The 72,089-nt window shown below is 41.2% G+C and overlaps 1 protein-coding gene across 1 annotated transcript; it reads right to left on the bottom strand.

The window, feature by feature from the left end:
- Positions 1–42,126: 42,126 nt before the first annotated feature.
- Positions 42,127–71,774, bottom strand: htr7c (5-hydroxytryptamine (serotonin) receptor 7c). The gene is made up of 2 exons (XM_078250291.1): positions 71,002–71,774; positions 42,127–44,127 (listed from the first exon to the last, which is right to left on the bottom strand). The coding sequence occupies exons 1-2, from the start codon at positions 71,466–71,468 to the stop codon at positions 43,389–43,391; spliced, it is 1,206 nt and encodes a 401-aa protein (XP_078106417.1). The 5' UTR covers positions 71,469–71,774; the 3' UTR covers positions 42,127–43,388.
- Positions 71,775–72,089: the final 315 nt, after the last annotated feature.

Raw genomic sequence — 72,089 nt, 5'->3', positions numbered from 1 at the left:
GCGCAGGGAAATTTAGCGGAGAGTGAAGCCCTGCAAGCACGACCTCTGCGCCGCTGCGTTAGATCCACAACTCCTGCTCCATTGTCCAATATACTCGTTCTAAACACTTTTCTCTGGGCCAGTAGGCTATTCCGTTTTACAGCCTTGAACGCTGCATTCACGACCGTGGTTCATTTTCAATATCCTTGAAAAACATCCTTTCTAAAGTACACAGCGCAGCTCGCAGAAGCTCATGTGTGAGATCCTGACAGAGCTCCAGCTCATATAGCGGGTCTGTGAAGGGGGAGAGGCCGACCGGGAAGGCATCAAACCCAACCGGCAGCCGCCGGCATGTCACGGCAGATTGTGGAGCTTCTCAAGTCCGACACAGTCATACAAAATTTGCAATTAGCCATCAATTTTCATAAAATGGCCCATATTTGAGCTCTACATAGTTGATTTCTCACATAAAAAAGTCTCAGAAGTGAATTTAGTAATGAAATAGCAGACGAACAATGTATACAATTTCTGAGATCTGCGTGACCAAGATTCAGAAGACTAACTGATCTCAGGTCAGTGGTGTATGTAAATTTTGGGGCGTGACAAAATAAGTTACAGCCACCGAGTTGACATCAACTATGAGCTTTGTTGAGATTCGCCCGTTTTCAGCAGCAGTTTAAAATTGTGAGATTTGCATAGGAAAGGGATGTCAATGGGACTTTGAGGTACTATGTATGCTTATTTTACCCACCGAACTGTCGTAATTCAACTATGACAAGGTTTATGCCACTGTGACAGTGGCATAAACCAATTCCCTGGCGGCACTGGCCGCTCATAACACCAACCTGTGCCGGTTGTGTTCCACCGGCTCACCGTTTAACGGCAGGCAACGGTCAGTGACAAACAGTTAAGTAATTTCATATATCCTTGCAGATTTACCCAAAGTATTAGAGCTAACATGAGCTAACATGGCTATTGTTGGCTTCACTACCGTAGTGGCTTATTCCATGGTTACCTGTAGCCTGATAGCCGAATGCTAAGCTCTGTAGATTCAAATGCACAGGTGGCCAAACATTGGAAGTCCTAGCGTGTATTAGTTATGATAGCATCACGTTTTCCCAGGGTTGTGGTTATGCCGTGACAACTATTTCTGCACCTGAACTGTTTTCTGTGTTGTGCTATTGGTTTCTTCATTTTGTGAAACCTGACAGTTATCCCCATATTTAAACAATAGTAGCACTTTTTCCACCTACCATCCACCCCAACCACTTCCCTGCAACTTGAGAACAGTACAAGAACATAGCACTTCACAAACTGGGCAAGATCCATGCAGCAGATACAGTACGTTCCCTTCAAAATGTATTAAGCAAAACAATGTAGTAGCATGTAAGGCATCCATTCTCCCATATGTGAAAAAAAAGAAAGTTATATGTAATGTGAAAGTCCTTCAACAGCTATCTTGATACAAGTAGCTGACTGAATACAAATCAGCTGAGTTTCTAAAACATACAGAGATCTAGTGCGTTAATATTTGTATTTCATGAGATGAAACCTAATCCATGACTAGATTGGGCGCACACCCTGTCTACAGCAGCTGATACTTGAAGTATTGAAATGCAGCATCCACCAGTCACTTATGCCACCTTGCCTGGGCACCTCAATCATGTTTTCTTATTAGGGTTCAGGACTTCAGCGGAATATTCATGTGTAAGTTGAATATAATCGTGCTTGGGAAATAAATAGGTCAATTGGGAGAAGGATTTGCATATCTTGCTACTCAGATGTTAACCCTTATCAAGTCAGAAAATAACATGGATTATTCCAACAAAGACACACGGACCCAAAAGGGATTCATCCCCACAGTATGTTTAACACGTGATCCTGCTTTGCTTTTTGACATGTGTGCTCTATCAGCTGTTGCAGCTATTGGAGTGTCATAACCACTAAGCATGATGTTATTTGATTATTTTTCGGGCCTCATCTTTTAATGAAGGCTTACAGTGATTGTGATAACAGCTGCTCTCCTACTGTAGTGGAGTAGCTCTGATTATAAGTCGCTTTACATAAGAGCCTTGCAAAATGACTAAGATGTAAATGTGAATTAGCGTCACTGGTAAGGATGCAGACGCAGACAAGAGGGTCTACCAGTGCTAATCAACTTATTAACAGGCTCTCAAAGTGTTAGACAGAAAACACAATACTTACCATCATTGCAACATTCTTGAAAAATATGACATCCTTAGTTGGGAAAATCTAATGCCTAATGTACAAGATCCTAAATGGCAAAGCTCCACCACTCAATACTTTTATTAAGCAAAAAAATTCAAATAATAGATCCACAAGGTCTGCTCTGAGAGGGGACTGTGTAACCCCTTATAGGTCCAGCTCCTTCAGCCAATCGTGCTTTTCTGAAAGTCTCTCATATGTGGAACACTCTACCAACTGAAACATTGTCCTATATTAATGAAATAAATTAAATGAAAATATCTCAATCCAGTGGCATGAATTCCAAATGAATTTACTGACAGCTCCCCAAAGGGTCTCTGTCTATTTTGGTCATTGAATGGCTTCCTTTCGGGGTGCTAACATACCCAACCTGTTTCATTTGGTTGAGTAGAGCTCTAGTGCGTTTGCCTGATTAGTGCGGTTTGTTTGGGCTGTCAATCAAACTCTGGTGGAGACCAAACAATTGGACTGTGGCCACGTAGTGCTGTCTGTCGGGCAGCACTTCGGGGCGCTTCCGCCTCCTGTCTGAACCCAGCACTACACACACATGCAGACACAGACCTGCAGGCGCACCGGTGCAACCAATGAAAATGTTTAGTCGCACTTTACGGATTTTTGGTCACTCTGGAGCCCTGCGCACATTGTCATTTTTATTAAAGTGCCCATATTATGAAAAAAACACTTTTTCTGGGATTTGGGGTGTTCTTTTGTGTCTCTGGTGCTTCCACACGCATACAAACTTTGAAAAAAATCCATCCATGCTGTTTTGAGTGAGATACAGTTTCTGAATGTGTCCTGCCTTCAGTCTCCGGGTGAGCTGTTCAAAATCGGCACGGTTTGCTGGCTAATTGCAACCGTTAGCTCCTAGCATGCTACCTCATTCTCAATAGCAAAGCACTGCTACAACACACACAAGTTCACCATAATCTACAAAAGAACTACTTACATGTGCGCCCTCATTTAGAAGTCTCCCAGCTAATCCTGCCTTGTAACTGACCGAAGTTGGAGAAACAGCCTTTCTTTTACTGTCTATGGAGCTAGCTAGCTGACATGATCTACATCTGAGCTACTGCACATGTGCGAGTGCAATCAAAGATAGTACAGAAGAAGAAGAAGAAAAGAGGTCTCACTCTGTAGTTAAAACAGAGACCAGGTGAACAGAGGATCTGCAGCAGTGAGAGAGAGCTGTGCATTACAACAAAAAGGTGTTTTTTGAAAATTAAACCATATAAACCTATTCTGGTACAACCTTAAAATACAAGTATGAACCTGAAAATGAGCATAATATGGGCACTTTAAACTGATATAATAATTCCTGTCAATTCTGACACAGCATAATCAAATATTCATGTTAACTCGTATCTCTCTGGGAATAGAAGAAGCATGTACAGCTGTCGAATGTAACCATGGCTTGCCGACATTTTGATATTTTCAGAAGCTGGAGGAGATCTTCAAGAAGAGAGAAAATTGATCAATAATCAGTTGTGCAGTTGCCACTCCAGGATCCAGCGAACATTAAGTCTCCACGAAAGGACACCACAGCTCCCGGCATCTTGCCGTAAACAGACGGAGGCCAGCTCGTCTTCCGACGCTTGCATACTGGCTAGAAGAATTCCCAGAAGAGAAGAGGCAGTCTGTGTTCTCCTTCCTTGCCTCAGTGCCCTTTTTCATGTAGAGATGGAGATGGACGCAACAGTCTTCCTTGTCCATGTAGTCAGGATTGTAGCCATGGTTGTAGCTGTTAGCCATCTTTACCTTGTATGTACCTTACCATGTACCTTATGTTTACTCTTGCACCTTGAAAACTTCACCGGCCAGCTGGCTAGCTAGCCCAGGCTATCAGAGTTGACAGGAGGTTAGCAGAGCCGGCAGGGCAGTTTATTTCCCGATCCTGATGAGCGACTCATAGCTACATGCCCTCACCATCCAACTACATCAAGCACAACTTATATTTGTAAAACAGAGAATTCAGCATAAGTTATACGGAACTGACTGAGAGGCAACTAGAGAATTTCTGCGGCTTCTAGTCTTCCCCTGAGTCTGAGCCTGCAGACACTGAAGCCAACAGTGGACCAGACAGAAGAAACTCAGGGCACTGAAGCAATGCATCAGCACGACTACTCTGAGAATGAAAAAGTGCATGATGGCAATAGCGTGCCTTCCATCGACAACAGTGTCCCCACTATCTTCTCTTGTTCTCCTGCTGAGTGACCCCTAACTGGGGAGGAAATATATGGGCCTGTTGGTCACATGGCAGCTTGAGGTTTCAGAGTACATTGAGTCAGATGTATCTAAAATCTGGTTGGAAACCAACCTAAGTCACCTAACCCTTTCTCTAACTTAAAAGGGGACATGTCAAGAAAAACCCACTTATTCATTGCTTGTGCAGTGTGCACATCACATTTGGGTATCTGGAGTGCCCACCAACCCACAAACTGTGAAATTCGACAACCCAGTCAGTTTTTTGTCGGCCGCCTAAATCAGATCAGAAAACGGTGGGATTCAACAAGCCATTCAGATTTGGCTCCCCTTCCTATGTGGCATGCAGGCTCATTAGAATATACCAGCCCCAACTGAGTATTTTCACCCACTGCTTGAGAACTACGGATGTATTATAAGAATTGGATATCAGACCCCAAGATTGCGTCTATTCAGTTCAATGAGAATTGGTCGCATGGAACATACGCCAAAAAGGTTTCTAGACTTCCGGGTTTACTTCAGTGGTATGGGGCCCACTGAATATGCCCAGTAGTGGCCCCGAAGACCGGGTTCCCGCAGGGCCCTTAGACTTTACATTGGGATGACGTCACAGACGTCACTCTTTTCTCATTGCAGTACCATGAGTGGCCACTGGAAACAAATGGCTGCAAGGCTGAGCAGCACACCGTATCCAGGTCTTAACACTTCCATGGAATTACCTTTGCCAAGTATGAACATGCTTCTTTTTGTGCCTAAAACTGATCAAACCTTAACCATAGCAGAGTCAGATCAGTTAACGGTCTTATTTTTGCAAAAGTGATTTGCAGTGAGTTGACTAAACAACATATTTTGTTGTTTCATTTGGGGGACTTGTTCTCATGCCACTTTTGCCACATAATCCAGTTCTGCAGCATTGATCTGTTTGAAGAGTACTGCATATTCCAAACAACTGTCACTTTGCCATTAAATGACCAGATACACACTTTGGTAGTGGTTGTGCAGAGGCTTGTGGGATGTCAGTGTATAACATCTATTAAATGTCTTTGTTATGAAGGAAAGGCTCTATGTAATACATCAGGACTAAATGAAAAAAATATAAAATGTATCAACCATCAGTAACCCAAAAGCCTTAATAGCTAACCTTCCATTATTTGGTTCCTTTTTAGATGTAAAGTTTTTTTTTACATTAATAAGCCAAAGTACTGCATCTAAAAATCCAGACCACATTTACTTAGTTTATCATTTCAAGCCCTGCATCATATTCTTAGAATTTTCTATCTATCTAGTCGTATTGCCAGTGATTTTACCTGGCCTTCCATTTTCTATAACCTTCAGGAAACACATTCAGTTTTGTCCTCTACACTCACTCTCTGTTGTAGGTGCAATTACTTTCCCTGCTGATGATGCTCTCATCTGCCTCGAGATTCTTTGTGTAATTTCACTGTCCAGAACTGTTGAACCTGAAAGGGAGCAATGTTTTCATGCACACACCAGAGAGCAAACTGTGAGGATTTTGTGTTACTTTTAAATCTCGCAACAGAAAAGTGTGAAAAACTGAAGGTGTCAAACAGGGAGGTGTTATTTTTTCCATGTAATTGTGTGATTCATCCTCTTTAGCATTTTATCACTCGGGTCCATATCAGTAGAAGTAGGATCAGTCAGTTGGTAGTGGGAGATCAAGATTTGTAGCACCTTTCTTTAAAGTCATAATATGCATGTTTTTTTCTATTAATACATATCAGTTTTGCTACTCTGTTGCACCTACTGATATCATTCAATAGTGATAGTTTAGTTAACTTAAACAGCTGGTTAAGGTTAGGGATGGATTGTGATTACAGCTAATAAAAGGTGGACATTCATAGCAAGATTGTGGTGGGACAGGGTTCAGGTTAGGGTTAAGTCCAATGTGCTACACCGGACATAAATTGTGAGGTGTGAAATTTAATATGGAGAAAATCCTAGGATACTAGGATGGTTTATTTGGGATGACTTTTACCGAATGGGGCAAATTGCAATCTGTGTCACAGAGTCGTTGACAGAATGTGTTTGGAATATATAGAAGAAGGAAATATAGGACTCAGTGTAGTTTGTTGATGAAGTATGTTGAAACGATGCATAAACTGACTGTAAAACTCACAATTTATATTTCTCTCTTATTGCATGTTCGTGCAGTGTTGAGCGCAGGGTCCAAAATTAGCACCCGCCACTCACAAAATGCGAGTCAACTTCTACCTTGGTGGATAAAATGAAAGAGATTAGTCACCATTGCCAGGATGCAGATATAGACCAAATCAAATTCTCATCACTGAAACACATAAGTTGATTGACCACGTTTTGTGTTGCATTAACGCTGCACAATGGTCGCAGTACGCAATGTATGTATCAAAAATTGTATCGCAACTCTTTGATTGACCATAACTGTCCACCATCACCGGGAACCACAGAAGAGAATTTCAGGCTGACCACGAAGAGAATCTGCAAGTACATTAACCTAAAAGAAAAAATGAAGAGCACGGTGGAAATACGGTTAAAAAAAATATACCGCCTTCAAGTGTGGCTGTGTGAAACAGCTATGAAAACGTTTGATTTTCACCCTTTACTGGCATCTCCTGGCACCCCATTTACACTTATTCACAAGGGGCCCTATTTTAACGATCTGAAATGCAAGTATCAAACGTCAAACGCAAGTAGCTTTGTTGGCGGATCTTGGGCGCTGTTGCTATTCTACCGGTGGAATAAATGACTCTTGCGCCCGACGCAAATCTAAAATGGGTTGGTCTGAAGTAGCTACATTACTCATAGGTGTGGTTTGGGCGTAACGTGCAATAAACCAATCGGAGCGTTATCTCACATTCCCTTTAAACACAGGCGCCCTTGTTCCATGGCGGATTGCTATTATAATGGCAGATTTGCTAGGCGCACGCTCTTAATACATCCATGGGCGCACGCCAGGAGACCGACGTTTGCTATTGATTTTTCTTTTTGTCAAAATGTAAATAAAGAAATGTCACAAAAACATACTTTCCAATGTTTTGGGCTCACTCTCACTGAATCATGAGGTTATGAATGCATGGTGATATTTTTGCAATGTAGTCTAACATTAGACCAAGATTACCTCACTATAGACGATGCGGCTCTTCTGTCTCTCCTCTCCCGTGCTGCTGCTGGGGCATTTGGGTTAAGTGGCATCGGCACATGCAGTTCAACATCACATCTCACAAGTCCTCATATTTCCTCATTCATGTCATCAACACATCCATGATTCATGGAAATGTTGTGTAAAACAAGGTCATATTTTTCCTTGTAAATATGTATGTATGTATGGTTTGCAAAAATGGGAACTGCTGGGTCCGTGAGATGAGAGAAGCAAAGTGTATGTGCAGTGTGCACACTCTAAATTACGGCCAAGCATGCGCCATTAAAATAGCATCTGAATAACGCGCCACTGACTTTAGACTAGGTTTTTCCTGGTCTGTGGCGGAACTGTTTTCTGAAACTGCAAAATAGCACTAGGGAACGTTTGCGCCGGAACACGCCTCCTCTTTTTGCTGAACCGCCCCCGGGAGAGCAAGTTCATTCCCTAATTTACCGACGTGAGTCTGTTGAGGGAAAAGTCCGCTGTGCGTCGGGTGCAAAATAGGAATGATACATGCGTCGGTGTACAAAGTCAATTGCGCTGGGTGCAAGATAGGGCCCTTTGTGTCTTAGGCGGCTATGAAGATGATCAAATCTTTTCCCGCTTGTAGTCCATAAATGTGATTCATCCGTGTGTTTGTGTTAATGAATATACTACCAAACAGCCTAACATCAGTCAGGTGCATTACCGACACCCTCTGGGCTGGTGTGGGTGTTACCCTGGTTTGCATGTAGCCTGGGAAAATTACTATTGCTATTAGATTTGAGATTTGGCCAATAGAGATGCATTTTAAAACACATCTGGATTTGATTTGGACACAAGACACTTGAAATGACTAGCGTAAATTGGGCCCTTGTAGATCAAAGGATGCAGACCTACATCAGGTGTACGCCCTTCCTGGGCCAAAAGTGGAGTTAGCAGTCCCAAGTGGGAAATATGCAAATTGACTATGCAAACGTTGCTGTAAGAGATGTGCAATGCATTTGCACACATAGTATGTACACATTGAATACAGTATGTATCATTTTGAGACATACTAATAATCCAACAGGTAGACATGCTTCTTTTTCTCTGGAAGCCATGACAATATCGGTTTAACCTCAGGATAGCAATACTGTAGCAGGTTGAAGTCACTCATAACAGTTTAGTGAGTTGATTTTGAGAATCTTTTGCTGTGTGTTTTAAGTGGGTTCAGTTTACGTGTACCATTGAAGTGGATGTCAAATATGTTGTAGGTATTGTCAGCAATGACAAAACAAAAGGCAGAAAACTTTTTTAGCACCACTACTTGTAACACAGTTGTACAAGTACTGTATATTTACCTCACTTGAAATTCACTTCAAGTCAATTGACAGCATGGGCGGCTCATCATGCTGGTAAGCACAGGACACGTGAGTCAGTCACACTAAATAATCACACTAAATAATCTAAATTTGAAGCCTTTAAAAAATATTACCACAATGCAATGGAAGGCTTCTTTACAGTGAAAGTCCATTACTAGATCATACAGAATATAATATCTGTCTTGCTAAACACAGTTCGACTTGACTCTGTCTGCCTCTTCATGATGTAACCCAAACATGTCCAAATAGTTTGAGCTCTGTTGTGTCATTCCATCAAGAGATGAGGATCTCTTAACTGAGCTGCTTTTCTTGCTTTATTGCTGCCCTGCAGTCAAGTGTCTCTGTGGAGAGTTGAAAGCAAAGAACAATACCATGAATGCACTGATGCACATATTGAATCATATAGTCAACTTAATTCTACTCATTTATTCTTAAAGGTCCCATATTATGCTCATTTTCCGATTCACACTTGTATTTTGGGTTTAGTAGAACCCCCTTACCCCCCCCCGAAAAGTCCAGTCTGCTTTGATTGGTCCACGTTTCCAAGTCTTCCATATCTGCACTCTCTCTGTCTCTGCACCGTCATTGCAGCCAGGGAATGACTGTAGCGGCACTTTCTACCTAATATGTAGTATATTTGTGACATCACAACTGTACGGAAGTCCTGACGGCCCGTTTCTGAATACAGGCTGTGTGCATTTCTCTGTAGATTGAGCATTTTGATACTTTCACAGTATTTATATAGCACCTCAACCTTCTTCATAACAAAAAGAAGATGTGAAAATCTCACTTTTTACAATATGGGACCCTTAATGTTTAGTCTGACAATTGTTAGTCTCGCTTTGTCAGACCTCCCTCCAAAGCGTGCTGAAGGAGAGTCTGGCTACTCCACGCAGAATTCAGTGATGGGAGGAAAGCGTGCTCTGGTTTAATGGCATTCCTTTAAACCAATCAGAATCATCATGGGCAGTGATAAACTCCGCACAGAGCCGCTGCAAAATAGTTGTGCGAGAGAAAACTCAGATTGGACAGATAGTCTAGCCAGCTGTCGCAATTTAACAGGCAGAGATCTGAGGAGCAGCCAACCATAGTTCTCATAAATCCACAAATTTGAAATCCCAACACAAAGAAAGAAACGGAAGGAAACGGAAAATACATGCATCCGGCGGAATTTCCTGCAGCACTGGAGCAATCCCGAAAGTGGAACGCGCAGGATATAGACTAGACAATTGTAGCTAATGCTAGTGTATATGCAATTAGAGATTTTTTTATTTTTATAGTTTTTGCTGTGGTGGCTCTGTAAAAATTAGATTCAAAATGTTTTCACATGCATGTTAAGTAAACCAGTTTGTAGCCAGCTTGGTATCTTCCCTGTTGCTCTGCCAGGCCTGCACTAAATCTATCTTTAGTTCTTGTTTGGTTTAGGAGCTTTTTGCCTTCAGTCTGGTCTGCAGCATGTGAAACATTTGCTTAGTTGGACTGTTGAGTAATAAAAAAAAAACTCCATGATCAGTGTCCTGCTGCATTGGGGGATCATGTGTACAAAGGGCTACACTGTTTACATGGGGCGTAACAAAATATAATGGCACAATTTGCAATACAAAACCATGAAAGAGCCAAAAAACAAAAATGAATCCCATTGTCAATTACTGTAAATGTTATCATCAGGCAGAGTGAGTGGAGCACCGCTGAGTGGCTTTTTCAAAGTCAAGAGTATCTGTGTTTCCTTTCATTTCAAGATAACGAGCAAGCTGCATTCAGATCACAAGTGACATGAATTTACGTCCTACTTTGATACTGTATGTGGAGTGTTTGTTTTTTCAGTGTGGGACCTTTGGCCACCAGCAGGCCATAAACGAGCTCCCTGATTAACAGCATACAGTAGTGCATTGGCTGCAGAAACATCAGGTCAAAGTCATTAAATCACAGTTTATTTTTCTGTTTATCTATTTGTTGTAGGGTATAATTCGATCCGAAATGTGAAGGACTCTTAAGGCACAAACGCTCTCATCCAAAACAGTTAAAAAAGACAAGTCCAGATGCTGTATAGTCCCAACACACACAGCTGGATGTGTGGCATCAGCTGTTACTGTTACAGTTCTGGAATGATCACAAAACCTCTTTATTTCAGTGCCTGGGGACTTTTCTTAATTATTGATTCCACTTGGATAGGCAAATATAGTTTGCTCACAGAAATTGGAGGATTAGGATAGGAGGATTTTGCGAAGCCATCTAGAAGTCCAGCAGATGCTTTCAGGATCCCTCATGGTCTGGGACCCTGAGGCATTACTTGCAATGCTGTCACATACAGTCAGGTCCATAAATATTGGGACATCGACACAATTCTAATCTTTTTGGCTCTATACACCACCACAATGGAGTTGAAATGAAACGAACAAGATGTGCTTTAACTGCAGACTTTCAGCTTTAATTTGAGGGTATTTACATCCAAATCAGGTGAACGGTGTAGGAATTACAACAGTTTGTATATGTGCCTCCCACTTTTTAAGGGACCAAAAGTAATGGGACAATTGGCTGCTCAGCTGTTCCATGGCCAGGTGTGTGTTATTCCCTCATTATCCCATTTACAAGGAGCAGATAAAAGGTCCAGAGTTCATTTCAAGTGTGCTATTTGCATTTGGAATCTGTTGCTGTCAACTCTCAATATGAGATCCAAAGAGCTGTCACTATCAGTGAAGCAAGCCATCATTAGGCTGAAAAATCTAAACAAACCCATCAGAGAGATAGCAAAAAACATTAGGTGTGGCCAAATCAACTGTTTGGAACATTCTTAAAAAAGAAAGAACGCACCGGTGAGCTCAGCAACACCAAAAAGACCCGGAAGACCACGGAAAACAACTGTGGTGGATGACCGAAGAATACTTTCCCTGGTGAAGAAAACACCCTTCACAACAGTTGGCCAGATCAAGAACACTCTCCAGGAGGTAGGTGTATGTGTGTTAAAGTCAACAATCAGAGAAGACTTCACCAGAGTGAATACAGAGGGTTCACTACAAGATGTAAACCATTGGTGAGCCTCAAAAAACAGGAAGGCCAGATTAGAGTTTGCCAAACAACATCTAAAAAAAGCCTTCACATTTCTGGAACAACATCCTATGGACAGATGAGACAAAGATCAACTTGTACCAGAGTGATGGGAAGAGAAGAGTATGGAGAAGGAAAGGAACTGCTCATGATCCAAAGCATACCACCTCATCAGTGAAGTATGGTGGTGGTAGTGTCATGGCGTGGGCATGTATGGCTGCCAATGGAACTGGTTCTCTTGTATTTATTGATGATGACAAAAGCAGCAGGATGAATTCTGAAGTGTTTCAGGCAATATTATCTGCTCATATTCAGCCAAATGCTTCAGAACTCATTGGACGGCGCTTCACAGTGCAGATGGACAATGACCCGAAGCATACTGCGAAAGCAACCAAAGAGTTTTTTAAGGGAAAGAAGTGGAATGTTACGCAATGGCCAAGTCAATCACCTGACCTGAATCCGATTGAGCATGCATTTCACTTGCTGAAACAAAACTGAAGGGAAAATGCCCCAAGAACAAGCAGGAACTGACAGTTGCAGTAGAGGCCTGGCAGAGCATCACCAGGGATGAAACCCAGCGTCTGGTGATGTCTATGCGTTCCAGACTTCAGGCTGTAATTGAATGCAAAGGATTTGCAACCAAGTATTAAAAAGTGAAAGTTGGATTTATGATTGTTAATCTGTCCCATTACTTTTGGTCCCTTAAAAAGTGGGAGGCACATATACAAACTGTTGTAATTCCTACACCGTTCACCTGATTTGGATGTAAATACCCTCAAATTAAAGCTGAAAGTCTGCAGTTAAAGCACATCTTGTTCGTTTCATTTCAACTCCATTGTGGTGGTGTATAGAGCCAAAAAGATTAGAATTGTGTCGATGTCCCAATATTTATGGACCTGACTGTATATATATTAGAAGGCTAGTACTAGACTACTAATAGGACCTCTCACAGTAGCTGTAGAGAGGTAGAGGAGGGCCAGGAGCAATCATCAGTTTATCACTTGGGCTGATCAGGCATCAGGGATTGAAATGTAATCTGAGTTTGGCGAGCCAGTCCCATTGTTTGTCAGTGCCACTGTTACTTGACAAAGAGGAGCTTAGTTTCTCAAACCTTCTGAAGCTGATTTCAGGTCTGTGCATGTTCGGGAGAGGATTATAATAAGTGCCACCATCTTCATTGATAAGTGACCAGTTCAAATTTGTGTTTTTAGGACATTGTAGACGTTAGAGACAGTGCAGAAAAGTGCTAAATGACACAGATCATGAGCTCTGTCCAACACTTGAAACAAGCCATGACCTTAACTTAACATAACAACATAACATGGTTGTTGCCGTGGATGGAACCCAGCTCTAGACTGCGTGAGAAAGCAAGTAATGAAATGTCAGTAAAACTGCAATAAAATGTAGATCTGCCAGTCCATTTACAGAACAGAGACCAATTTAAAGGATTATACTGGTCTTTTGTGGCTGATTATATAAAGGACCAAACTCGTTTTTCATATTTAATCAAGCCTATCTATCCCAAATAGCATTTTCCAAATTACAGAGACTTGAAACTTGCAAGCCTAGTGCAGGTAAACAATATATATAACTTTATAACTCAACACAGACATGAATGTGATGAATTATGGCTTTGATCATCTTTGTGGTAATTGAATAAATATTTAATTGGAGAATTATGTATTTCTCGATCTCTCTAGAAACAACCACAAGCTACCATGTCAGTTGACCCATTCAAGCAGCGCGAAGGTGGGTAATATGAGCTGAGCTATCAGCAGAGAAAATCTAAACTACTAAATCTGCTTCCCCCCCCCTCGCCACTTGCAGACGGGGTGATAAATGGAGGCTACTCCAACCTATATAAATCCTGATTGCGAACCACGTAGCGTGTGGCTTGTACAGGCTTTCTGACATCCTTGTACGCCTAATAACCTTGACCAAAATAAGAGTCGCCACCGCTGACCAAGCCAGGAAGCCCTCACTTCTGATGATATCACCCATAATTGATGTGGACGATTCCGACTCGCACTTACCAGGTTTGGGGAAATGGATAGGAAGTAGATACACTGCAAGTCGTCAGCCCAGATTCATCGGCAAGGAGAGTTTGTTTTGTTTGCTGCTTTTGAAAGAATGGGGGGAAAAAAGCATTTGTTCATTCACCACCCTCCTCACCTATATACGCATTCAAGGTTTGTGAATGAAAATGCAGCAATATAAAATGTGTCTGTGCACTTTGTAACCCTGTCACAAGGTTGACTTGAATATCTGGCATACTGAAAGTGATGAAGTTAAGGTAATTATACACCCACGATGTTTGTAGTGTGGATGTGTGCGCATGTAGAGTAGGATAATAAATAAAAAAAACGCTGTCACCTTGTAGGATGTATGTTGCACTTGAATAAGGAAGGAGTTAGTCATTTATGGTCATGGCTGTGAATCTGCATTCATCTAAGTCATTCTACAAAACAAAGAAGAAGAAAAAAACTTGCCTCAGGTAAACTGTTTTACATTTCTATCCTGTTCATAATTGGATCAGCTCCTCCATGCTTAATATAGAATAGTCATAGTCCAGCCCACTTGTGCAAAATGTCACATGAAAGGTGAAAGCAGGAGGACCAGCGTCTTTTGTGTCAGTGAGCATTGATTTCTCAAGATGTCCTTTGAAGCTTGTGTCCTGAAGGTCCTGTTGGTTGCAGGAGATGCATTCAGCCTCTGCAAGGCCCCACTGCCCACACAAAAGTCATAAATGTTATACGAATGTCACAAAGCCAGTGTGTCATTGTCGGCATCTAGTCCTAAGAATGGAGAAGGACCACATAGTGTCAAGGATATCGATATGGGGAAAGAAATATTGCATTAAGTTACACATCTGATCAGAGGGAGACAATTTGAAAGCACTAATGCACAAATCGTTTGTATTTCCCGTCTTGGGTGCTGTATGCTTTTTCCAGTGGATTTCTCCTACAGGATAACTTGTTAAACAGGCAATGTTGATGGATGGCCCTATTTTCTTTGTCTCTTCAGCTGAGGTGGCTGGCACTGCTCAGGTTAAATACCCATTTCTTTTTCCATGCTTTGGACTGGCTCTATGGCAACTTGAGCCAGTCAGTCAGTCCACAACTTTGATCCAGACGGAAATATCTCAACAACTATTAGATGCATTGCCATGACATTTTGTACAGACATTCATGATCCCCAGAGGATGGGTCCCAATAACTTTGGTGATCTCATGACTTTTCCTCCAGTGCCACCATCGGGTTGACATTTTATTTATTTTTTAATGAAATATCTCGACAGCTTTTGGATGATTGCCATGAAATGTGGTGTAAAATACAATACTTGTTTGGGAAAAGCTATTGCAGGTAGGCTGTTGTCAGGGCGGTTGCCGCGCAGCGATGTGAAACAAGCTATACTCTGTTACATGTTCATGAGTAATTTTAGAGTACTTTTTACTCTTACTCAAGTACGGTAAAAATATGTAGGCCTACTTGTACTATTTTAAATTGTGCTACACACTCGCTACTTTTACTGATACATTTAGCTACAAATTATTTTCATATTTTGCTGAGCTCACTCGCATGACAGCGATTGTTGAGAGATAAGATAGCCTGTACACACATACACACACACGTCTGTATGCATCCAAGCCCCTCTTTTAAGGCATTATATATATATATATATACACACACACACACACACACACACACACACAGTGGGGAGAACAAGTATTTGATACACTGCCGATTTTGCAGGTTTTCCCACTTACAAAGCATGTAGAAGTCTGTAATTTTTATCATAGGTACTCTTCAACTGTGAGTGACGGAATCTAAAACAAAAATCCAGAAAATCACATTGTATGATTTTTAAGTAATGCATTTTATTGCATGACATAAGTATTTGATACATCAGAAAAGCAGAACTTAATATTTGGTACAGAAACCTTTGTTTGCAATTACAGAGATCATACGTTTAATGTAGTTCTTGACCAGGTTTGCACACACTGCAGCAGGGATTTTGGCCCACTCCTCCATACAGACCTTCTCCAGATCCTTCAGGTTTCGGGGCTGTCGCTGGGCAATACGGACTTTCAGCTCCGTCCAAAGATTTTCTATTGGGTTCAGGTCTGGAGACTGGCTAGGCCACTCCAGGACCTTGAAATGCTTCTTACGGAGCCACTCCTTAGTTGCCCTGGCTGTGTGTTTCGGGTCGTTGTCATGCTGGAAGACCCAGCCACGACCCATCTTCAATGCTCTTACTGAGGGAAGGAGGTTGTTGGCCAAGATCTCGCGATACATGGCCCCATCCATCCTCCCCTCAATACGGTGCAGTCGTCCTGTCCCCTTGGCAGAAAAGCATCCCCAAAGAATGATGTTTCCACCTCCATGCTTCACGGTTGGGATGGTGTTCTTGGGGTTGTACTCATCCTTCTTCTTCCTCCAAACACGGCGAGTGGAGTTTAGACCAAAAAGCTCTATTTTTGTCTCATCAGACCACATGACCTTCTCCCATTACTCCTCTGAATCATCCAGATGGTCATTAGCAAACTTCAGACGGGCCTGGACATGTGCTGGCTTGAGCAGGGGGACCTTGCGTGCGCTGCAGGATTTTAATCCATGACGGCGTAGTGTGTTACTAATGGTTTTCTTTGAGACTGTGGTCCCAGCTCTCTTCAGGTCATTGACCAGGTCCTGCCGTGTAGTTCTGGGCTGATCCCTCACATTCCTCATGATCATTGATGCCCCACGAGGTGAGATCTTGCATGGAGCCCCAGACCGAGGGAGATTGACCGTCATCTTGAACTTCTTCCATTTTCTAATAATTGCGCCAACAGTTGCATTCTCACCAAGCTGCTTGTCTATTGTCCTGTAGCCCATCCCAGCCTTGTGCAGGTCTACAATTGTATCCATGATGTCCTTACACAGCTCTCTGGTCTTGGCCATTGTGGAGAGGTTGGAGTCTGTTTGATTGAGTGTGTGGACAGGTGTCTTTTATACAGGTAACAAGTTCAAACAGGTGCAGTTAATACAGGTAATGAGTGGAGAACAGGAGGGCTTCTTAAAAAAAAACTAACAGGTCTGTGAGATCCGGAATTCTTACTGGTTGGTAGGTGATCAAATACTTATGTCATGCAATAAAATGCAAATTAATTATTTAAAAATCATACAATGTAATTATCTGGATTTTTGTTTTAGATTCCATCTCTCACCTTTGAAGTGTACCTATTATAAAAAATGACAGACCTCTACATGCTTTGTAAGTAGGAAAACCTGCTAAATCGGCAGTGTATCAAATACTTGTTCTCCCCACTGTATATCATGATCATGATTGTGATTTACTAGGTGGAAATCAAGAGAAACAAAACAGACCAAGTTAAAAACATATGAGATTATTTCTTCAAGCTTGACAGGAGCCAACAGAGCTGAGATTTGAAAGCAGTCAGACAAGGTGTCAGGATGAGAAATCCTTGCACCGGCTTGGCCCCAAAGATCAGCAACAATGTGCCGTGACAAGAGGCAGTGCAGATTGACTGCTGCTGTAACTGGCTGAGACAGCACAGGGACACCTGAGTGTGCTTGAGTCTATACTCACAGACCAACTGCTGTCACTCCTCACTTGGCACCCTACTGCAGCACCCAAGCCTTAACAAACTGACATAAGCAAGCTGTGCAATTTAGTTCCCACACCCACACTTCACAACTTCACTCACATCTTAGGCTGTATCACACACACACACACACACACACACACACACACACACACACACACACACACACACTATTTGTGCAATTATTGGCTGGTGCCTGGATTACACAATTACATATACAGTATTTTTAGACATAGTAATATGTTGCAGATTATATATAAAGCAGCCTTGAGCCAGGTGGTTCCATCAAGTGGGAGTTTTAATTTCTGTAAAATCTAACAGCAGGAGCTTATTATGGGTCTGTCTGAAAAATGTGGTTTACAAGATGCCTTACACTCCACATTTCATGACTGCAGTATATATATATATATATATATATATATATATATATATATATATATATATATATATATATATATATATATATATATATATACACACACACAGGCTGCGATTTGTGAAAAAAGCAGAGGGTTGGGGGTGTTTTGGATCATGCAAAACAAAACAAAACATGCAATAATGAAATCCCCCTTCCAATACCATGGCATGCCAAAATAATCTCAAAATAAAATAGCACAACGTGGTGTCAACATGAAACACGCAGCTTTCAAGCAGCAGAGCATAGTTCACTTTGGGGTGAAAACAAAATACTTTCACCCAGGAAACGCTCGTTCGTTTCTCGGGAGTATTTGAATCCAAATCCGATCTTTTTCCTAAATTTAACAAATCGTTTTTGTGCCTAAACTTAACTATCATCGCCATATGACGCTCACCTTTTTCTGGTTTAACTCCACTACCATGGCCCTCTGAAAGGACCGTCATCTAGCGGTGCCTGTACCCGGCTTGCAGTCACCTGTTGGCGGCAAAACAACTGCCGGCGTCGGTTTTATTGTTCGTCTGTAGTGGCTAAAGACAACCAGCAACTGCCGCTCTGATTTTATTGTTCTGTGCATAGACTGTCATAGACTTCACTCAGCTTAAAACACTTTTATTTTTTATTTTTTATCTACATTTTGTCCCCATCGGGGATAAAAATAAATGAGCAGAGGCAGAGATATCCTACACATCCCCCCTGGTAAATTGCCTTTTTTAAAGGCATGAGATATTCTTCTTTAAAGTTTCCAGTTAAAGTTTTTATTTATTAAAAAAATGGAAATCCAGAACTGAGACAGTAACTCTCAACATTGAGCTCCCTGAAAACAAGGAATGATTTAGGAAGTGCAACCACTTTGATATCCTATACATATTAAGTGATTATGGAGGCGGCAGTATTGGATCCCCCCACACACACAGACACGCACACAAACACACTCACAGATCTGTATGACAGAGTAACAGATGCAGTGCAACACAATGGACAGACTCATCCCATACTCGTTGTGTAGGAGGGCTCTGATTCTTGGCAGTCTGCGTTAAGAACGTGTGAAAATACAAGGCAATGAGTCAACACTCAGATACTCAGATACACAGCTAAAACACAACATACATGGCAGTAAAACCAATAAAACTAAGCAGGCAGATATTTACTGTGTTCACTTTGAAGGTGTACTGGGGTACAGTAGGTGCCCTCATGTACAGTTCCTTTAATGGTGGCAATCATAAAAAAGTATGCATTTACCTTCCAGCAGTATGACAGAACCTAATTACAGAAAGCCGCCTCCAGAAAATAAAAGAAAAATAAACTTTTTTAGCTGTCACTTTGACACTTTGCAGATAACTTCTCTGCATGTTCATTTGCTACAGGCCCATTCCTGCATGAAGTGGGATAGACTAATAGCAGACTCTTGTGCTGTGATTGGCTGCCGGTAGCGGCCGTGGGAGGAAGTTGAAATTTCAAGACACGCCACTTAAATCGGATTAACACATAAGTGACATGTTTACTGGGGTATTTATAGCTCCCATTTGATTAGAAAGTAGGGAACAAGGCTACATTCATGGTCCAATTATATTTGAGTATACAACTGCTGAGTACACATGTGCCCACACTACCTTACAAATCTGATTTACATTGCTCTGTGCTTGAAATTAATTGAGGGTGACTTTGAGAAGGCATGGGTAATTGAAATATTTCTTGAAGCTGCGGTTAAATTAAATATTAAATTAAATTAATTAATGATTCTGTATTAAAGAGTAACTACCGTCTTTTTCAACCTGGATCCTATGTGCCTATGTTTTTGTGTCTAAATGACTTATGGGAACAACAATCTTTGACATTGGTCCAGTATTAAGCGAGATTACTGCAGTCGGCATAAAAAACATCAACGAAATTGTGTTCGCTAAACCCACCAGACTCCATGTAAATAAACAGTTAGTTTAGCATCGTAAAATACACTTCATTCAAAGTTGACAGAAACAAAATAAAACTATGAAAAGCCGTTTTGGGTCGTCTTTCCACTTTTCCAACCATCACAACTGTAGTTTTGGTTGAAATAAACGCATAGTTTACCGATTTACATGTGAAAATATGTTGGCTCTATACACGCTAAAAGTATTGCGTTTTTTAATAGAGTCTGGTGGGTTTAGAGCCAGCGACTTCAGAGCTGTTTGTGGTTAAACAGAAAGGTCTCAAAGAGGTTTTAAAGGTCTATCTCTGAAGGGATCATTTCCATAATGTTGTCAGACACTTAGAATATTAATCTGAGCCTGTCAGTGGCAAAACGAGCACTTTTGTGAAGGTAAATATAAGCTGGACAAATGCCTTATTTACATTGTAGCTTGTTTTGCCGCTGCTGACTGCAGCAATCTCGCTTAAGATAGATAGATAGATACTTTATTCATATTAGATAGATAGATCTATTTTAGAATAGCTCTATCTATCTATCTATCTATCTAAATATACAAGCATCTCATAGCTGAAGTCCAACCCAGTCTCACAGCAGTTCGTGAAATGTTCACATAATTGAATCTATTGATTCATGTACACGGACACGTTTATCTCGTTTTTTTCGTGATGGTCAGCACGTTTTTTAAACTAATGTATTTCAATGGGAAGCGTCTTTCGTGATCACAGCACGATTCTTTCTGCCAGTCGGGCTGCAGCAGAGAAGCTGTATAAGCGCTGTTTTAATCAACATTTATTCACGAGATCTTATCATGGTTTATATGTATTTCTTTTAATGTTATTATTTCAGTCTTATTGCCAGGGAAGCTGGATTGCTTTTTTATTGATATTTTTAAAACTATAACGCTACATCTATCAACATTTATTTAGATGTTATCATGGTATTCATTTCTTTATTTTAATAATATTATTTCGGTCTTATTACTGGTGAAATATTACAGTATGTAAACGATATGGGCTGAGCTGGGCGCATTCAAAGCCAATATCCCACAATGCAATGCGGGCATTCATATCAGAGAATCGGACAGCGATCAGCGGGTCTTTAACGACAGTATTGCTTCAATGTACATATTTAATCAGTGGTTTTGTCACCAGCAACAACACGTTGATCAGCTTTGTTCCAGTAAGTTATGCACCGCAATAACGTTAAAAAAATTCTGCAGAATACTGCGGAAGTGACATAGTAATTACCGCTCCGCGTCTGTGAAAGTTTGCTGCACGTTGCACGTGAGAATTTATATAATAAAAATACCCTTAATGAAAAAAATAGTGTTTTATGCTAAGCACTTTGATTTGCCTTGTCGCAGAAAAATACTATTTAAAAAACCGTGTTTAGAAATACAGCCTAATGGCTTGTTTGACAAATGCGCATTTGTTTTGACTTGTACTATTATGAAAAATAAAAAATATTTTAATATAGAGAAGCATTTTTTATTTTATTTTCCAATTTCCTAATTTTGCAGTTGATGAATGTTAATAGCAAAGACTAAAGGGAAAAAACATGAGCATATTTTTGTGTGGGACTTTGTTTGATTCAACATCACTGACAGGGGCCAAGCAGTTAGGCAAGAGAAGTCACAAGAAGAGTTCAAAAAAGTTTTTTTTTATTTTACCCACAAAAAACATTACAACGAAATAGAAATAAAGTTTGGGCCCTTAAAAGAGGTCAAATAAACAAACCGAACTTAAGCTCTGACCATAACAAACTCAAAAAAAAAAAAATACAACTGACCTGTCATAAGAGAAACAAAGGGGACTTATATACTGGCTGATCAGACCAGGTTTGACACACAGGGGGAGACTAACAATAACACTAATACATAAACTACAAATAACAAAAAAAAACTAAACACTTACTCCAAAAGAAATGTAATCGTAATTAACATTAACCGAATAAATGTTCTAAATACAATACAAATCAAAACTCAAATATCTTGGGAAAAAATAAAGCCACCCCTATAAAGCTGCTGTTGTTCCAGACGCCACCCCTTTGTCCCAGCAGCCTTCATGCCTCACTCCAGGGTGTGGAATCCACAACACTGGTAAGCTCAAAAGAAAACCATTATAACAAAAAGACAATCCAAAACTAATGAAGTATCTATGTAAACCAAATCCAGTGTCCTGTACGTTATTTAAAACTAAATAAATGTTTACAACAAAATATATAATGTGTCTGAAAAGGTATAGAAACCAATCTTAAGGAAAACAGCATGAACTAAGATAAATGTGAGTGTATGAGGTTACCGCCATCACAATCACACTGCATTATTAGTTGTTTTAAATAAATTACTTTTTTGAAATAATTTATGGTAGGCCTAACATATTAATTATTATATTCAGAAGATGATCCTCATGTCAATCACATGGTTACAGCTTGTAGCCATCTTTACCTTTGTAGCCTTTACTGAGACTACCTTTTCAAAATTAAGAAGGGACTAGTTTTAGGAAGCCTTTTCAGGAAATTAAAAGGATGTGTACATATACAACATGTGTTTTGGCATTTTTGGCACACTTCTACCTCAGCCTACGGCACACAGACACAAGTACTTTTGCATATTCTGCTGAAATGGAGACCTGTGAGCAGTGGTGCAATGCCAACAATCTCATTCAACCATTTCACAAACTGAGGAAAGGGTCGTGACATGGGTCAGAGGTCATGAATGATGAACCAATCAAGCGGCTCTGCTCCTATAGGCACCTCAGTGTTTATATGGACAACACCTTTGGCTAGAAGGCCTGTGTAGAAAGTGTGTGTTCATTTAGAGCAGACACTCATGGTGAATCAGTGGGTCTATGTTATACAAGGCTGCATTATGGAGCATATTAATGTCAGAAAGCATGTCAATATCTAAAAAACATCACATTTAAAGATTGCTTGTCAGGTGACTGTCCTAAAGGTTGTGGAGAGGAATACAAACCAGTCTCTCCAGGCAAGCACAGAAAATATGGTCTGATCTAGCTTTATTCTCCATGCCAAGTATGAGCTCTTATCCTCTGGCAGAAGAGATGGGGTACCCCAATGTAAACTAAATATTTCTAAACTATAGGCCTAATTTGGACCTACCTCAATTAAAACTTTAAACAATGTTGCTTGAGGCTGCAGGGGTTGTGCAATAGCTTCATGATACAATGCATATAGGGGTGTGTGTAGGTTGCTCTTGTCACTGTTTGTGAAAGATGAACAATAGATTGTGGCTGTGTGATGTGCTTCAGTCTGGCTACATATCACTTTGTTTATGTTTGAATTGTAAGTATATGTCAGCTGTATGTTAAAACAATTTGTCAAGTGTTATGTGTGAAGCATTTGAACTCAAGGCAAACATCCCTCTGGTGACAATAAAATATCGCCTGCAAAGTGGTCTCCATGATGTGTAAAAAATAAAACGTCGTAGCACTATAGCAAACACATCGTTGGAAAGGTCTCAATCTGGACAGTAACATATGTCAGTCTGAAGAGGATACATTACTCCTGCTTTGAAATATTGACCACTGAACCTTGAACCCAGTACATGTTTGAAGGCTTGTCATTTAGCAACAGGAGGTACTACACACACATATGATCAGCTGTTATAGAAAGCTCTGGACCTTAGCTGTCATGTAGATGTGGTCACCAAGGTTTACCCACTGTAAGCATTGCCAAATATGGTAATAAGCTATTTTGACCTATTTAACGATTAAAATTTTAAAAATCTGATGACACCAGTGTGTTCCCCATCCCAAAAAACCCCAGGGTGTATCAAAGATTCTACACAGTCAACTTCTACTTATGAGAAATATACCAATATATTTAAAAACTACAACTCTCACTAGAGACGCGCCACAGAACCTGTTACAAAGCCAGTGTACTTGTAGTTCTTCTGGGGTAGGTGGGTGGGTGGACTTGTTCGGCTCCTGTTTTTCTGCTGGCTGCTGTGAATGGGCTTCATTCCATTTCAGATTGCCGCCGCCCGCCGGCCAACGGAGCAAACAATACATGAGACAAATACATGAAACTGTATTTTACTTTATTGTTTAAATCCTCAAATACAACGTTAGACAAAAACATCAATATTCCGAATATTATGTATTTTTATCTTTCCTATCCGCGGAGCGGTAATTACTATGTCACTTCCGGAGTATTCCGCTGATTTTTATTATTACGGTGCATAACTTACTGGAACAAAGCTGAGCAACGTGTTGTTGCTGGTGACAAAACCACTGATTAAATATGTACATTGAAGCAATACTGTCGTTAAAGACCCGCTGATCTCTGTCCGATTCTCTGATATGAATGTCCACATTGCATTGTGGGACATGGGCTTAGAATGTGCCCCACTTGGCCCATATATCGTAGTGTTCTGTCTTACAGCATACTGTAATATTTCACTGGTAATAAGACCAAAATTTTATTAAAATAAAGAAATGAATACCATGATAACATCTAAATAAATATTGATAGATGTAGCGTTATAGTTTTAAAAATATCAAGAAATCCAGCTTCCTTGGCAATAAGACCGAAATAACAACATTAAAAGAAATAAATATAAACCATGATAAGATCTGGTGAATAAATGTTGATTAAAACAGCGGTTATTGGGCTAAAAATACCAATAATAGTAAAGCTGTACAGCTTCTCTGCTGCAGCCCGACTGGCAGAAAGAAACGTGCTGTGATCACGAAAGACGCTTCCCATTGAAATACATTAGTTTTAAAAAAAACGTGCTGACCATCACGAAAAAAACGAGATAAACGTGTCCGTGTACACGAATCAATAGATTCAATTATATGAACATTTCACAAACTGCCGTGAGACTGGGTTGTGAAGTCCCATGGTCAGCAAGAGCATTTCATGTAAATAAGATGTGTAGTTAGTGTATCAGTGCCCAAAGGAAGTAACAAATCAAGACTTTGCAGTAAAATACAAACTGAAAAAGAGTAAACTCTCTCAGCTTTCTACCAGTCTTCAGCCTTTGCCATCTCTTTGGTGTGAAGTTTCACAGACCTATCTCGTGGTACGATCATGCTGCCATTTGGAGCCAGTGGATGTCACAGTTTTGGTCAAATCTGTGTTGCTAAGTGGTTGTTGCTTTTGTGTGCTTCTGGTCATGTGATAGTTAAACAATGTGGGACAGTGATGTCATTTTTTACATTCATACATTCGTCATTTTTGTATGTAGCACTGTGGCTCCAAGTTTCATACAAGATCAGACTGCGAAGCATAAGGTAGCTGAATATCTTGGGTTTTGTCTTTTTGTACACCTGACATAAGACACGGCATCAAATATAAAACGTGTCGCCCGTATGAGTTGTTTGTGGGATATGCAACACACAAGATATTAAGGCACCACTTACCAAATAAGTATACACTTGAATGAAATCTGTATCATGTATGACAAGGTAAAGTGTGTGTTCATATGCCAACTATATAAATACATGTATTACTCTATTAAAGTCAGTAGTAGAGTAAAATTGATAGTTGTTTTTGTATAAAAATGTGGCTTATCATTGCCTTTATCAGTTGTTTGCCACCACAGTCTAACAATGGTAGGAACCATTAAACAAAGGCTCTTTCCTAATCACAGAGTGTTTACATACGGGGATGTAAGGCAAGACACATTGCAAGATAGTAACATTGTAGCACTTAGGCGATATCTTTCTCCATGCTAAATAAAAGCTTCTCCACTTAATTATTGGGGCAGATTAAAAATAGCAAAGCGAGAGTTTATGTTCCCCCGTCAGCCTACACAGCCTGTCAGAGCTGGCAACTGAGCCTGTGGGCAACATATGCGAAAGACTCATCTGCTACGATCCTTTTTTCCCCCTTTGATGAATATACTACATCATACAAACATTTCGCCTTCTCCTCCCGTTCACTGATAGCGATGACACGCATCGGGAGCAGGTGCAGGAGGGGAGCCACACTGACTTAAAGAGCGAGCACTTCTCTTAGGCACAATGGTGCTCATTCCCCCGTGAGTAACGCCTGTTGACATGACTGCTGGGAGACTGGACATCTTAAGAGAGATGCACAAGGGTCCACAAGGGCTGACTGCTATTTCATGTGCTAAAAGAAATGTCAACGTGCTGGCCGAGGCAATATTTCTTCTCTTTACTTCAAGGAGTTTTAAGCATTTTTATCCCCCAACACACATTAGGCCACAAAGCCTCATTTAAATAGAATCTGTCCCTGGGACTCTGATTTGGGTTTTTATTATTGTTTATGTAACAGGGTTTACAAGTTTTATTTATACAGCATATTTCAGTAACAAGGCCATTCAAAGTACTTTACATAAAACATTAAAGAAAACCTTTAAAGAGAATACCGCGACCCGATACCGGATAAGCGGACTAAGATGGATGGATGGATGGATTTAAAGAGAATAGGAAATAAAAACAAGCTAAAATTGAATAATACAGGTATAAAGTACAAGTAAATGTTACAATAAAAGTTACAGTGCAGTGTAAGAAATGAACAATTACTTGATTTAATAAAAGGCAGCGTCAAACAGAGTAGTCTTCAGCCTTGTAGCAGAAGATCAAAAATATATTTTGGCTCTAAACCATTCAGTGCTTTACAAGCCAACAGTAGTAATTTGAAATAAATTCTTTGACAGATAGGAAGCCAGTGTAAATACCTCAGAGCTGGAGTGATTTGATTCACTTCTTGGTCTTAGTTCGGACTGGAGCAGCAGCATTCTAAATCAGCTGCAGCTGTCTAATCAATTTTTTAGGGAGACGTGTAAAGACACCGTAGTCGAGTCTACTGAAGATAAATGCATGGACAAGTTTTGCCAAATCCTGCTGAAACAAGTCCTTTAACCTTTAATATATTCTTAAGGTGATAGTACTTTGTAGACTTAGTAATTGTCTTAATGTGGCTGTTGAAATTCAGTTCTGAGTGACTACACCCAGATTTGTGGGTTTCTCCGTTGTTTTTAACATTGCCGATTGAAGCTAAGCGCTGACTTTTAATTTTTCTTCTTTGGCTCCAAAAACAACTACCTATTTTATTCTGGCACATCAAATTGATGATTTGTTCAAAGCACCTACTCAGTGCTTGTATTGGACCATAGTCCCCTTTTTGATATGGTTTTGTAAATTTGTATGGCGTCTGCACAATTCTAATAATTTATTTTGTTGTTTTCCATAATCTGAGCCAGTGGAAGAATGTAGATGTTAAAGGAACGCGGCGACTTATTGGGACTTTAGCTTATTCACCGTAACCCCCAGAATTAGATAAGTCCATACATACCCTTCTCATCTCCGTGCGCGTTGTAACTCCGTCTGACGCCCCCAGCGCTAGCTTAGCCTAGCACAGATCCTGGAGGTAACCGGTTCCAACTAACCTACTGCTCCGAATAAGTGACAAAATAATGCCAACATGTTCCTGTTTACATGTTGTGATTTTTATAGTCACAGGGTGTACAAATAACAAGGTCACTATGCTTTTACTATCTAGTAATTGTTGACTCTATTACTCCAACTCTGAGCGAAATCCAGGCAAACTCTCTGCTCCTCACCACGGGGCTTCTCAGGTGCTGCTAGCAAATCACTGCGGTCAAAAGGTCAAACAAATGCTATGATAGAGAAACTGTAAAAGATCATTAGATAATCTATGTATATATGTAAGTCTTTACATATCTAATCCTATAACATATACAACCGAATGGAAATAGCCCAAAACTGAAAACATGTCATGTCACTGAGTGACATGACATGTTATGCTACTGTACTGCAATTTATATGGAAGGAGAATATAAACAAACGATATGGTCCAGGGGTAACTGCAGGCCTCTTCCTCTCTGTCATCTTCATCTGCCTCCTCCTGATCACTCCCTGCCTCTGTCCCTCTCTCTCTAAATCTGCAGCCTCCTTTTCATCCCTCACAGTCAATTCTTCCTTTGTCTTTTCTTATTCACTTATTTCTGCATCTCCTTCTGTGGTCTTCTCCTGCTCTGACCCGCCTGGTCTCTCCAGTTGACTGCCTTCTCCTTCTTCATTTCCCTCCTCCTCTTCCTCCTGTGCACTACTCAGAATTTTCTTCCACTTTTACGCTTCAGCTAATATCTCCAGTTACTCTGGCCTGCAAAAGTCAAGATGTGAAAAGCTCTGGTTATCCTTGTATTACACTACACTTTAGGGCCCTGTAGCTATTAAGTAGCCTAACAAACATAAAATCAGAAGAGATTTATTACATGCACACAACAGTTCCGTTTAGACTAGCCTTCTTAATCCCATTGTATTTGTTGTTTTCCCAGTTTGACAGTAAAAGATGTCACCTGGTTTAATTTGTGCAGCCTTATTGCTGCGATATGTGAGATGAAGTGGATTTTATAGTACTCCTTAACTAATCACATACAAATGATCGGTCTCAGCAAGCACTGTGTAGTGTGTTGTAACGTAACGCCACCGAAACGGCGACCGTCTGTAAACGTTATGAATTCAAACATGCCAGTTTGTAATATTTTGTATTATGACGTTTGATGCAGGGACGTAGCTAAGTATTTGAGGGGCAGGGGGCTAAGATTACATCTATAATTATTATTTATTACTAATTAATATAAATTAATTGTTTCAATGTTTTAACCCTCGTGTTGTCCTTCCGGGTCAAAATTGAAAACTAACTTTTTTTTGGCACTTTTTTTACAATGTTTTTGGCATTTTTCTCAACGCTGTTTTAAATTCATGGTCATTAAACCTAATTTAAATGACATAATTCATTTTTGAGTTAACAAAAGCAGACATTATGCATCGTTTTGACTAATAGTTAAGATCAGAGGATGTTGAGTGGTTTTATGTCAAACTTTAGTCAGGATACTGTTTTGAAAACATAAACAAATTAATTTAAATGCTATAAAATTGAATAAAATGCCCAAAATTCAATGAAAGTAATCATTAATTTACCTGCGAAGATTGTTATTTGGGTTCCATACAACGTACATCATGCATCCATGTTATTTTTGGGCAATTTGATTGTAAGAAACCCATATTTCTGATATAAAAAAACTTTGAAAACGGGTCAATAAATTTGACCCGAGGACAACACCAAAGCACTTTTCCTCTTCGGTCCCCCTACAGGTTGGAAGCGGAATTGTCCAGTACAGTTTCTTATGTCTCATTCGAACTACAGATCCGCTATCCGATCTGGCAAACTTGCATAGTGCGGTTATAGCCGAGGGCCGCAAAGCGAATGCAGAACTGCCGTTCACCCTGTTACGAGTTGCTGAACCACTGAAACGATTTTGGAAACATTATTTTAAGCTACAAAAGCATCTTTGGTGTTGCTTTAAGAAGCTTGTGGACAGAGTGGCAGTTTGTTTTTACAAGCACAGTTTTTTGAACACCAATGTTAGGGGGGCAGCTGGGGGGGCAAGGCTGGGGGGGGCAAGGCCCAATTATATTATATTGTGATATTCAATGTGTTTTTTATCTGTAGCATTGGAACTCTCCCTCCTCCTGCATTACTGTGCTTCAGGAGTTTATGGGTTCTTGCAAAGTAGGCATATATTTTATTCTTTTGATGTTTTAATTATTTGCAAGACATGGTAACTTTGTGACTGGCATAATGTGTTTTGTTTGCTTTCTCAAAAGGGGACCAGTCCAGTCACTGTTTTCTACTGTTATTTACCATATTGTTTTCTTTTCTTTTTGACCGATACCTTACTGTGCTCACACTTAGCTAGTCCACAGTTTGAACCTGTACAAGGCTGGGTCCGTGTCGACACACTGTCTCCTTGTGGTGAGACTGCACTGGGTGACACTCTGTAGTGGTGTGTGTGTATACATAACATCGACGCTGCATGATTTTTTTGCAGCGCATCTTGCATGATTTTGTAGTGACTCTTGCATGATAATTTGTAGTTATTTTGCATGATATTTTGTAGTGAGTCTTGTGGAGATGACAAGTGTGTAGTGCATCTTCTTGTCGGTGTTGGGCATTCTATTTCCCGCAGTCGCCTCCCAGGGTGGGGAGTGCAAGTCGACCCAACCTTCCGACTTCGAGGAGAGTAAGACTGTGACTATATCTGCCATCTAATTTATTATTTTACCAGCATTTAACGGCATTAACGCAAACCCATTTTAACGGCGTACATTTTTTTTCGCGAGATTAACGTTCTTTTTGGCCTAGCAAATTCTTTTGTTTTTTTCACATGCTGTTGCAACAACTAGTAATGTTAGAAAAACTACAACACCACACCGGATCTTGCTAGACCGGAAACAAAATAACACACTTTTTTGGGCTTGCGAGCCGGCCAAAGAGTAGTACATACCTGCAAACTAGTCGCTTTTCGGCGAAAATTGCCGTTTTGAATGGGAAAATGTCATCCACGTGAATCTTGTAGATCCAAAAAGTTTTTATTTGGGGGGGGTCCGAGACCCGGTGCTAATACGGCACCGGTGCCTTAACAACCGTTATCTACCGGAGCAAATAGCAACGCGGATTTCGGTGCCTTATTTAGGTGCCACTTAAATGCCTGTGCTTCTCTCTGATGCTCCAAAAACAGACGTTAGAGGGAACTGAAACATCGCCGCACGGGACGCTAGTCAACACAACACTTAGCAGCAGCTAACGTTAGCCTACTGTTAGCTAGCAGCTGGAGTAAACACGGTTAAGATGCTGACAGCTAAACGGTGTAAAAGTGTGTCTGTATTTCACTGGAGAGGATTCTAACCATAGACAGTATAAACGATTCTAACACCAGACTGTAGCTTCCGTTGTCTGAAAAACACAAACTCAGCCTCGCCAGCCTCGTGGTACATTCAAAGTTATTGTAAAATACCCTTTTCCCATCCAGTGGTTGTTTTCGCAGTTTTGTGCCCCCTTTTTTTATCAACTTTTGATTGTTTTATATTTTTGAACATACAGAACAGACAAATACAATTGAACAAGGTGCTCGTTTTATTTATTTTTATATATATATATATATATATATATATATACTCACTTTTGTACAATATACCACCTCCTGTTAAGGGTTTAAAGGGTTCCTCCTACCCCTCAACAGGAGGTTGCGTTGTCAGGTCTACGGGTTTTCTGTGCTCCGGCACTACACGTATAAGCAATTGTATTCCTTGTGTTTTATTGCGGAAACAGTTACAATATTCACTACTATGCTGTTTGTACTACTTTCAATCTGCAAGTAAAAGGCTTAATGTCATGGGGTGAGGAATAGCAGACCCAAAAATGCAGAGTCCAATCAGCAGTGGAAATTTCAAGGATTTAATTAAACGGGATACAACCAAGGGAGTCCTGGAACAAGCAGGCAGGCAAAATATTATCAGAGTAATGCAGGCAAAAAAGCTGTGAAAACTTAAATTAATTTAATTAAATAACAAGGAACACAGAAACGACGGGGTTTACAAAATACCAGTGGCAGCGCCAGAGATTTGCTTTTGCTGTTGCTATGGGGTTGCTCGACGTTTCAGTGAGGGTGCTCTGATATTTAGAGTTTCCCTTGAAACACGTAGCCTAACGTTACACAAACATGTGCACCCACCCCCACCGCGGTTTTTTTTATGCACTAAAGTTGCCGATATAACGGCACCATAAAACTCTGATTAGCCCACCGAACATATTTCAAATACCAGCCAACAAGCCGGGTTTAATAAATTATTACTGCAGCTCTCATATAGCTTATATTTGCAGAAGAGTAGGCTAATGCACTCGGACGCACATTTTCTGGACTAAAAATAAACCATGTCCAGTGCGCTGTGTAACTTTGGATTCGGTGATCCATTCATTCACAGTACTGTAAAACACATGTTCACTGTAATGTTTAACTACAAGACAAAGATAAGAGTAAAGTTGTTGCATGGACCCCTATTAGATGACTCCTCACCCACTGTGGCCTGGCTGTGCGATCCCCTGGTCTAATGTCATTTACAGCAGTGTAACGTTAAGCATCCTCAGCAGCGATCACAGCTGTTAGGTTATCTTCCTCCGGCCGCTTTTCTTCATCCTGGTTGGTGACAGGTTCACCATATCTCTCTGTCTCATTTAAAGGTTTTGATAAAATCTCCACAGGTTGATGTTCAGGGAGTAAAAAATGATCCATTGCTCACGTTACACTCTCTTCACTAATCCTAACAGCTCCAAATATTGCATTCTTGCATTCTTCTTCTGTGTAAATTCGTTACTGCTGAAGTAAGGTCAAAAGTTTAATGTGTGCTGCGCCCATTGGCAAAATACGATGCTTCGTGTTTTTTAGTCATAAAAGTAAAGAGTTTGTTTTATGAATGTATTTATTCATTTTTCAAATATAAATTATAGTATTAACACGTTAACGAATTTTTTTTTATAAATAAATCACAGCAATTTCTTGGGGGTGCTATGGGAATCCTAGGGGTAGCTACAGCACCCCTAAGCACCTCCCTGGCGCCGCCTATGCAAAATACACAATGATCTGACAATAGACAAAGACAGCACAGAGACTAAATACACAAGGTAACGAGGGTGAAACAAGGGACAGGTGACACAATGGCTCAGGAACAGGTGAAACACATCAGGGCGGGGCAGACCATCACAAAGGTGGGAAAACACAAGGCAGGAAGTATAACAATGACATGGGAGAAACAGAGACTACAAAAAACAGGAAACTGAAGCATAAAACATACACAAGGATGAAAATGGTAAAACGCAACAGAGAACACAAGCGACAGTAACCAACGGAAACAGGGAATAAATTAACACAAAACAGGGAAAACTACAACTGAAAACCACAACCATGACACTTAAACCAATCTGATGATTCCGTGCTCTCTTCACAGATGAAGCGGAACAGCCCAGCACCCAGCCCAGACTCAAGGGGATTGCAATATACAATCATTCAATTAATAAATAAATACATTATTATGTACTAATTATGCAAGTCTGTGCAATTAGCCATTTCCGTCTAGTAATACAACTTACTATTAGAGATCTAGTGTAACTGTCATGATCTTGGGTTTTGTTTAGTTTCCTGTTTTATTTTGTAGCATACCTCTCGTGTCATGTCTTGTTTGAGGTCTTGTTTGACTTACTGCCTTGTGATTGTCTGCCCCGCCCTAATGTGTTTCACCTGTTCATCAGCCCTCATGTCACCTGTCCCTCGTTAACACCCTGTATTATTTAGTCTGTGTGCCCCCTTTGTCTGGTGTCCATTAGTTGTCATACCTTGTGTTTAGAAGTTTGTTTCTAGTGTTCAGTTTTTTTTAGTGTTCCTGTTTTTGGTTCCCTGCCTGCTTTATTTGGACTGTAAGTTTATTTTCTTCATTAATTAAATTATTGAAACTCTCCCTGTTACCTCCTCATCTTCTTTAGCATTTGGGTCCAAACCTATAATTCCTGAAACCATGACAGTAACAGCGACCCATCGTTACGTTACAGCTTTAATACAGCGGGGAGAACAAGTATTTGATACACTGCCGATTTTGCAGGTTTTCCCACTTACAAAGCATGTAGAAGTCTGTAATTTTTATCATAGGTACTCTTCAACCCTGAGTGATGGAATCTAAAACAAAAATCCAGAAAATCACATTGTATGATTATTATTTTTTTTTTAAAGTAATTAATTTGCATTTTATTTAGGGCTGTAATCGCGATGCGATTAAGGGCCGAGCATAATGCGTTAATTTCTTTTAATCGTATTAATCGCATGCCGCCATTTATTAATTTATTTTCACTTCACTTGGCTACTATTTTGCCGTACTTCCTCGTAACACATCCTGCTGCTGCAAGAATAGCGACGCGGATTTCGGTGCCTCATTCTGGTGCCACTGATATGCCTGCACTTCTCTCTGATGCTCTGAAACAGACGTTACAGGCAACAGAAACATCGCTGCACGTGATGCTAGTTAACACTTTACTCGACAGCAGCTAACGTTAGCCTACCGCTAGCTAGTAGCTGGATTAAACACGGTTACAATGCTGACAGCTAACGCTAAACGGTGTAAAGTTTGTCTGTATTTCACTGTAGAGGATTCAACACCGGGATGTAACAATCTGCAGCTGCTGTTGTTGGAAAAACACAGATGGTGCGTTCAATGAAACTGGTAATTTACAGCCTCGTGGTGCATTCAAAGTTGTTGTTAAATGCCCTTTTCCCATCTGGTGGTTGTTTTTGTCATTCAACAGCAATTTACTAGTGAAATAAATAATTGTTATAGTGATTACATTTAATTTTGACGACATGGCCTTAGCAATAAACAAGCCATTCTTTAATGTCGCCAACTGTTTAGTACCCTTCTTTTCTTCTACCATTTTAAAAGTACCGCTTTAGCACCGGTATCCAAACCAAACAATACCCAACCCTAATATTGACTCTAGATTCAAATGTGTGACTAGATTAAATATATAATACAAAATACAAATCTTAAAATCAAGTTCATAAAGTAATTTTCTTTGCATTCATTTGATTCCCAATCAAGATACACTGGTAAGAATTGCTTTCCATTGTTAATATGTACTTAAACACAGTTCTGAAATGCAAAATAATAGAATTTTAATCATGTGATAAAACATGCCATTAATCGCGATTAACTATAGAAATTACACGATTAACGACAGCCCTAATTTTATTGCATGGCATAAGTATTTGATACATCAGAAAATCAGAACTTAATATTTGGTACAGAAACCTTTTTTTACAATTACAGAGATCATACGTTTCCTGTAGTTCTTGACCAGGTTTGCACACACTGCAGCAGGGATTTTGGCCCACTCCTCCATACAGACCTTCTCCAGATCCTTCAGGTTTCGGGGCTGTCGCTGGGCAATACGGACTTTCAGCTCCCTCCAAAGATTTTCTATTAGGTTCCAGTCTGGAGACTGGCTAGGCCACTCCAGGACCTTGAGATGCTTCTTACGGAGCCACTCCTTAGTTGCCCTGGCTGTGTGTTTCGGGTCGTTGTCATGCTGGAAGACCCAGCCACGACCCATCTTCAATGCTCTTACTGAGTGAAGGAGGTTGTTGGCCAAGATCTCGCGATACGTGGCCCCATCCATCCTCCCCTCAATACGGTGCAGTCGTCCTGTCCCCTTTGCAGAAAAGTATCCCCAAAGAATGATGTTTCCACCTCCATGCTTCACAGTTGGGATGGTGTTATTGGGGTTGTACTCATCCTTCATCTTCCTCCAACAGTCCAACAGTCTAACAGTCTGCGGTTACACTTTACTTGAAGGTATCTACATAAGAGTGACACGGCAATGTCATGAACGTGTCATAAACATTATAAACAGTCATAAACGTTTATGACATAACGCTTCTTTTAGTAAGTGTCATTCTTTTTTTGTCATGACAAGTTAGGGTTAGAGTTAGGGTTAATGTGTCATGACTGTGTCATGACAGTGTCATGACTGTCATGACAGTGTCATGTGTTCATGAGTGTCATGTCACTCTTATGTAGATACCTTCAAGTAAAGTGTTGCCCAGTTTTCTTGTAATAAGCAACAAATAAAACTGTAAGAAGATGGAACTTCTGTTGTTTCTGATAAATAAATGCATTGTCCTCTGAGCTCTGTTTTTCTTTGGCTGATATAATATGGCATTAGATCTGTCTAATTACAGCCTGTGTTTTCTAATTATCATAGAGCCATGTTGGTTGTGTTAAATGTGGTGTCTAATTAAAGCCAAAGCTGTATAGTAACGAAGTAGAACTACTTCACTACTGTACTTAAGTACTAAAAGGCTGTATCTGTACTCTACTGGAGTATAATTTTTTCTCCTACTTCCACTTTTACTTGAGTACATATTTTCGATGAGTTTAATACTTTCACGCCGATAAATTTGTTATGTGCTGCATCGTTACTGTTGTGAATTCCTCACGCTACGGAGACTGTGTAGGTTACAGTGTGTGTAGTTACGGCTACGTTGGTTACGTACGCCAATTAATCCCCGAGATCGCTTCGTGTTTCTTTTCATTACGGTCGCCTGTTCAGAAGTCAGACGATGTAAGTGTGTACTCTTTCGATTTAGCTATTGTTAAGCTATTCCTGAGTTGTTCAGTTGTACTGTACTGAGTTCCCAGCGGTCCCGCCACTGCAGCAAAGCCTGGCCTCCATCCTGCTTCTGAAGGCCGACGGAAGCCCACACCGTCATCTCCCCGGGACCAGGTCCATGCCCACTTCACTAACCGCGCGCACCTGTGTGCCACCTAGGTGACCGCGGCGCAGAACAACATCGCTCTGCTGTCTCTGCCATGACCTCTAAGCCTTTGGCTGTCAGCCAGAGTTATATCGACATCTGACTGCACATGTCACAGTGGCACATCTGCCTGCACAGGTCACAACTCCTAGCCAATAGCAGATGTGTACTCTTGGACGGTCCCATTGCCCCTGGTGGGTTGTTTGGACCGCACCTTGGACAGCCACAAGCAATAGGTAGTGGAGGGAATACGGAAAGAAGGAAACGGGAAAAATATCTCCTGGAAAGCGGTGCCTTGCCAACAACAGTGGCACCAAGATGTCAGCTCGAGGAGATGGCGCCCCGCAGGCTGCGGCTGCGCCTCCCCAAGCCCTGGCTCAAGCTCCACCGTACCACCTTCCTCCCCCTTGGTGGTATTCCCCACCAAAAATCAAACCAACGCAGCCATAGGGCCCTGCGGACGGCACCCGGCTGGTCTAATCCACCCCTGAGCCAACTCGCAAACATCGGCGTTAGTGGCAGTGACAGTAACAGGGCGCCAGGAACTAATGTCTCACTCCAGCTGAGATTTGGAAACATAAGGGAGCTTTTAAGGGCCACACAGTTTCTCCTAAAGAGCAGTTTCCTTTACAGCCACACTGTGTCAGAATTAACAGGAGCAAACACCCACTCAAAGTGCGTGTTGATAGCCTACTCAGTTCTTCTCCACCTCCCAGCTGATTATGTGGATTGGTGAGAGTCCTGATTTCCCCCCCTTAGCGGGCCTTGTTTTCGGTACTCTGATCCGAATACACATTTCGGTTGCTGACCCCGCCATGCATCCCCAGCATATATCTGGCAGCAGCCCCACTTTCGACTCTGCCTAACACGGCTTGTGAGAAACGAACAAATTGCTTCACACAGCGGCAGGGAGGGCACAATACTCACTGCTATGTAAACAGACAACACACAGACATGTGTGTGCCCACTCATGAAATGCTGTGCTGTGTGGAAAAGCATGTTACCCATGATGAACACATGAATGTTGAAGCTAATCACAAACAGCTATACGCTTCAATTCGCCAGGATTCGCCCTCCCCCAGTTCTTACCGGCATGGTAAAAACGATCATGTTATCTGAAGTTCAGATAACGGCTCTGACGTCAGAGTTGGCGGAGCTGCTGGAAAAAATATGCTATAGCCTAATCTCCCGCATCGGCTCGGACACTACCTTGTGTTCCCTTTTGAGCCTCTGGCACAAAACTCTCTCATAATGTTGTTACTGACAACAGCACTCCTCATATCCTTGACGTCAGCTAGGAGAGTGAGTGAGTGACTTTATGCACGCTGTCGGTCACGGGAGCGTGGCTACATTACAGCCAAATCCTTCATTCATGCCGAGGGTCAAAACAAACTCTTTACCGAGAATTTCTTACCTTGAGGGTTTCTTCCTTCCGCCTCATAACAGAAGCAGAATAAGCGTCTCACCGAGTGCACGCGTTATCCCAGTATGTTTTACGCACGGCAGACATCAGGCGGCGCAGCTGTGTGAGGTTATCGTCCACGCTTTTAGTGTGAAAGGGAGTGGCTTCCGGGCACATTCCACTAGAGCGTTATCAGCACCCACGGCCCTCCTCGGAGGTATGACAGTGGCTGACATTTGCGCAATGGTGTCTTGGGCATCTCCGTGCCTTTTTTCATCCGCTTTTATTTCGCGATGTGTCTCCATGATTCACTCGTCTTATCCGCAACGGCATGTGATTCACTATTAGATCTGGTATGCCATGTTTCCATCCTCCTGCACCAGAGTGCCTGTGAGGAATGTGCTTTGCATTAATTAATGATGATTTTAATCTTAATTATGGAGCACCTTCAGAATCCATGCGGCAGGGCCTCACAACGTTAAGCAGGCCAGTCATGGAGGTAGCCTATTGGGTTTTTAAGCTAACAATATCATTTTGTTACATTAAAAAAAACCTGTACAGTGTGAAAAGGAAGAGGAGCTAGTCTATGCTATCTGCTTGTGGATTTTGGTGTCACAAGTGTAATTGACTACAGCTTAAACCAATAGCAACAGCTCTTAGAGGGTGAAGCCTATACGAAATAGAACAATAGTTACGTATTGTAACTCCAGATTCTATGAGTATAGGCATAGCCCTCTAAGATCCGGGCAACCTGCTTCCCTAACATTGGCTGAAGAAAAATGCTGATATTGGGAGCAGATCTCTGGTCTTGCAGCTGTGATATACAGTAACTGTGGATGTAAGAGAGGCCCGTGCAGGGCACAAGGGCGGGAAAGAAATCTTCATGACTGTGCATGCGCGAGGGATAAACCCAAACACATATAAATACAACAGCAACAGCTCTTAGAGGGCTATGCCTATACTCATAGAATCTGGAGTTACAATACGTAACTATCAATCTCCTATTTGGTTTCTAGTAAATTACGAGATAAGGATTTTGTGAATTATATGCACTCCTGTACATATGGGCCTTTTGCTTATTAGTGACATGTCTAGATTCTTCTTTTTTTAAGATTGGCTTGATGACGGCAGTTTTCAGGGCCTGTGGTAAGGCACCTGAGAGAAGAGACGCGTTTACAATCTGAAGGTCTAAGGCCAAACAATTTGAAAAAGCTTGTTGGCAGATTTTCAAGGCAGCAGGAGGAGGATTTCAGAAGTTGTGTAATGTCCTCCAGGTTTTTATGGTTTTATGGTTGATCACATTAAATTGTGTCATTGTATTTGAATTGGTTTTACGTGGACACAGGGACAACACATATCCTGTACCTGATATGGAGGCATTGACTGTGTGTCTAATTTTCTGAATTTTGTTAGTGAATTCATTGCAGGTGGATAGAAGTTCAGATGGTAGTGACACAGGAGGGTCTGTTAGTCTGTAGATAGTATCAAGGCACATGCGTTGTTTTTGGCGATAATGTCAGAGAAGATGGACCGCCTTGTATTTCTCATTTCCAAATTACAAATGCGAAGTCTCTCTTTATAGATGTCATAATGAACCTGTAGATTTGTTTTTCACCACCGGTGTTGAGCTTTTTCACACTCTCTTCTGTTTTTTACAGCATGGCATTTCTCCATGGAGACCTTTTCTTACCAGAGACAGACTTCACCTTAGTGGGTGCAATGGCATCAATAACATTTGTAATTTTAGAATTAAAATGATCTACAAGCTCATTGACTGAGATACAAAAGAGGGCAGGTGTGGAGGAGAAAAGCAGAATGGATGTTTCACTGGTGTTTTCAGCGATGTACAGTTTTGTGATTACCGATTTGAAAATTGTGTACACGGAGATAGTGCTATCTAAGAAAACACAGGAATGATCAGACAGCAAAGTCAACATAACCTTGGAAATGGACAGACCCTTGGAGATAATCAAGTCCAGAGTGTGGGCTCTCTTACATGCTGGGTCAGTCCATAGTTATCAAGAACACAACACAGTTCTTTAGTGAAAAATGACAAACTCGTCACATGGGTCTTGCTTCTCCAGCCGATAGCAATGGCAGCTTGTTCGAAATACGATCTCATATTTTACGAAAATAGTTCACTGAAACGTGTTTCTGAAAACATTGTAAGCAAGAAATAGGCCATGCAGTTGCTGAATCTTCATTTCAGATTGACAAAGGTCAGTTTAAAAAAATTTCGTCAGATTTTGAGAGGCGTCCGTCACTCATCCCGCTCGCCATTTCCAGGGTTAGCACTCCACCAATCAGATTGGTCATTGAGTCCGATTGCCCGCGCTCCGACCCAGCAAGTCAGGTCGGCCAAAATGAAGGCGGAACACACCAAATAGACTCGAGTCACCGACCTCGCCAGACTGTCCAGACTGTTGTCTAGTTGCATACTGATTGTTGGGGAGGTGTTTTGTTGCTAGTTCTCTTAAAATAAAATTAACCTCATTTGCTACCTAGAACACCTGACCTTTCATGTTTTGAGCTATGCTACCTATATCAGCATGTTAAGTTGTTAAAATCAATATTTTTATGATAACAATAGGCGTAATGTGAAAGAGATCACTTGTAGTAATGAATCCAGAAATAATTATAAAACCCAACTCTGTAGTTGCTCTTAGCTCTACAAAACTTTAGCTCATTGTCTTGGTTGTACGCCCTGCAACTTTACTGTTTTGGTTTACTCTCACAGCCCTCATTAGTGTAGTTTTCAGCTGCAGCATACAGCTGTTTTTAGCTAAAACGGTCCAATAAACCCACTGTGCACTACCTGCCCAGCATTAAATGGCAGACAGACACACAATTAGCAATACCTGGTGAACATAGTGGGGCACATATCAGCTAGCTATAAGAGCAAGACATTGGCCTCAGGAATTAGTGGAGACCAAAACAGAGTGTAAAGGGGAGTGAATATTGGACTTACATTCACCAGGTAGCCAGAAACACCACTCCAAATGAATGTTAATATTGCTCCCTATCCGCTGGATGTGTAAATAAGTCTGATCTCACAGAAATGCGTGTAATGACCACATATTTACGTGGTGATGGCATGTATGCTAATGTGTTAAAATGATGTGCCGGCACCACAGAAACAATTAAAATAGGTTTAGGCAACAAAACTACTCGCTGGTTTAGGAAAAGATCTTGGTTTGGGTTAATATAACTATGTTACGTGCGTAGGTTAAAGACGTTACGTTGGCTATGTGACATGAGTTAAGTACGTTACGTAGCCTACATAATATAACAAATATAAAATATTTTGATTAAAATCTTTTGGTGGGGGTGAAATAGAAGTGTTAATACTTTGTGGTCCTTTTACGCATTTCTGTGAGATCAGGCTGAAATAAGTAAGTTTGTCATTTCAATCAGGAGAGACTTCATTTAGAGTAAACAATCAATTTTTATTCAAGTGCATGATAAAAAGAATTTGAGTCTTTGGGAATTAGACCCCATCGTGACGTGGTATATATTGGTGGTAATGATGCCGTGATTAGTTCAAGATATTTGCCCCTGGGGTCTAGAGCAAAGGATATAATTTGGCTAAAAGATATCGTGGCAATATCTGGTTGGACTACTTGGAGTGAACGCCACAGAGTAGAAGCCGGAGATAGAGGCCAAGAGAGACGAGAATAAATGAGTGAGTAAAGGGAGTCTTCCTAATTGAACTTTCACTAAGCTTCATGTCAACTCAAAGGTGTTAATAAGTCATACGTTTAACATTGTCCTTGTGAGCAGGTTAGCATGCTGATGTTAGCATGTAGCCCAGCTCAACTGCTGCACTTAAATTCAAGATTCAAAATCCTTTATTAATCCCACAATGGGGAAATTCACACTGTTGCAGCAGCAAGGGATAAGAGGAAAAATAAGACACATGTTAACACACAATAATAAATATAATTAGAGTAAATATTAAATAGCAAAATGTATTTACAGTAATTGCACAATACAGCCTCAGAAAGCTGGCGTGGCTGTAGACTGATAGTCTTGCTCGGTTTAGGTGTGTGTGAGGTACAAACACATCCTGAATAGTTCTGTACTGAGATGGTTACATACATTAACACTCTTACACATGACTGCTTACTCCAATCGTTTTCTGCTTTTCAGACCAAGTCTACCATATCCCCTACTGGTTTGAGAATTTGAACTACACACCTTCCGACCACAACACATCATACACGTCAAGTCCTACCTCATCCTTGTGTCGCTACAGGATAGTGTCAGTCATGACAGCAAGCAGACAGCTGTCACCCACACTGAATAAAAGATTTAGCTCCAAGCAGACCGAGAATAAAGTCGTCTATTTTGGGTCACAATCCTCATACAAGTTTGCAGAGTCCTTGCAGTAGCATGACGGCCTTGGAGCTAATTCTGAAGAAATATCATGAATGTTTCAAAGGCGTCCAGCAGGCCTTAAGGTTTGTCTTTATTGCTCATGATAAACCCAATCAGTTAAGTCAGCGAGGATAATGAATTGTGTGGATCAGGCTTTTGATGATAATGCTCTGGAGACCTGTGTGGATTATCTCCTGTTTGAAAATTAGAGAAAAAAAAAAGATCTTTTGATTCTCGGTCTAAAGACAAACTCTATCGCTGAACCAGTCACGTGTGCGTTATTGTATATCATCAAGGTTACTAACGTAGGCCACAGTGACATTTTAGCCAAGTGTTTCTTTATTTACAGTGTGATGAAATGCTTTGCCACCTCTCCAGCTCATTTCTGAAGGTAATGACAAAGCAGTCAAACGGAGCAATCACAGAGCAGTTGTAGATAGATTGATCTTACACAATATAAAACAGCAGTTAAATATAAAATGATGCAAGACAGCGGTACATCTGTTTGGAGTAAATGTACAGAAATCTCAAAAATGGAGGTAGAAAAAGCACACACACTACTCGACTGATGACATTTGACACAGAAGTGTCAGGAAGGAAGTAACCACATCCTGATTCAAAATTTAGATGGAAACACTGTTGGCATCCTGTGGGGCAGAAGAGTCTCAAGAACATCACGTCAGTTCTTAAATTGAAACTGCAGAGTTCAACAGGTTTAGTTACCTGTATACAACCAATAATGTCAGCAGCCAAATGTGGAATGAAATTGATCGAGGCAAAAATAACACGAGTTGAAACATGGAAACACTTCAGAATCTGAATTATGTAACCAGTGTATTTATGTATACATTGGCATGTAAGACAAATGTGTTTCATGCAGACACTAAACAAACTACTTTCAGTTTATTCTTAGAGCAATAAACACTGAGATTTCGTGAATGGAAAAATGTTCCCTTCATGTCGCATTTTAACACCATTTTCCACCCACTTCCATTCCCTTGGCATCACCACATTGTAAACATTTGTGAAACATTTATGGTGCTCTTGTTAAATTTAGTGAGGACCAAATTGAAAAGTATGACTGAAGAAAGTGATTTAAATAATATTTCATCCTAGCACAAAGCACGATACACCAAGTGTCTCTGACTCTCTGTTTGAAATTAATCTGGGATGTGCTCAAATGCATGTTTAGATGAAGATGTTTAGAAGACAGTGTGCAACAAAACAAATGTTTTGCCTTATCAAACATCAATTTTGTTATCATACAGAAATCTGTTTGCTTTCTTAGCCCTCTGAAAGCCTTAAGATTGATTGTGTTGACATGTCATTTCCTTTGTCACTACGTTATCCTTCCGTGAATCCAGAGCCAGGACGGAATTGTGGCATATGCACAAAAGCACTGTCTACTTGAATAGCTCATCAAGTACGCTCTAGGATTTTCTTTCCCAAAATAGAATGACTGAGTCGCACACACACAATGCTTTGTCTTTTCTACAGGTCTGCTGTATTCATGTCGCCCTTTAAGCACCAAGTGTACACGCACAGGCACATACCCTACTCTTTGAGGGTCAATATATGCTGCTGAATTACCCTGCTTTAAACCTTGAGAGCCTCATGCACGCCCACAGCAGACAGTCGGCGGTTGATGTTCCGATAACGACAGCGGAGAAGGTCACGATAAGTGGATCGCAGGTCTCGGTTGAAGAAGGCGTAGATGAAGGGGTTCATTAGGGAGTTGGCATAGCCTAACCATAGCAGTGTGCGCTCCAGCCAGATGGGCACACAGCTACACTCCACTCCACAAATAAAGGGCCTGGCAGTGGACAGGATGAAGAACGGCAGCCAGCACACAGTGAAGACCCCCACGATCACCCCCAGTGTTGTCGCTGCTTTCTGCTCCCGCTTGAAGATGGAGATGTTTCTGCGCTCACGGTTTAGCAGGCGCGATAAGGACGCGCACTCCTCCACCACACCGGGCGGCTTCAGGCCCTGCATTCGCAGTGCCTCATTAGTCACTGTTTCGATGCGCTCACGGCGCGGAAGGTCATTAAAGCGGTGCTTGGCGCCACTCTTACGAGCTGCCCTGAAGATCTTGTAGTACATGACCAGCATGACCAGCATAGGGATGTAGAAGGCTACAGCTGTGGAATAAATGGTGTAGCCAAAGTCTTGGCTAATGAGGCACACGCCGGCTGTGTGGACGTTTTTGGCCCAGCCGCAGAAAGGCGGCAGGGTAATGGATGCTGACACCAGCCACACTCCCAGGATCATCTTCGCCATCAGCTGACCGTTCTGCCGGGCAGGGTAGGTGAGGGGCCGTGTTATCCCCAGATATCTTTGAGAAAAGGAGACAAAAAAAAAGTATCAGTACTAACCTCCATGCAGACTTTCAATTTAGGAATAAAAGCAGTTGAAGTTACCTTGACATTGTCTCTAAAAGAATGTAATACCTTGTTCAGTACAGTAGCTTAATCATAGCAAAAACAAGGATGATTTATCACATTTAATGCATTCAGACATTCTGCTGAAGCAAGAACATCTGCTGCCTGCCTTTTATTGAGATGAAACTGCAGTGTGGTAGCATCAAATACATGTCCACTCATTTCAAACACAGGCATTTCAATGAGCGGTCATAAGCTCTGTCATTGCCTGTTGGGCCATTAGCTGCTTTTCTTTGGCTTTGGAGGAGCTTAGTTAGATAGGCAGCTCAGTGGTTTCAAATAGCAGCTGGAGGTGTCAGGAAGATTAAGATAAAGTGAGGTGTGAAAAGCTTGAATTTGTACAAAACTGGGAAAATAGCCACTATTCTCACCAAATGATCAATCTATGTGTACATCTCAGTGTGATTTGGCTGTGTGCCCGCAGCCTTCATCAGCATCAAATGCGTCATTGATGAAAGCTGTATATTTGACACTTCCGGCTGTTTTTCTTGTTTCTGTCTCTATGGTTAATCATAAGATAAAAAGCTTCAGGGAGCACTGGCCAATTCGTCTCGGCATCCACCAGTGATGCTATCAGCGCTGTGGTCATCAAATTCAACTCAGTCAGCCTTGGCCGGATTTTTCACTCTATCTACGGCTTTACAGTGGTGTGAAAAAAGTGTTTGCCCCCTTCCTCATTTCCTGTTCCTTTGCATGTTTGTCACACTTAAGTGTTTCGGAACATCAAACCAATTTAAACAATAGTCAAGGACAACACAAGTAAACACAAAATGCAATTTGTAAATGAAGGTGTTAATTATTAAAGGTGAAAAAAAATCCAAACCATCATGGCCCTGTGTGAAAAAGTGATTGCCCCCTAAACCTAATAACTGGTTGGGCCACCCTTAGCAGCAACAACTGCAACCAAGCGCTTGCGATAACGTGCAATGAGGCTTTTACAGCGTCCCTGGAGGAATTTTTGGCCCACTCATCTTTGCAGAATTGTCCTAATTCAGTTACATTAGAGGGTTTTCGAGCATGAACGGCCTTTTTAAGGTCATACCACAACATCTCAATAGGATTCAGGTCAGGACTTTGGCTAGGCCACTCCAAAGTCTTCATTTAGTTTTTTCTTCAGCCATTCGGTGGTGGACTTGCTGGTGTGTTTAGGATCATTGTCCTGCTGCAGAACCCAAGTTCGCTTTCAGCTTGAGTACACGAACAGATGGTCGGACATTCTCCTTCAGGATCTCTTGGTAGACAGCAGAATTCATAGTTCCTTTTATCACGGCAAGTCTTCCAGGTCCTGAAGCAGCAAAACAGCCCCAGACCATCACACTACCACCACCATATTTTACAGTTGGTATAATGTTCTTTTTATGAAATGCAGTGTTCCTTCTACGCCAGATATACTTGGACACACACCTTCCAAAGAGTTCCACTTTTGTCTCATCGGTCCACAGAATGTTGTCCCAAAAGTCTTGGGGATCATCAAGATGTGTTCTGGAGAAATTGAGACAAGCTTTGATGTTCTTTTTTGCTCAGCAGTGGTTTTCTCCTTGAACTCTGCCATGCAGGCCATTTTTTGCCCAGTCTTTTCCTGATGGTGGAGGCATGAACGCTGACCTTAACTGAGGCAAGTGAGGCCTGCAGTTCTTTGGACGTTGTTGTGGGGGTCTTTTGTGACCTCTTGATGAGTCGTCGCTGCGCTCTTGGGGTAATTTTGGGCGGCCGGCCACTCCTGGGAAGGTTCACCACTGTTCCATGTCTTCGCCATTTGTGGATAATGGCTCTCACTGTGGTTCGCTGATTCCCAAAGCTTTGGAAATGGCTTTATAACCCTTTCCAGACTGATAGATCTCAATTACTTTCTTTCTCAATTGTTCCTGAATTTCTTTGGGTCTCGGCATGATGTGTAGCTTTTAAGGATCTTCTGGTGGACCTTACTGTGTCAAGCAGCTCCTATTTAAGTGATGCCTTGATTGTGAACAGGTGTGGCAATAATCAGGCCTGGGTGTGGCTAGAGAAATTGAACTCAGGTGTGGACAACCACAGTTATAGTATGTTTTAACAAGGGGGGGCAATCACTTTTTTCACACAGGGCCATGATGGTTTGGATTTTTTTTCTCCTTTAATAATAAACACCTTCATTTACAAATTGCATTTTGTGTTTACTTGTGTTGTCCTTGACTTTTGTTTAAATTGGTTTGATGTTCAAACACTTAAGTGTGACAAACATGCAAAGGAACAGGAAATGAGGAAGGGGGGCAAACACTTTTTTCACACCACTGTAGATGTTGAGTTTATACTTGTCAGGTCCAGTCTGAAAGATTGCACATTTTCCTTAATGTTTATTTCAATTAGGAGAGACAAGTCAATGAAGTAAAGATGAATGTTTAGTATAACAGATATGTGATATTTAAGGCTTTTTTACAAATAAGTTTGTTACAAATGCCTGTGACTGTGTAGAATATGTACTTTATATTCTGTTAAATTCCTATTAAAAGGACGGGCATTAATTACACAACTTTGGTTTTGTTGATGCTAAAATTACTCTTAAATCCATTCCAGTCCTTTTAAAAAACGTTGCAGGTACACAGTACAGCAACAAACGTTTTGCAAATACAAAATAGTACATAATCCACATTTTGTTTGCTACAAGCTTACTGGCTTCAGAAAACAGCGCACTGTAGTCCAGCACATCTGCTGCACACTGTAGCTTGTTAACAACTGACAACACACCATGCAAGTGGTATTGATGTAGATCACAATCACTTGGAAAAGACAATATAGCTACAACTGCACTGAGGCTGAAAGCACACGATTACATCACACACATACACACACCCCGCCCACCCCCCTCCCCACTCTCTCACACACACACCCCTGATGTTTTTTAATCGGCTCAGAAAAATATATTTATTTTCAGTTCCTATCTGGCCACATGTACACTGTAATTCGGGAGGCACATGAGGCATGTCACCTACATGCCACACATCAGAATTTGTCAGCGTTGCCATGGCAACAAGTGAAACGTCTCATTTCTCTGATACAGGTGTCATTATTTTGTCACCCTTGGCAGCTGGAGTGGACGAGTGGTAGCATACTGTAGATGACCATGAGACACAAGACTGGAAAGAAAGCCAAATACACTATTACACAGGTTTTTAAAACTCCCTTGGCTTGGCTGGTTAGTTGTACTCACTGAATATTACATAACAAATACTGTACACTGTATTCAGCTCAAATCCTGCTCTGCCTAATTTACAACCCGCACTTAAAATGTACCAGTGTACCATGCCCAGGCAAGCAATGTCAAATAGATACAAGTAAGATCCGGAGATGGGTACACTCCATGCTATGGGAATTCTTAGAAATGCATAATAGAAACCCAGTAATGCAACACTTCTCTTTGAATGCGTTATTCAGTAATGAGGAAGGTTCCTGCTTGTATTTTAGCAGGCAGGCCAACTGGTCTGTGGGACCGCCAGTTTGTTTTATCTTGTTCGTTTTGACATAAAGGGATTAAACATTCCAGACCTGTGAGAGCCAAGAACATGATAGCATACATCTCACATAAAGAACATCTCAAAATGAGGTTTATATTAGAGATGTTCCGATACCAGTATCGGTATCGGCTCCGATACCGCCTAAAACGCTGGTATCGGTATTGGGAAGTACTGGAGTTCATGCACCGATCCGATACCACGTAATAAAGCCCTAAAGAAAATCTACGTTAAAGTAGTTTATTTATGTTCTTTTTCCATTATAACTGATTGTCAAACTGGATAATAAAAGAAAGTTCTGGGGCATTCATTGTTTGAGTTTGTTGATGTTTGACAACGAGTTTAACCTGAGCCAGACCAACAACAAAGATAGAAATCATATCACATCCATACAGGGATAGTAGTATAAAGTTGTTAAAATATAATAAAATATATGACACACTGGTATCGGATTAGTACTCGGTATCGGCCGATACGCAAGTTCAGGTATCGGGAAGCAAAAAATTGTATCGGGCCATCTCTAGTTTATATACAAAATGAGGTTTATATATAGAGAATAATGACATCACTACAACATACCAAGGAAACATAAAATGCACAATCAACAAATTCTCACTCCCAACTCATCACATACGGGTGCTTGGTCAGGACCTCATGCCGTCATTTTTCAGCGTGCATGGTAGGGTGAGGTTTAGGTAACAAAACTTTAAGTTTAGTAAAAGATTGTGGTTTGGATTAAAATAAGTGTGTTTGTTACGTAACTTAAAGTGACATTACAAAAGTAAGGTAACTTACATGTTTAGTGAACGTTGTCTTTTGGTTTCACATGGGATTTGAACAGCAGTCACCTGGGTGAAAGTCCTATGTTTGTTTGACCCATCAATGTGCCCCAACCTCCGCCCTACTTTGTGGCTCTTTATCTCTGTGGACGTTGTCACTCTTTTATACGGTCATCTCACCATGCCGTGGTCAAGCAGTTGCTCTGAGCGTCTAATATTGCAGCGCATGGGCTTACATTGGAGTTAGCTGAAAGCCCCGTGCATTTCATGCAGAGTAGGAATGTGCATCTCCGGTCCAAGGGTGATGCAATACACATCTCTCGATGCAGTAACTGCTGCTGCGATTCGATTCACCCCCTATTGCAATGCATAGCCATTCAACATGATTTGATTTAACACACTGTGATTCAATGCGTTATTTTATTTCTTTGGTTCTTCTTAAGCAAACCAAAAATGTGTTGGTAAGCAGCCTGCATTGTGCTCTCACAAGCTGGCAGAAATACTTTCACTTCTATTAAAGGGCATATTAAAAGCATATTTAGTCTTTGAAGAACAAATATGATTATAATATTGACAGAAATGATGTTACTGTATCGTAATCAATCAGAATCCGCTCTACTTTTTCACAATTGGTCATTTTGATGTGACCCTATGTGATGCTCGACAAAAAGTAATATGTGTGATAGTCTTCATAACAGCCTGTGCGTGTGTGTGTGTGCGTGCGTGAGTGCGTGCGTGTGATTGTGTCTGACAGTCAGCACTGAGTGACACAAGTCACAGAGTGAAATGAGTAGTGGAGAAATAACAGAGTGTAGGTAGGCTAAAGGTAAAGGTAAGGGGAAGCTGGTGTAATGCGTAGCTCTTCCTCCTCCATGTTAATCTCTGATGTGACGCGGACGTTAGACACACATCGGCCTCTGTAGTAGCGTTATTGGTCACAGGCAGCAGCGGAGATGAGAGTGCGCGCTTGGGACAGTGAAAGAGTTTAAAGGGGAGCAATTAATCTTAATATTCTAACATTTCTAAATAATAAAGGCGTATGTTTACTACTAATAATAATATAAATTAATCGGAATTTACCGATGCAGGCGCGCGGATAGCTCAGTTGGTAGAGTGGGCGCCCATGTATAGAGGTTTACTCCTCGACGTAGCGGGCCGCGGGTTCAACTTCCGACATGCAGGCCTTTGCTGCATGTCATTCCCCCCCCTCTCTCTCCCCTTTCATGTCTTCAGCTGTCCTGTCAAAAATAAAAGGCCAAAAATGCCCTAAAGAAATTCTTTTTAAAAACGATGCATCACGAGTCCTTCCCAAATTGTATCCAGTGAAAACTTTTATAATAGGTGCACTCGCATGGTGCATTTTTATGTCCGAGCACCGATCCAAATCGGTGAATCTTCCCATCCCTAATACAGACACGGAAGGCCGCCTTAGGACCACTGACCAAGCATTATTAAGCGTATTTGACGAATTGGGAGTGAGAATTAGTTGGCACAATATGTGAATATAACCAAAATAATGCAATGTAAATGTAATGTAAATCAGTTTAGAATTATTAAAACTGCAACAGCTGATTTTTGTTTTGCCCCCTGTGGGCAGCAGAAACAAGGTATAAACGCAACATTGACATTTAAACACTTTAAAGTGGATATGGCGAATAGTTTTCATTTAGCAGTTATTAGCAAACAGTTGCTTATTTCCACATCCAGCAGACACAGAGCAACATTATCATTTATTTGGAGTCTGATTAGTCTATATCCACGACTTTCTACTTCAGGGATTGCCCCATTGCCACCGGAAATTCCGCCGTATGTCCTTTTCAGCCAGATTTCCGTTACCTAACGCTTCCCTTGTGTTGGAATTTTAAACTCTGGTTGATTTATGAGGACTACGGTTAACTGCGCATCAGATCTCTGCAGGGTAAATCCAGACAGCTAGCTAGACTATCTGTCCGATCTTGAGTTTTCTGTTGCACGACTATGAACGCCAATAAACCAGAGCATGTTTCTCTCCCATCCCGGAATGCTGCGTGGACTAGCCAGACCCTCCTTCGCAGCGCTGTGGAAGAAATGTCTATAAATATATATTTAGAGTGTGTGCATGTTTTTTTGTTTTGTTTTTTCCTCTGGAGGATTTGGGACACATCCACAGACGCAGCAGCCCTCGGGATTACCCTGCCCCTGACAGCGTGCCCGAGCTAATGGAGAATTCCATTACTTCCACTAGGCTACCAACCAGGGCAGCTCTGTGCTGAAACATCGTAAGCAGCCCTGGTGTGCAACAGTCGTCAGTCATCTCAAGGAGCACCTCAGTCTCAATCCTTTTATGTCTCAGAATGGATACACAGCGAAATATTTACCAAGCTGCAGTTGGTTTGAGCGGAGGAGTGGTAAATTTAGAACAGGATCACCTGCAATGAAAGCAACAGGCCTGGAAGGGAGTGCTTTCAAATGACAGATCATTTTTCCTAGAGAAACTCTCCTCTCAGCCATTTAGAATGTCATATACCTAAGGGTAATCCATAATAAGTCTGTGAGAAAGTGAAGTGTTTTAGGCAGAATATCTTTTTTTTGTTCCAGTGTATGTGTGTGAGTGAAGTGGGCTCAGAGATGGAGACATCGCCTGAAATCAAAGAATTTGGGTTGAAGTGTCTCTTCAAGAACTGAGTGCAACTGGGCTGCTTTTTATCCAGCGGTCAGTATTGGGTATTCACTGTGTTCATGCTTGGTTTGTTCTCCATAAAGTGAATGAGAGTGCTGAAAAAGGGGAAAATCTGAAAACACCCAATCCATTGTTCACTCTGTGTTCAGTGCAAACTGGTCTTGCTGAAAAATATTTGAAAGAAAAGCTTGTTTATTTATTGATTTTTTTTTTTTTTTTGGTGTGCAATTTTCTAATACCAGCTGTACTAACCCGAAACAAGGTTTCTCTTTAGGTAACAAATACAGTAAATGACAAGAAAAATGAAATGGTGTTACAGTATTTCAATGAAGATATCATCACAGAGTATTTATTCTGAGCTGCCCTAGACTGAAGAGGACCAAATCTGTCTAGTGAGAGTTCTGGGATTTTTCCAACATCAGACAACAACCTTAGTCCTCAAGGAATGCTTCAGCTCTCCTATTCTATTTGAGGAACCTCCAGAAGACTGAAATTGAGCTGCTTCTCTCACAGAGCACACTGCACAACATGAGCAGCGCTGTTTCCTCCTCAACAAGGCGGCAAAGGAGTAATCCCATCTGTTTCCAACTATGTTTAGATCAAAAGAACTGTTTAGGTCAGGTTCGGTTTTGTTCTCTGACTTCTGCTCATGTTACGGTTGAATGAGTAAAGTAGCTGCTGTCATCTTGACTCTTGCATAAACTGAGTCATCCCTGGACAGACTTCAGTACTTCATCCCTCGGATATGTCTGTTACCTCCAGCCACAGGACTGCCAGGTTAGGTCAGACTTGTGTCAAATAGCCTGTGAACAAGTGTTGGCACTTACTTTAGCCGACATGTAGAACAAGATGCGTGGGAATTGCAACCCAAGACAAAAAAATAAATAAATGTCTACCAGAAAGTGTAGGCTAGAGGCCATAACTGTGTATACTTCTATGTATAAGGCTTATTCTATGCTCAATACATCTTTTTGATAAAATAAGACGTTAGAGTGCTCATACTTTTTGGCTATTTCCATTTCCCTTCATTGTGATCTTTTTTGTGCATGTTATAGGTTTACAAAGTGAAAAAGCCCAAAGTCCACCCCAAAGGCACTTACCATCTCCAACAGAAAACACTGTTCACCAACTGCTCCAAACAGCTCTATTGTAGTCCAGCCTTTACTTCACAGACAAACGTGTGTCATTTTGTGTCACTTTGTAATGCTGCGAGCGTGGCACGCCCTCATACTCTGCTCTGCTTCTGACTGGATAGTAGTCCTTATCTAGTTACTGCGCATGTGCAACACCCAACAAAGATGGAATAGAAGTGAGATCACTCGGTAGCTAAAACAGAGAGGTCAACACCACAATGCGGAGCTGCAGCAATGTGCAGTACAACAAAAATAGGGTGTTTTTTGAAAATTAAACCACGTAAAACTATTCTGATATAACCTCTAAATACAATTATGAACCTGGAAATGAGCATAATATGAGCTCTTTAAAGAAGTGGCTGCAGTTTCAGGCTGCACTTGCCTGAGTTGACTATGATATTAAGCATAAAAGGTCAGTTCACCTAGCCTGGTTGACACCAGACCCTTCTCAGTTATAACTGAGAGTGGGTCTGGGCAAGCTTCATTCACAGCTCATTTCCAAAGGGGCGTCACCAACGGACACTGCTCAAATGCCTCTGGGCACAATTGGATAGTCCTTCAACCAATCAGACCAACGATCCAGACTGACTTGCAGAGCAAATCTCAAATTTGCCGGAAGTTCGTCAGGGTTTTCCTAGGCTACAGTTCACCCAAATAACAAAAACGCATACTTTCCCACTTATCTTTATGTGGTATCTTTAGTGATATGGAGATAGCTGCTAATCAACTTATTACATATTAATTCAGTGTAGTCTAGTGAAGTATTTCTAGCCAAGTCAGCTGCGTGGGATTGGGATAGCAATGTCGTTCGGTTTTCAACAGCTTTTGAACGGATTGCCATGACATTTTGTGCAGATATCCATGTCCTCTCAAGAAATGTAATTTTGGTGATCACTTAAATTTTCATCCAGCAGATAACATTTGACATCCTCATCAACCTCAGCTGTACTTAGTGTTATGTGCTTATTACTGTATTTTAGCATGCTGATACGCTAAACTAAGATGGCAAACACTGTCAACTTTATACCTTATAGCTTAGCATCAATAGATAAGCAATGCCATGGCTTTAGAATGTCAGTCTAGTTAGATGGTAGCTTTGTTGTCCTTTATTTTCTGGTCACAGTTTTGAGTTATCTAGTGTAAGTTGGATTTACAAGACTGTAAGCTAAAGACCGTTTTATTTCCCTTTCTCATCTTAGAAGAAAGTGTTACTAAACAATTATACATGGTTCCTTAGTTCTAAGTGACTTGCCAACCAGTGGTGGAAGAAGTATTCAGATCCAGTTTCAGATTCAGTCCTGCATTGAAAATGTCACTTAAGTAAAAGTACTGTATGTAAGTTCAGGGAAATGTACTAAAGTATTACAAGTAAAAGTACTTTCTCTCTGAAATGTAGTGGATTAGAAGTAGAAAATGGCATGAAAAGACTCAAGTACCTCAGATTTCTACTTAATTACAGTACTAGTTTAGGATTGTCCATGGTAGATTTTGAAGGTTTCTGTATTGTCCTTTAAGGACTTTTACCAGCGACTACCTTGTGAGGCATGTCTGGCAAAAAATGATCTATAATCCATGCAGCATGATTCAAAATCTTAGGCCACCTATGAGCTCCCTCAATAATTCTGGTTTTCAATCGGCCACAGCTGGCAACCCTGACTACCCTTCAAAAACGATCATGCTTTGCTTTCTGCTCATAATCATGTTGCAACGGTAAACTATTCTTAATGGTGAGCTATTTACAGAATGATTGCATGTACTTGAAAGGCACACCTAGAAACAACACTTCCACTCCTCTGGCTTTAAGTCCTGACGGCTTTATCATCTCGGTTTACTTCCTCCTAATTGTCGTAAAGCAGTACTTTGGATATTTTATGGCCTCCGCTGCACAGCACACCACCTGTCCTTATCGGGTGTTTACTGGCTCTCACAGCAATAGAGATGATGGGCAGCTATTAGTACCACGGTGATAAATGGATTCCCCCTTCCAACAGTCAGCATGTCCATGCCTGTCAGAGCCAGCTGTCCTTGAACAAAAATGCAAATACTCTACAGCATAGACGAGTAGAGAATAGGGCCTCAGAATCGAAGAGATATTTCAACTAAAAAGCTACACATAAAGCCAGCAACACAATAAAGGGTAGTTCAGTTAAGCCACAGATGACTTGAGCACTTTGCAATCAAAACAGTTAAAGGTGATTCCTCCAGCTTTGTTAAGCAAATCAAACACTCCACAGAAAAGCACAGCAAGGGGACTTAACAGTGGGCTATACTCAACATAAGTTAGTTAATTTAACATGTCGTCCAACTACAAGGCAAAAGTGTTTATAGCTGTTCCCAACGGCCACACTCAAAGGAGGTTTGAAAAGCCTGCCAGGATAGTGAGGGTTGGGACATGATAATCATTCAAATGGGAATTTGTGGGAGGCATGCATACTGTGGCACCTGTTTGTACTTAAGAAAAATCCATTACTTTCTTACTTCCACACACCTTGCCAAATCTTTGCCTGAAGTGGGCGTGATTGTCTGTTTCGGAAAGTTACAAAAATTGTCAGATGCAGCCCCCCCAAATTAAAATCGGAAAGGTGTGACAGGGTGCACTGCACGGGCTGCAGACACTGTTAGACCATCCAACAATATTGACTCATGATCCAACATACTGACTCTCTTGCTCAACATGAATATGCCCCTTAGCCATATTAATGTTGATATTGTTAAATATTAATAGCTGGCATGCTCTATGAGGTAAAAACATGAGTACAGTATGTAAAAAAACACAACACACACACACACACAATTCCCATCACACATGATATTTAACATTGTTCTCCACTCTTTTTTTAGCTCACTCTTTGGACTCCACGTCCCAGCGGACTGACAACATCATCTGGCCCCGATTCTTTACGGGTGCTTCATTCTGATAAGGGAAGCCGCAGGAGAGCTTCTTTCAGCTCTTCCAGTCCTCAAGATCCTTCAAAAGCACATCACTTGATCTGTGATCCATGGCTTGCAATAACTGAGTCAAACAGAATCATCCAACTCTATTTTCTGCTATACGCAGTACATCATGACGAAAATGTTTCTGATTTAAGATTAGGATGTAAAAAGGTTTGGTTAGACAACTCTAGGGCAATACTTTGGTTTCACTGTGGATAATGAGAACATTGTAAGAAATCCTCTTTTTATTCCTCGAATGTTTCTGCTTTTGTCTTCCACCCCTCACAAACCAGTGAAATATTTTTTTGGTTACTTTACATACATACATACATACATACATACATACTATATGCTAATCATTTGATCATTATCTTTAAGTGTGCATGATACTCCAAGTCATCAAGTTTTTTTTGTCCCTCTGGAAATCCCTGTTTCCTATTACATTTATATATTACAACATTGTTCTCCCAATTACGCTGTGGTTACATTTTAGTGAAAAAAAAAAAAATCATGCCAGGCATTCAAAGACCTTTGGCTCCAGAGACAGGGGTTTGCACCATGTCTGTGGTTACGTTTAGGCAAAAGAATTCACGCTTTGTGTCTCATGTTTCAAGTCACTGCCGAGTTCTTCTGTATTAAATCAAGACAATGATCTCTCCCTCTTACTGTTTATGTAGTTAATACTCTGGAGCAGAAGCAAATTGGTCACAACCTTCATTTTCATGGTCGCACCGAAAATAACTATTATGTAAGCAAAATATTGAGGTTAACACCAAATTTACATATGCTTAAAACGACAAAGATGGTTGTTTTTTTTAAACCAGCACTGTTAGGAAGCTCATCGTCAACAACATTTTCAGTCATACCTAGTGTCTGAGGTGTTTTAGGGGGAGAAGCATGCGTTTCCTGAATGTTTTTCAGTGTGAAACAATTGACTTCTACTTCCTGAGTTGATTCTTGCCTGCTTACTTCTTGCATTTAGCTATTTTATGCTTCCATTATCCTGGCAGCCATGGTGACCAGATTTGTGATGCTGCTACAAAAGCCTCTAAAGACCAAAAAAAAATTAATTTGCACAAGTAAATGCATGCCACGGTCTCAGTGGCATATGTTCAGAAAGAATCTTTAACGTGCTTGTAATGTGTAATATGAAGTGCTATTACTACCCACCAAAATGTACACTTACTGCAGTCCCTCCGACAGCCCCAAATCTGCAAACTCATTTAGAGAGATTCCAAAACGCTCACTCAAATATTAATCAGCTGCTAACTCTCTCTCTGTCCTCATTATTATACAAGGAGTCAAGTCTGTTAGTGGAAGGTGAATATGCATGTGGCAGCAAGTTCATCTTCCTCTCTTTTTCCTGTCATGATGATGTGAGAGAGCCCCTCCATCTTTGTCACCTTCCCTTTGGTTCTGTCACCGAGTGCACTCGCTCTCTCTGAGGACACCTCCAAAATGAAATATGCTTAGAGGAAGTCTTAGTTGTGGGGGAGGAATCTAATTCTCCAGTTCATCCCATTTTACTTCTGACCTTTTACAAAAAAAAAAAATTTCAACTATTTTAGTTACCAAGGATACCACAGGCAGCTCCTTTTTGAACCGACTGAATTTCTCCCAATTTTGCATCTAGCCAGCAGTTAGTGCACCAGAAGTAGCTGTGTGGCCCATTATATGTCATCATTTTGTGGCTGTGTAAATCGAAAAGGACAGTGAGGAGGAATTGTATCCAACTTGTTCCTGAGTCACTAGACACTGCCATGTAACATACCGAAAAGGCAAAACACTGAGGACTGTGCTTTTTCCTCCACCTCGTATTCCCTTACTGACCTTTTATTTTTATTCTAATACTACACTGAGTAAGATACCTGTATTCTGGCCAAATTGTATTTTTATGAATGCTTTATCCCCAGAATTCATCTTGTGTACACACACGTTTCCGTCATGAATTTCTGATACATTAAAATTCAAGATTCATGTTGTTTATCTATTAGAAATTCAATCATATTCTTCATAAACACAACAACAATCATGTACAAATAAAAAGCCAAACCTGTACAATTCATGGATAGCACACAAAGTCCCATTATTATCAAATTCACACTTCAACAAACCCACAGCAACAGAAAACCTCTTCCATCTTTAGTGTAATTATTCCTGATTGCAGTGTATTTTAAAATAGACTAAGAAACTTCCCAAAATGATTGGTGTCCAAGGCACTTTCCAGGAGCCCAAAAACTTTCCCCAAAATAACAAGTGTAGTTATATCAACTTTTATGTATTTTTATGTTTTATGACTTTGAATTGCATTATTGAAGGGTACTATACAAATAAACCTGCCTTACTTTGCCTAAGGCCTCTCCCTACGGATTTACCTATGTAGGGCAACAGTTGCCTCATCACTGTGTTTAAATAGTCATCTAACATCATCAAAGGAGCAGATATGTACAGGTGTTCTCTTTCACCTCGATTATGTTCAAGTGTATAAATCAAACAATTAACTAAGTATATACATATTATTTAGATCAAACCAAGGAGAAAATTGCACAAAGGGAATAGTCCTACTGTAAGTTTAGCCAGAAGAAATAATTCAAGCTAAAAATAGTAGCTTACATCAGCAAGACAGATAGCGGTTTCCAGGAAAAACGTAAATTGAATATAATTTGATATTGCACCAGATGACATACATCAGAACATAAGATAAGGAGATGGAATTTATGTTCCTGCCTGAGCACAGTGTGCCCTAACCAGAGAAAATCATGACTGATGATAGGAATATTCATTATAAGAGCAATTTTACTGCTGTTTATCTCGCCCCTGAGCAGTGAGAGGGCGAAAATAATTCTAAGTTATTAAGTCACTCTTTACTGGAAAAGCACATTTAGATGTGCAATATCATATTTGTACTGTACATTTCCAGGATTCATCTTCATGCAGGCTAATCTGAAAGATAGACAAACAAAATACCATTTATGGGTGAGCCAGCACAGCTGTGACAACAAGGTAATAATACTGATTATACTGATCCGGTGAAATAAAGGTCACTGTTGTGTTGCCAAAAGCAGTGCACATAATGACGGTTTAGAAAGAGTCTAGTCATCATACTTAACAGCGCAATGACCCTAATATGAATAAAAATAATAATAAAACCAATTAAAATAAAAACAACTACAGTATATTTAGTCTGCTGTGGACTAAATGCCACTAGCCTCGTGGCTATAATCATTAAATCATTCATCTGAGAATCTATACACCAGAGTTTGGGGAGATTAAGTGACACTGAAATCATCCATCTGTGACGACCAGATTATTGGCTCCTCATTCACATACGCTACAGTATGTCGAGCATTAAGCTTATCAGCTGAGCAGAAGAAAAGTACTTGTGGTTCTTTTCAAGAGGTGTCCCAAGTGAAGGTGGTGTACTTGGTGTACCCCAAGTGAAGGAGTTCAAGTACCTCAAGGTCTTGTTCGCGAGTGAGGGGACAATGGAGCAGGAGATTGGCCGGACAATCGGAGCAGCGGGGGCAGTATTGAATTCTCTTTACCACACCATTGTGACGAAAAGAGCACTGAGCCGAAAGGCAAGGTTTTCGATATACCGGTCAATTTTTGTTTCTACCCTCACTTATGGTCATGAAGTCTGGGTCATGTCTGAAATAGAGCTTAGATCTGGCCCAAAACATCAAGCCCGACCCCACCCGAGCCAGTGCACGTGTCCGAGCCTGGCCCGACACATTAACTGTAATTATGAGCCCAAGCCTGATTTAAACCCGACATTTTTTTAAATACGTGGGCCGTGCCATGCCGTCCCCGTTTTTTTGCTGTCACAGGCGAGCAGCGTGCCGCACTTAATGCACTCGACAAAACCAACACATATGTTGTCACTGCCCATGACTTGTTTAAAATGGTTCCATACCTCCCGACTTTCCTCCAAACTTGCTCAAAGGTAGGCTAATTCTCCTGTTTATATTTTTTTCCTTTACATCTTTAAGCTCCATGTTGCACATCATACAGCACAGCAGACCCGGTGTGATGCATGTGAGTGGAGGAGACGCTGCGCATGATTATGGCATAGCTTTCTCCCCACCCAATTAGGCTAATAAAGTAATGTTTAAAAAAAACACAAATGCATGATCAAGGCCCGGCCTGAGGATAGTGGTGGAAAATGTCGGCCCAGGGTCCAGTTCGGGCTCAGGCTCGGGCAGAGAATCTAACCTCTAGTCTGAAATAACTAGGTCCCGGGTACAAGGGGCCAAAATGGGTTTTCTCAGGAGGGTGGCTGGCGTTTCCCTTAGAGATAGGGTGAGAAGCTCAGTCATCCGTGATGACCCGCTGCTCCTTTGCGTCGGAAGGAGCCAGTTGAGGTGGTTCGTGCATCTGGTAAGGATGCCCTGTGGGCGCCTCCCTAAGGAGGTGTTCCAGGCACGTCCAGCTGGGAGGAGGCCATGGATAGATGGATGGATGAATGGATGGATGAATGGAACTTTGCATTGGCATAGAGCAAAGTAAATATCAGTCTTGGGGAAGCTACTTTGATAGCATAGCTTTACGAGCTATTACTTCACGCTGGAAGAAGTTGAATTACATCAAAGCTACTAGCTTTTCTGAGCACTTTAAGTGCAAAAGCTCAACAACAACCTTGTGGTGAGATTGTTTTGGTCAACTGTTATTGCACTGGATTACATTTTTGAGACCGGAATTTTCCTATTCCCAGTATGTTACATACACACTTACAGGCATTTCGAAGAGTGCAGGTCTGCCTACAGTGCAATGACCCAGTTAGTGGTCAGATCTGGAATTTAGTGTCTTGCTCAAGGGCAGTTTGGCAGTGATGGGTTGCCATAACTCAGTTTTGTATTTCACAGCTGGAATACAAACTTGTTTTAGTGCTGGGGGTTAGATCACTAACTTCTCAGCGTCTACCTGACCTGAGAGAATTCCAGCTATATAATCGCATTGAACCACATCCAATAACCTCTCCCTCATACAATACTCTTGGATAATGAGTTTAGAAAGAACTGACAACAGGCCCAGATTGGCTAATCGGGAGCACTAAGAGAATTCCCGGTGGGCCGGTCGGTTTTTATTGGTCGCGAGGGCCGGAAATCATAGTTGAAATATATCATGGATGCTGTCCCTAGGCTACTTGCACTCACAGCCCACTCTTTTTATTTTTTTTTATTTATTTTTTTTCATGCAGCCCACCGTTCTCTACATTCATGCAGCCCACTCGCATTGTGCAGTCTGGCAATTATGACATAATTATGTTTTGACACCCCTGATCAGCGGGACCTTGAAGAAAAAATGTCACCTGTTAGGAGGATGTGACCGCGAGCAAAAAGAAGCTATAAAAATAATAATGAGCGCAAAAACAGTGCAAAAACGGCGCTGACAAAGGCAACAATTAAGCTCTAGAAAGTGACTCGGCCAGATGTGCTAAGCTGAGCAACTTTTTTATTAAAACCAGCTCGCAGTTGGAGAGTGAACCGCCAATGGAGACGGTGACGCGGGTAAGCAGCGGTCGCTCAAAACATAATACAACATTGCCTGCAAACCACCGTTTAAGTTTATGAATCAAACTTTTTCTTGTAGCTCTTCAGCAGCAGCCACTAGTTCAGTTTGCTGCTAATAGTGACTATGAAGAGTCAAGCACCAGCCATGAGCCCATAACTCCAGAGTGGGCAGGTAGGATCGCTCATTGAGTGAATAAGAACTAGAATTAATATTAATGAAGAGTATGTTGTAGTGCCCTGAGGTAATTAATGATACCAGATGATTCGGCACTACGTTAATGAAACTGACTTGACTTGAGCAGAAAGCTTTGTAAAAAAAAAAAAAAAAAAAAAAGGAGAGATTGTGCAAGGGATAGCTGCTGTCAGTGGGGGAAGGCACATCTAGGCTGTTGTACCACAGTGTGTGAACAAGCAAACATGATCAGATTAGTTACAATATAACCACTTTCTAAATCTACATTGTGAAGCAACACTTACTGTAGTTGCACTGAATTGGAAATTATTTTTTACAAAAACACACACTGAATTACAAGGCTGTAGAGAACAGTGCGCTATTGCAGACTCATACTAAGGTCTTAATTGTTATTTTAATATAGTCAGTCATGAAGTAAAGTGTGCCGGTCTAAGGCTAAAAAAATTAGTCCCACTCCGGCCCTGACTGACAACCACAATGGATTGATGAACAGCAGTGAACATATATGAAGAGTGATGTGTCAGTGTGAGAGAAATTAATAAATGCCTGCATGTCTAAAGAGATTGCTTTAATGAGCTGTTTGGCAGCATTACAGTATGCTCAAATAGAGACACAAATACTTAATGATCCTTCTAAATATAAATACACATGGATGCCCAAGATTGGTCACTGGTTTAAAAAACTTCTTAAAAACTTCTCAGTAAATGTGCATTAATGAACAGTATAAATAAAAACAGTATAAAAGGGCAACCCTACTGAACTCTAGCTCTGCATCCCGGTGACAACCAGCCAACTAAGCCCCCAACCCCCCCAATCCCACCCATAGTGTTGTCTATTTATTTACAAATATACATACTGTAACTACACTTATACATAGCCATATTCTACTGCTCTTCATACTATTCATCCCACACACACAATCTACACTATCATACACTTATTCTCACTACTCTTATAATGTTACTGTTTTGCACTACAATGGTACTTTTACCACACTGCGCATAGCTGTACATACTGTACACATCTGTCTATATGGTTCATACTGAATATCCATATTTATTCGTTTCTTAAAATGATAAACTGCATATATCTATATTGCTGCTGCTACATTGCACATATCTGTACATGTTCATATTACATAGCCATATTTATTCTGCTCTTATAAGGTAACTGCTAATACACTGCACACATTCATATTTCATTTACTCTAAACCACCTTCTGTTAACCAACTGTACACTACTGTCTACACTGCACTATTTCTTGTCCTGTCTATACCTGAATATCACACTGCACTTTTCTGCTCTTTTTGCACTTCTGGTTGGACGCAAACTGCATTTCGTTGTCTGTACTCTGCACAATGACAAAAAAAAGTTGAATTTAATCTAATCAGTCCATGTGCACAGATGAACCAAATGCCAAACCTTGAGTTGCATAGTTATCCTGCAACAGCAGCAACATGCTTAATGTTCAAATGTTCTCTCATCAACAGCACAATGTGTGTTTGTAGCCTCTCAGCTCCATCAACAGGAAACCTATTAACTCACTGCCTGGTAAATGCTCATTGGCCCTTTTTTCAATCTTGATGAGTAATGGACTCCCACCCCTCCCCTTTGTTATGCCAAACACAAAGCATAATTTATGCCACACTAAAGTCACTCAGGCCCTTTCTTCTTCTTGTCCCCGGAGAGTGCTGTGTAAATAGGATGAGATGCTGGGAATAACAAAATTAAATCGCTATCTGTGGACTGCTTACTCTCCATCTATCCTCTTTGTCAAATTGCACAGGAACATGCAACATATCAATACTGCAGCTGAGGTATGAAAGTTGGGTATCCTCAGCTTTTCAGGAAACAAGGGTTTCTTAACAGTTTTCATCAACCCTGGGTTCATAAAACTCCCCTCGAAACATCAATAACTGTAAATAATTTCAAGAAAGTACAAAAGAAACATCAAATGGGATCAGATGTTTTTTTTACCAAAAAAAAAATGAATATGCAAATCATTCAAAACATCAGCAGAACAGCCCAGAATAACCCCCTTCATAACCTAATTTTCATTTGTGAAAACATTGGACTGGATCTTATTGTTTGATCCATCAATACCGCTATGATGCATAGCTGGATCTGGTTCAACAGCTCACTGATTAGTTGCATTGGCAAATATGATGATGTAAGTAGCTCCCTACAATAAATCAACAAGATAAATTAAATCACAGACCATGTGTCAGTGAAGCATGAATCTGTGTGCCGTTTAAAAACCATGTAGCAGTTTCAAATAATAGTTTTGCTAACCAAATGCCCTGTAAGGGCCGCAGCCAGCATCTCTGCCTAAGGCAGATATTCATGGTCCCCAGAGGATGAATGGACTTCAGACTTTGGCACCAACAGAGTCTTTCTCTGTCTCGGTCGGTCGGTCGGTCTGGTCGGTCGGTCGGTCGGTCTGATCGGTCGATCGTCGGTCATCGGTCTCATCGTCTCTCTCTCTCGGCTCTCTCTCTCTCTCTCTCTCTCTCTCTCTCTCTCTCTCTCTCTCTCTCTCTCTCTCTCAATTCAACATCTAGTCGATGGATTGGCGCAAAATTTCATACAGATAGTACTAATCAACCGCAAATATTTATGACTGATGAATTGTCACTGCAGCTTTGAAATGAAGGTGAATTAAAAAGGCAAAAGGAAAAATGTGATGCATTAGTTCAAGTAACCTCTACTTTTAGGGTGATAAGGCACTTCACAATATCTGTCATCAATTAACTGAAAGCTAGTAGGATCAAAGATGTTGATGGCTGAGTAAAATATATATCCCGCGGTAGGCAGCTATGGGAAATATTTTATGACCCAAGACAGTGATGAAGAGTGTAATTTACATGTTGAATAAATACTGGCCATCGTCAAATATAGTATGTAATTAGCCTCTAATGATTGACGAGCTGCCATGAACCACCCAGGTTTGCTTTTCAGACCTTTCTGTATAATCAGAGTCAGATATTCATTTTGTTATATGAGATTCCTTGTCCTAAACACTTGGATGCACACAAACATTGTGCATATGTAAGCTATATGTTTAGGTAATGTTTTTTCTTTTCATTTTCTTTTCATTTCATGTCTCATCAGGAGTTAGATGGAGCACAAGACTCTCATCCATTGCAATGCACTGCTTCCTATTACATATTAACCTGAACGAGTTGAAATCCGCTAAATATGGCAACTTCCATAAAGGTGCGAGTGCAGCATACCATGATGGACCCATGCTGGACCTGCTGACTAGCTGGCAACAAGCCAGAGCTAAAAATATATTTGTTCTTCTAATGAACTAACGACAAGCCCTCAAACAATGGTTGCTTACGGTACAACATACAAGATAAATTGCTCCGAATCACCTAAATACCTTTGAAATGACCGCGACCTCATGACTCTCAGTGACAATACTCTGCTAAAAGGAAACAAACAATCATAAAGTCAAGAGACAAACAACAAGCCACTGCCATCATTTTTCTCTCCTCCCTTTGACTTTCTGTTCGCAGTCATCTCTACCTCGTTTCGGGTCCATTGAGACTCATCAGACCAGGCAACATTTTTCCAGTCTTCAACTGTCCAATTTTGGTGTGCTCGTGCAAATTGTAGCCTCATTTTCCTATTTTTAGTGGAGATGAGTGGTACCTGGTGGGGTCTTCTGCTGCTGTAGCCCATCCGCCTCAAGGTTGTTCATGTTGTGGCTTCACAAATGCTTTGCTGCGTACCTTGGTTGTAACAAGTGGTTATTTAGGGTCAAAGTTGATCTTCTATCAGCTTGAATCACTCAGCCCATTCTCCTCTGACCTCTAGCATCAACAAGGCATTTTCACCCCCCCCAGGATTGCCGCATACTGGATGTTTTTCCTTTTTCAGACCATTCTTTGTAAACCCTAGAAATGGCTGTGCGTGAAAATCCCAGTAACTGAGCAGATTGTGAAATACTCAGACCAGCCCCTCTGGCACCAACAACCGTGCCACGCTCAAAGTTGCTTAGATCACCTTTCTTTCCCATTCTGACATTCAGTTTGGAGTTCAGGAGATTGTCTAGACCAGGACCACACCCCTAAATGCATTGAAGCAGCTGCATTGTGATTGGTTGATTAGATAAATTCATTAACGTGAAATTGAACAGGTGTTCCTAATAATCCTTTAGGTGAGTGTATAATAGAAGTCAAACAGGAAGGAAACTGAGCTGCGGTTGATAGTACAACAGCATCAAAGATTAACTTGCCAAATGACTGCATTTTTATGTAATGGTGCTCTAAAATGTTTTCATTAATAGCATTTGTTACTCTGGAAGAAGTGCTTGTTTACAAGACATGGGCAGTGGTTGATTTTAAATTTAAATATTGTTTCCTCTTCAAAGATGAGAGTGGTTTGCCTTCTTCGTATGAAACAGCTGTAGTGGCTTGTAACATTAAATGTGTCTCTTGTGGTTTCTAAGCCCTCTAAAATGTAGCGCTCTCTGTAAACTGGGTGTGATCACATAATTAAAGAATTCAGTGTAACATCCTATTAAGTACCAAACACCATTTCTGCCCTGATTAAGCATTCCTTTACATGCATGAACTGCCTTTAATCTGATCGCAGTGGCCTAGCAAGAGATGTCAATCCTCCACATTTCAGCGAGGTGGCCGACAAGTGGGAAGTGAGTAGTGTCTGAGAGAGTGGAGCTTAGGCGTCACATCGTATTACCTGAGGATGCGTCAGCTAGGTCAAGTCATCTGTGTCTGCTGGTGCGGGGTGGATGTTCCCAGCTGCACAAACCAAGCGCTGTCTCTCCTGGGACGAACTTACGTGCCAACCTCACAAAAATATTCTCAGACGTGGAGGGCGGGTCAATGTGGGAGCAGTGTGTAGCCTCGGCTCATCATTGACACACCAGTTGGCAGAAAGCATGTGAAGGCTGTGGCTAATCCTGCTGCCATCAAAGAGCCCCATCTAGTGTGATTTCCTCCCTCAAATCCCCTGCAAAAGCTTACGGGTGTGATCACACCTACACTATATGTCCTTTAGTCTGAACCTTGGTGAGAAAGTTTACTTTACTGCAGTTATGTGATATGTTTTTTTCTTGCCCTACATCCCATCCATCTTCCACAAGTTCACTGATAGTTAAGCCAGTCTGTATTTGATTTACAAATGTAACTCTGTCTCTTGCTACACCAAGCTCCTCCATTCCTTTAGCACTGTCTTTTCTTAGACGTCTAAAGGACTATCCTCTCTTCCCACTGTTGTGAATAAATCATTCATATTTGACTTTTGAATTATTGAACATACAACATATTACTCTTAGTGAAAGTAAAAACTCACTGCAGCCAAAAGAGATCCTAACTTTTTAGGGAAGTGGGCCCAAAGTGGCTAAGCCTTTGCGAAATTGCATGCTTGGGTGTCTTGTGAAAGAGCAGGCCTACATTGATATATATATAACTTCTCTTTTATTCACTTCCCAACACTCAAACTGGACTCTTCTGCTGTGACTGGGTCAATGCTGTGGTGTGTTAGCTTCAATTTGCAGTGTTGAATCTCTACTTAAAGAGGCTGAAGGTGCTGAATGGCTACTCATCCATAAGCATGGCTTTCACAGCAACACATCGACATTAACACATACAGTACAAAATCAATAGCACTAAAGAGTATGCTGCAGTTATTGTGACGTGGCCCAGGCCACAGGACGGGCAACCTTTTTTTCAAGTCTGTCAATAGCTTGCTGTTATTGTGAGAAAGGTTACTTAACAAAGGGCCGTTTTTGCTCTAGTACAGTATATAAGCATATTGCAGGGGGAGAAAGGAGGCATTAAGTTGGACATTCAGATTTGCAATTAATGTAGGATTATTTTTGTTCATTATTTAAGCACAATGTTATTCAAAAAGTTGAAATATGTGAAATAAGCGTGAAGTTTGAAATACATGAACATTTACCAGGAAGGGAGGCTCTAACAAAAGACACTGTTAACTTACACTATGGAAAATGTAGGATTCAGTGTTTTGAGGGCTTGGCCAATGCTTAAAACTAACACTCAGGATAGCTCATGCTCTGCTGCATCAATTACAAACTGGCTCTTGTCCCCCAACTTTTTTAGAGGTGCAATAGTACAGTGCTGGAGTAACAGTTCACACAGCATGCCGGTATTGACGTGTAAAACAACAGTGTCAGCGCCTAGTGTGTGTGAGCCAATCTGCTGTTAATCAACTGAGTGAACCCGACCTGACCCCCAAACTGCCAACTTTAGTAGTAGTGTAATTGTCAGTAGAGAGAAGGACAAAGACCGCTGCCATGCCTGTGTGTGTGTGTGTGTGTGTGTGTGTGTGTGTGTGTGTGTGTGTGTGTGTGTGTGTGTGTGTGTGCGCGCGCGCGTGCGTGCGTGTGTCTGAGAGTGGGAGAGAGCGAGCGAGTGGAACAGAAGGTTGCCGGCAATGTTTCTGTAAGTTATTAATAACTTTGGCTACTCAGAACACTGCTTTGTCACTTTTTGACCTGCCTGTAGGTCGACTCACACATGTATTCCCAGTATGCCAGCTATCCCATTCCCACAGATGTCAGTTTGGTGATGTGACTACCTCCGCTGCCGGCTTACGGGCACAAACAACACTGTCCCCCCCCCCCATTCCATTTTCTAAACGTTCACACACACAGCAAGGCAGCTTAAAGGCGCATCTATCCCATCTTGAACAGACTGTGTGAAAGGGGCTCCTGTCTTGTAAAGTATAAGTGTCCTGTGTCCAAATTTAGTGTTAAATCGTCATTATTTCACTTTATACTGTGGGGGCCTACAACTTATTTTTGCCCAGGACCCAACGTGTTTTAATCGGGCGCTGATTAGACTAGTGTTTAAGTGGATGGTGAATGTCAGAGATTCTATGTTCCACCAGGGTGACAGCAGTTTCTCTGAAAACATCTATTGAAGCCTGTCAAGACCCTACAGGATCATAAATCCGTTAGCCCCAAACGCTAGGGACCACTACTCTAGCACCACATTGTCTATATTGACATAGGCAGCATCAGCCCTGTAAACCTAAAGGAGCTCTGTGACCATAGTCATCAGGGACTGCATAACCGTCACAAACAAAACCGTTCTCAGCCTCATTTGCAGCACTCCCTACTGTTCAGCTTAATTTTTCAATGCATGTCCTTGGGAAGCCTACATGGCAGTGAGAGAGAGCCTAATTACAGCTAATTATGTGTCTAATTGGCAATTCCCACCCTAATGAATTATCTCTTTGTTTTCCATTGTGAATCACATGCCGAACATGCTCTGCATTGTTAAATTATAACAAGCCTGTTTTCATGGAGATCAACGCAACAGTCTACAGAACTGTATGTACAGCTTGTGTAGGGATGAAAATAATCCCAAACTGAATTCATAATTATTTTAAATTCTCTGTAAAAGTCTTGTGATTGACAAGAAGCAGAGCGATGTGGGAAAGATCCTCAGAATGGTATGGTTTAGGTGGGTGTGCAGACTTTAATTTCATGGTACCGGATTCAATCACCTACTCTACCTTTTTCAGACATGCTCACTCACAGGTGGGTGCATTTGTCCTGTCTGACCTTATCACAGACAATAGAGGCCATGAGATCCGACAGTGCCGGTTTGCCACACTCCCACTTATCCACCACCGGAATACAAAGAATGGCCTTGTTTGACACATTGACATATTTTATTACTGCAGGTTAGTTTTTTTTTTATCTAGATGGTGTCCTCCTTGTATGTTTGCTGGGGTGCTGGATGCAACAGAATGGAACAGGGGGCACTGCAGAGGGTCATCAAGGCAGCCCAGAAAATCATCCAGACTCAATTATCAGCAATCAGCGACATCTTTGAGGCCCGATGCCGAAGCAGGGCCACTAACATCACCCGTGATCCGACACACCCTGCTCACCACCTCTTCGGGTTCCTACCACCTGGTAGGAGATTCAGGACCATAAAAATCCGGTTTACTAGACTGAAAAAGAGTTTCTTCCCCCAAGCAGTGAAACTGTTAAATGGTTCATCGACCTCCAAGTTATTTATTATTTATCTATGTATTACTGAGGCTGCTAACCTATTGAGGATGTGCAATATCTTATCTGTTATTATTCAACTGCCTTTTTTGTAAAATTGTAATTTTTTTTAATTTTACTTTAATTGTTGTAATTCAATAGGAGGGTGTAGCAGAACAATGTACAACTGGTTCCACACTGACTGAAGAGGCTCGTCGTTCATGGCCTAACTCAGGAGTGAGTACATCCATACATACAGGTGTATGAATCCCACACTGTCCATCCATTTGTGGCCTCTGTGACCTCTTACCTAACCCCGTGAAGGGCTTGTTATCCTCTGCCCAACTAATCTTGTTACCTTCTGTCCAACCAGCCCAAAACACTCTCTGTCCTCGGACAATCACACTAGATCACAGAATGATATCAGTAATCCAGTTCCTCCCGTAACATCATTAGCTCGTCAGGCGCACATAAGTCCCTAGCGCTCAACGCATCCACAAGTAGGAAACATGCATAATTCTGAGTGTAATGCACTAAGGCAGGGATCTTCAACAGGGGGTCCGGGACCCCTAGGGGGTCCTCAGAGTCAATGCAGGCGGGCCTCCAAATTATTGTAAATTTTTTTCAAAAATTTGTCTTAACGAAGGCTAACATCAACAGACATAATGATAGACTTACTGGCCTATAGGTAAGGTAGTCACTAAGGCCATCCTCAGATACAGTTCATCCTAAGGATTCACTGCGCCACATGTATGTTTAACATTAAAACATGATTTATAGAATCATGCCAACAATATTAGGCTACTTTAATAGCTTAGTAGTCTATGCAAAAAAAGGTATGCATAGAGATTTAGGCCACGCTACATGTTACTGTAGGCCCAGTTTGATATGCAACTTCATTTTATAGAGTATATGTAGTAGGGGGTCCCTGCTCCGTCTCTCTTTCAGTTAAGGGGTCCTTGGCTTAAAAAACGTTGAAGACCCCTGCACTAAGGTAATAACGCCTGATTGACAAGCACGGGGAATAATCAGTTCATCAATACTACAATGAGCCTCTTTCTTCATTATGGTACTGAGGCTGAACAATGACACCATCACTTTTATTTCATTGTGGATTATAGTGGGAGCAGAAGATACGTTTCCTTCATCCTTTGTCACAAGCAGTCAGGCTGACCTCTGGCATTATGAGCAGTAACTCCAAAGAATGCTTACTTCCCCCATTTTTTTTTTTTTAAGATCATTATTTTGGCCATTTTTAGGCCTTTATTTTCACAGGACAGATGAAGACATGAAAGGGGAGAGAGAGGGGGGGTGGGATGACATGCAGTAAAGGGCCTAAGGTAGGAGTCGAACCCGCGGCCGCTGCGTCGAGGAGTTAACCTCTATATATGTGCGCCTGCTCTACCAACTGATCTAATCCGGCCACTACTTTCCCCATTTTGAATGTGGAATTTAAAGCAATTTACTGTGGGCATTTGAATGAATAATTTAGGTACAATGATGCAAAACACCGGGATGTCAAAGCTCATATTCAGGCCCATGTATGTAGTGAGACAGCAAAACAATATTTGTAGTTTAGTTTTCTCAGAAGTGAACTTTACCTAGAGCACTGTTATTTTTATTTTTTTATTTAAGGGGCGCAATAATAGAGAGCAGTGCGATGTGTCCTTAACAGAAATGTAGGACGATGGGAGCAGCTGTAAGGTCGATGGGCGCTAATTCTAAATGCGTAATTAAGAAACACTGCTCATGGTCCGGTCAAGCAAAATAATTAAGCGTGCTATAAATTAATCACAGTCTGCGAATTCATTTTCTGGTTCAGGGGTTTCAACCGCGCAGACAATCAGAGGGAACGGTTCATCTGGAATTAGGAATTTAAATGCCATTCTCTGGCGTAAAAAACAAATCCATTAATTAATTTGGCACTTGACCTGTTCCTGCCCTCAGTGTACTTATAGAGCAGCTTTTAAAAGACCACAGGCTATCTGTATTATCTGTTTCATTTCAAAAGCAGGGTGCACTACATGCGTAATTTTGGTGCCATTGCAAATTGACAAATTGACAAATTGGGCAACTTACCTATCGACGCTGATCACGCACAGGGTCATGATGGAGGCAGTGCAGCACATTACATCCATGGCGATGAAGATGTTGCAGAAAACCTCTCCAAAAAGCCACTTGCCCCCGGTGAGGTCAGTCACTATTACAAACGGCATCACAACTATGGCCACTGACAGGTCCGCCACTGCGAGAGAGACCAGAAGGTAGTTTGAAGGTTGCCTTAGTTTCTTCACCACGCACACCGCGATCACCACCAGCGTGTTTCCCATGACGGTGACGGCCGTAATGATCGCCAACATCACCCCAATAATGATCTTCTCCGGGCGCCCGAAATCCTGCAGCTGTTCCCCGCATGACTCGTTCCACATGGTTGTGGGACTGATGGTGACCAGGACGTTGTACATGAGCTGCAGAGTGCCATTGATAACTTCGGAAATATCCTCTTTCTTGGTAAAAGTGAGCTCAATTCCCGAAGTATTGAACATCACGACAACGTTTTCTCGGAAGGGGTGCAAGGGACACCTCGCCAGTGCACCCCAATTACGCGCATATTTGGATATGTGTAACCTGCTCTCGACTCCTGTCCAGCGGTTTTAGATCGCGACTGTTGCAGCTGCACCACGTCCCAGCTGCAACAACTCACACAGGCTTCTTGACTGCTTTCCGTTTAGGAATGCTCCGTCTGAAGTGTTATAGGTGCGCGCTCCATCCCTTCATGTGGAAAATAACTCTTACTCCAAAAGTATGACATTTGAAACAAAAAAAAATCATAGAATGTAAACATGACGTTGCAGTGCTTGTTTCTCAGTTCACTAACAGGACAAATATGGACTGTTTGGGGAGTTGCGCTGCGCAAACCGCACCTATCCATGTGACGCATCACTTAGGGCGCACAGACAGGAGCCATGAGGGGATTCGGCAGCGGTTTCAAAGTGGATTCAATGAGTCCAAGCGTGCGAAACATTAACAGTTTTGCGGTTATTTGGGCATTCTCCTAGCTGTACTCACCATCTTAATCAGAGAATAAAGATTAGGCTATAGCACGAGTTTCCTTGTGTGCCTTTTTAATAATATAATCTAACGTATGTCTATTTTATATCTGGCTG

The sequence above is a fragment of the Sander vitreus genome, chromosome 5, assembly GCF_031162955.1.
Source record: "Sander vitreus isolate 19-12246 chromosome 5, sanVit1, whole genome shotgun sequence".
Classification (NCBI taxonomy): Eukaryota; Metazoa; Chordata; class Actinopteri; order Perciformes; family Percidae; genus Sander; species Sander vitreus.
This window is presented reverse-complemented; position numbering and strand designations above follow the sequence as displayed.

What these genes read in the sequence shown, in the direction of transcription:
- htr7c (XM_078250291.1), bottom strand. Translation starts at nt 71,468, where the DNA reads ATGTTCAATACTTCGGGAATTGAGCTCACTTTTACCAAGAAAGAGGAT. An exon ending in TGCGTGATCAGCGTCGATAG is followed by an intron (nt 44,128 to 71,001) that starts GTAAGTTGCCCA and finishes CTTTTCTCAAAG; the next exon opens with ATATCTGGGGATAACACGGC.